Source organism: Eumetopias jubatus, unplaced genomic scaffold (assembly GCF_037043125.1).
Source record: "Eumetopias jubatus isolate StellerSeaLion01/CBP00866 unplaced genomic scaffold, mEumJub1_p1.0 scaffold_13, whole genome shotgun sequence".
In the NCBI taxonomy this organism is placed as follows: domain Eukaryota; kingdom Metazoa; phylum Chordata; class Mammalia; order Carnivora; family Otariidae; genus Eumetopias; species Eumetopias jubatus.
The window spans coordinates 12,652,891-12,724,979 of NW_028274819.1; the positions used below are offsets into that span (position 1 = coordinate 12,652,891).

Consider the following 72,089-nt stretch of genomic DNA (forward strand, 5'->3'; position numbering starts at 1 on the left):
TGGACAAGCTTAGTCTTGGTGGACCTCGGTTTTTGCATGTAGGATACAAGAGGATAAAACTGATGCCTCTCGAGTCCCCTTACAATTCCCAGATACAGGGATTCAACTTTCTGTATGTTGTATAAATGAGCACACATTTGACCTATGACTGGATCTTGCTGTGCTTTCATGGTTCTCTGAATTTCCCAACATTATCAAACTTACTGGTTCAATAAGTAAATCACCAGTTTAATTACTATGCTTCCTACCATTCATTTGTCCACTGAATCTGTACTACCCAAGCCTTCCTTTGTAGTGGACGAATATAAACAAAATAACCTTTGGATTGAGAAAGCCAGAGTCTATGTGGGGCGAAGTCATTGTAGGATAATTGGGCTATAGAAGGAGCTACTGAGTGTCGGCTTTGAAAGGAAGTTTAAAAGGGCATGAGATTTAACTACAAAATAGTTCAATTTAGTTCAAATCAAATCAGTTGTGATAGGGATATACGGGTGAACAACACAGACATTCTTGCCCTTGTGGAGCTTAAATACGGCCCTGACTGGAATGTTCATCAGACCGGCGCTACCAGAGTGGAGTGCTGTAAGTATCAACTCCCCAAGGAAGGAACGCAAGCACCGGAAATCAAGTGGATTCACAGGTAGTGACGATAACAGGGTTGGAAGGTTCGCTGAGAATAGTAGACTGAAAAACCTTTGAAAGTGAACACTAGAGAGGAAAACCCTAATTTGTAAATACAAACTCCGATGTGTTTGGTTTTTCAATAGGCTATAGTCCCACCTTGGATATGTGTGTGAGTTTTTTCTTGAAATCACCTTATAGTGACTTGCCCTGGCAGACGTCACTCTCCATACTACATGTCTTGCTTTATCTCCAAATTATGTTTTGCACCTAATCTTGGATGTTCTTATTTAGGTACAATGCTGCTCACTTGATGTTCATGTCTTAATAAGTTAGAATCATCTTTAAATGTTTTCCGGAATCCAGATCTATCGTATGTAGTTTTCATCATATATAATTAAAACTATTATACTGAGAGACACCTGGATGGCTCAGTTGGTTAAGCGGAGGCCTTTGGCACAGGTCATGATTTCCTGGGATGAAGTCCTGCATCGGGCTCCCTGCTCAGCGGAGAGCCTGCTTCTCCCTCTGCCTGCAGGTCCCCCTGTTTGTGTGCGCTCTCTCTCTCTGACAAATAGATAAATAAAATCTTAAAAAAAAAAACTTTTTACTGAAATCTCTTTTTCATTTTGTTTTATTTTTCCCTATTTTCTCCATTACTCTTTTTATTATTCAAGGTTTAGCAGAGCAATGCAAGGCCTGGAAGGACTCAGCTCTGGAGGAACCTCACTATCCACTCTGGAAGAGATAAGAACTAAAGGGTAAGTATCCAAGGGAAACTCACCATTGTGAGAAAAGAGAAGGGAGGGCAGTTACAGTCATTGTTAATCTTTATAAATTCCGTGTAAGGCTCCATATTCACATCTCCAATCGCACATTAGAGCATGATTAACATAAAATTTAATTAGCAAAAAGGGGACTAGATGTCAAAACCAGATCTCATTGACTAAAAAACTCCATATGATTGACACTCCCAGCTTTCCTTCCCAGCACCATGTTGAAATACCAATGAATAAAGGAAATATGTTAATCTATTATATAATTGCCAAATTGCATATGTTCATTGTAAAATCTGTAAATACCGAAAAGTGTAAGTCATAAACAAAAAGATTTGCAATCCCATTCACCCTGCAATATCCATTGTTAATATTTTCAAAAGTGTTCTTTTATATTTTTATGAATGGATATCATTATTTTTAATGGAATCATGATGTAATGCTTAAAATATGCTTTTTCATGAGACTTCCTGAGCTTATTAAATATTTTTCTGCAACATCATTTTCAAATGATCGCTTGTCCCATCACATGGATATGCCACAATTAATTTAAGCATTTTCCTATTACTGATATTTTGGTTGATGCAGTTTTTCACCATGATACAGAAAACCGTAATAATTTTGTGCACCGACTCGTGGTTAGTTTATAAGAATAAATTCCTTAAAATAATATTGCTGAAGCAAAGTGCATGCATCTATTCAAGTCTTTTATTACATATCGCCAAAATTGCACTTCACAAATCTTTCTAGCACCTCATACTTCCACTAGCAATATTTGGGGATGTCTCCTTGCAACTTTAACAACAGCAGGGATTATCTTTTTTTCCACCACTGTCAGTTTGTAAGTAGTAAATATGATCTGATGTTGTTTCATTGTATATTTATTCGAATATTAATGACGTTGAATTTGCGTATTTGTAATCATTAGCATATTTCTTTTTTGAATTGCCTGTTCAGATCCTCTATTTGTTTTTCTAACGAGAGGTTTGTTTTTGCCGGATTATATAAAATTTCATCTCCTATCCAGTTTCCTTATTGTATTTTTGACCCACAGATCTTTTAAATTATACTTCTGTCAAAATATTCATAGTATTTTTATGGATTCTGCTCATTTGCTTGTAAATCATTTGCACTCAGAGGTCTGAAAAATGTTCACCTGCATTATCTTGTAGTTTTCTTCCTATTTTTTAAATATTTGAATCTCATGTCCATCACAAATAAATTTTGATGTATAATGCATTAGGAAGTTCATTTTTTAAATGATTCACCCATTGCCTTAAGTCCATATTAGGAAACTGATCCTCTCTAATTGATTTGAATAGTGACAATAGCAAATATATATTAATGTGTGCTCTGTGCCTGGACTGTTCTAAGTACTTTTACAAAATAATTCATTTGAGTCTCACAACAACCTGAGAAGTAGGTACATGTATTTTCAGATCCATTTTACAGGTGATAAAACTGATGCACATAATAGACAGAGGTAATATAACACAGTGATTAAGACAAGAGACACTGGAGCCAGCCCATGTTTAAGTTCTCATTCCAACACTTGTTAGCTGTGTGACTTTGGGCAAGTTACTTACCCTCTCTGTGCCTCAATTTCCTCATCCATAAAGCGGGTATAAAAGCCCCTTTTTAGAGGCCCATTGTGAAATGAATTAAGAAATGAAAAGTGCATAAATTAATGCCCGACCCAATGAGTGCTATAGAACACTTGGCTACTGTCAATGGTTCTTTCTGTTCTAGTGTGAGGGAGCTCTAGTGCTCTACGAATACCATTTTGACTTATAACATAGGGTATATTTTATAACATATAATCATTTGTGATATATTTTAATGTCTCATGATGCAAATTTTGTTCTATTGTGGCACTCTTTTTATTTTCTTAACATTCTCTTGTTTATTCCTCCAGGGACTTTGATAGGAATTACACAGAAATCGCACCTTACTTCAGAGCCAATTAATACTAAAATATTGGGTTTTCCATCCAGGCACATCTGTGCCAAGCTTAGCGGTTTTCTTCAAGTAGTTTCTGCTTGTTACTTCTTAGGTATATTCACTGGTGTGTTATTTTTCACCCATTTATTTTGGTGGTTGTTTGAGGGAAGGGTACTTTCTAACTAACATCGATAGAAACAGAAAGCCCTAACATCCAAAGCGTGACCTACATACTTACATTAATCATTTTACTTGAACTTAAAATATTCCAGTGGCCATTTATTCATCAACCTTTTGCTATAAAGCCAAGGGCTTTGAGTTTGTATCACCTGAAATCAAAGCCTTTCTTTTCAAGTATCACATATTAATTCTAGCTTTAGTTTTTGTAACAACAGAGTGAACATTTAGATCCATCATGTCAAATACGAATATTAAATTATTCCAATTTTCCCCGTCTTTCATTATGGTCCAGCTCACACATTATTCCACAAAAATTTTTAGCAACTTGTAATTATCAAACATTCAATTGTTAATTTTCATCATTTATATTCACATAACATCTTACTAGATTTTGTAATACTTAATAAAATTACATAATTACAACATGAATACAAATAATATAAGTTCTTTTGGGGAAAATCTAACCAACTTGTAGACATACAATTCAAGGCATAGTTGTAAAAATGCTCAGACATAGGAGAAGAGCTATAGGCCCCTTGTGTTCAGTATATCGTGGGCATCATTTGGTATGTTGAACAGAGGAAATGAGGAGTTTGGTTAATCTGACACTGCAGTTCAGTGAAGATTATTAGCTAAGAGACCCTCTGCTACATGTCATTTGGAACTCTCGTGAATATCTTATTGGTCCAAATTTTTCAATCGGTTCTGTTGTGTTTTCAGTTAGAGAGTCAAATCTAAATTCTGTCTAACTTCTGTCTCCTTGCATTGGCTAGATCACAAAACACACAATGCTAAACTAAAGTAATGCTAGCCTTCCTGTGTCACTGTAGGTGTGCTTGGTGGATTTATTATGTAAATATGAGGCTCCGTCTTTAATAGAACATAAACTTCATTTTAACTTGTTTTCAGAAATTAAATATTTTCTTTTCTTAATTAAGCTATTTTATCTTATATGCTTGCTCACAGTTTCCTTTGTTTGAGCCTTTTGTTCTCTGTACGATATTTACTTTTTAAATCAGATCATTGGGAATGGATATGCTGAGTTTTATTCTACTGATGATCATTGTTCAGAAATATATGTTTGAATAGATATTTCTCTGATTAGTCACATCTAAATGAAATATCTCTTGAATCCTTCCTTATACAGGTTGAGGAAATTAGTTCATGATTATTTTATTTCTCCCATCCTTCCTTATCAATTTCCCAATGATATAATTCGTAGTTTTGAATGTGCAGAGTTATTTTAAATTTTGCATTTTACATTACGCATGTTTTCAAGAACTATCCTTGGAATTTTTTTGGCTTATAACAATATTTGCACTAACCATTTAGTGTTAAATATGTATTTTACTCTTTGGTTTTTCAAATCGAGGTTTTACATTACGACTTCCCCAGTCCTGGATTATGTATGCTGATTAATCGCCCGGCAACCAGGAGTCTTTGTTGAGGAATTGTTTTCATTGTATTTAGAAGGACATACTTCCTAAGCCCTTGTAAGTTCTGTCTGTTGCTTTTGAACATAAATCACTAAAACCTGGGTACAGAATTCTTTCACATCAATTTGTTTTTCTTAAAACTGTAGACATTACTTTATTGCCTCTTGGTTTGCCTGGGTGGCTCAGTTGGTTGGGCGGCTGCCTTCGGCTCCGGTCATGATCCTGGAGTCCCGGGATCCAGTCCCGCATCGGGCTCCCTGCTCGGCGGGGAGTCCGCTTCTCCCTCTGACCCTCTTCCCTCTCGTGCTCTCTGCCTCTCATTCTCTCTCTCTCTCAAATAAATAAATAAAAAATCTTAAAAAAAAAATAAAAAAGAAAAGAAAAGAAAAAAAGAAAAAAAAAGAAAAATCGTCGTAAGCTGAAGGTGCTTAATTTATAGGTACTTTTCCCTTCCCAGATGCTTTTAAAGCTCTTTTCTTATTCTCTTGCATGTTCTAATATCTATTTCAATTTTGTTATTGCATTTTTTGTCTCCTTATTGTCTTTTCTTATCTCTGGCAGCTCCACCTTAATTTTTCCTTACTCCCTACGGTCCCCTTCTATGTGAATCTGTCCAAGTCCAGAAGTTTAGGTCCATAACTGGAAATTAGGAAAAAATATGCAAAGGAGAGGAAATATATAAAAAGTATATTATCAGGAGGATTGGAATAAAAGGTGTTTGGCCAGTTTTATATGAGCCAAACTAACTGGATGAGAAGTGAACTCATGAATAAATTATAGCCCAGCCATAAAATGGAATAGTATAAAACAACAAAAAGAATAAAGTCTTGGTACTCAAATAGCAAGAATAACATTTGCAGACACAATGTTGAAGCCAGTTACAATACAGTACATACTTTATCATTACATATATGAATTGAAACATAAACTGATCTGCAGTGACAAGAGTCAAAAGAGTAGTTTACCTTTGTGAGGTAGAAAGACAGGAGACAGGAGAGATGCTTGTAGGGTTACTGGAATTTGTTCAATTTGTTCATCTTGGTCATGGTTCTACTAGTGTATTTACTGTGTAAAAAAAAAAAAATCAAGCTGTACCCTCAGGATTTGTGAACTTCTCTGTATATTACATTTCAATAAGAATGTTTACCCAAAAGGTGAACACATCCATTCGTCTCATTTTGAAAATATCTACAACTACACAACTCTTTGATTAAATACAAGCAAAGAATTAGCCCTTGTAAATTAGATATAAAATACCAGAGTAAAAAAAGACACTTCACCAAGAATATCTACATGTCTTTTGCACCAGAGACTTCTACAGATGAGTATCTATCCGATCATTTATGAAGGTCTCCATGGGAAAATATACCATACCCTCTAGTGTGAATTCATCCCAAGCACTGAAACCGGAAGGTGGACACTAAATGCTAAATCAAAGATCAAATTAAAATGTTTGCTTTTCTTCCCACAGTTCAGCACTTCCTGCTCTTCCTTTGCAGGAGACATGTTTGCTAGGAGCCCTGTCCTCAACCAGTCCGGCCCCACTGAGTTCGTGTTCCGCGTGTTCACCGCCGTCCCTGAATTCCAGGCCCTCCTCTTCCTCCTCTTCCTCCTGCTCTACTTGATGACCCTCTGTGGCAACACAGCCATCGTCTGGGTGGTGTGCACACGCAGCTCGCTCCGCACGCCGAGGTACTTCTTCCTGTGCAACCTGTCCTCTGTGGAGATCAGCTACACCACTGTGGTCGTGCCTTTGATGCTTTCTAACATTTTGGGAGCGCGGAAGCCCATTCCCCTGGCTGGCTGTGGGGCCCAAATGTTCTTTTTTCTCACCCTTGGCGGCGCTGTTTTCTCTTGGCAGTCATGGCATACGACCGCTACGTGGCCATCTGCCACCCGCTGCACTACACCCTCATCATGACCCAGAAGCTGTGCGTCCAGATGGTGGTGTGCGCCGTGGGGCTGGCGCTCCTCCTCTCCCTGCAGCTCACATCCTTAATCTTCACCCTGCCCTTCTGCGGGCACCGCCGGGAAATCAACCACTTCCTCTGCGACGTGCCCCCGGTCCTGCGGCTGGCCTGCGCTGACATCCGCGTGCACCAGGCCGTCCTCTACGTGGTGAGCATCCTCGTGCTGACGGTCTCCTTCCTGCTTATCTGTGTCTCCTGTGTGTTCATCACCTCGGCCATCCTGCGCATCCGCTCGGCGGAGGGCCGCCTCCGGGCCTTCTCCACCGGCTCCTCGCACCTCACCGTGGTCCTGCTGCAGTATGGCTTCTGTGCTTTGGTCTACCTGCGTCCACAATCTAGCTCCTCGGTGGACGCGGACCGTCAGTTTGCCCTGGTCTACACCTTCGTCGCCCCCCTCCTCAACCCGCTGACTTACACCCTTAGGAACAAGGACGTCAAAGGTGCCCTGAGGAATGCCGTCCTCCGTAAAGCAGCCTCTGAGGCCAACTGAGGCTTAAGGGGCCCGGGGTGGATGTTGCCATGACGATGAACTCTAAACCACAAACACGGAATTATAATACTTACTTCCCCCACACTTTGCAGTTGATAATTCTTTTGCTATATTTGCCCCCGTGTCCCCAGTCTGTGCTCATTTCCTTGAAGTGCTTCAGATAAGATTGGAAAATTTGGACAAAACTCTCAAGGCAGGAGCTCGAGTCTGCTGGCCCTACTTCAAAGGTTCACAGCTCCGTCAGGGCAATTGCTCCGTCAGGACCCCCTCATACGTGCTGTGAATACAGCCTCATACCTTCAGACGCCCCGCCTCCTGACCGGGCAATGACACTAAGATCTATCATAGAGACGTCGATCTAAGAGAAATATATTTTATTATTGTTTTAGATACTAGTGTATGGCAAACGGGAGCTTATTTAATGCATCCATTTCCTTCATTCCATACATCCCAACTGGTTGCCTTCATTGTCTTTCATTCCTCCATGCCAGGTAGCGGTCAGGACTTGGTATTCATTGACTCAGCACGTACAGTACGCCAGCCATACTGAAGGATGGAAGCTGCATCGCTTGATGCCACCACTGCCTGGATAAGCCATCCATGCTGCTGGCTTTCTCGAAGCTTTGCTCTTTCCTCACGTCTTTCCGTGCCTTCTTAATGGCTGCTATTCACAGGTCCACTCAACAGGTGGCGCCACTGGTCCTGCCACCGCAGCACGTCCTGCTGGCGGGTGGCGGTTCCATCCTCCTGCACCTGTGCCCTGACCTGACCACAGACAAACTTTCTGTAGAACCTCTGTGCTTCGCACAGCTGACGTCACGCTGCCCAACCTTCTCACTTACATCCTGCGGAACAATGAGGTAAAAAGGCTCCGAGGACAGAGCTCTGCCTCACCAGAAATGACCTGTTCCAGAACAGCTGGGGGAGGACACCACCTGTCCGGCAAGGGTCTGGGTCCAGCCCATGAAGCTGACTTTAGTTAGCAGCCCCAGAAGAGTGAGAGTGTCTGCCAGTGGACACTAAAACCAATCTAAGGAATTGGTATAACCTTTCTAAATGCCATAGGGCTGAGTCTCCCAAAGGCCTAAAAACGTTTCTTTCTTTTAAATAATTTTTTATTGTTATGTTAATCACCATACATTACATCATTAGTTTTTGATGTAGTGTTCCATGATTCATTGTTTGTGCATAACACCCAGTGCTCCACGCAGAACGTGCCCTCTTTAATACCCATCACCAGGCTAACCCATCCCCCCACCTCCCCTCCCCTCTAGAACCCTCAGTTTGTTTTTCAGAGTCCATCGTCTCTCATGGTTCGTCTCCCCCTCCGACTTACTCCCCTTCATTCTTCCCCTCCTGCTATCTTCTTCTTTTTTTTTTCTTAACATATATTGCATTATTTGTTTCAGAAGTACAGATCTGTGATTCATCAGTCTTGTACAATTCACAGCGCTCACCATAGGGCCTAAAAACGTTTCTTTTCATTGATTCAATAATTCTTGTTCTAAAATCATAACCTCAAAAAATTAAGTCTAATGAAACTGAAACTATATGGCTGTTCCTTGTATTTATAAAATGAAAAGGTATTAAAATCTCACTTCCAATGTTGGTCACATGAATACAACGTACTTAAAATCGTATTTAAATTAATATTTAATAATAAAGGGCAATGTTTATCATTTTAACGGTAAGTGATAAGAGCTAAGTAAAAACCTGCATTTACAACAGGAGCCCAATTCTGTAAAATTACATGTGCAGAATAATGAATAGTAATGAATAGATGAGAAGCAGAAAGTCCATGCTTCTCATCTCTGATCTGTAGAATTATGGGTAACGTTTTTCCTTATTAATTTATTCATTTTTCCATGTTTTGTAAAATGAGGCTGTGTTACTCTCATAAGCAGAAAAATTATAATTTCTGAAAGGAATCTGAGGCTCATATAGATTTATTTGGCCTGTAAATTCCTAACACAACACGATCCTCCACCTTTCATATTTTTCCTAGGTGAGCACTTAATGTTTTAGTTACTTCTCTTCAAAACTACTGCTTTAGATGCCTTTAATTTTTTTTAAGATATTATTTATTTATTTGAGAGAGAGACATAGAGAGCATGAGCAGGGAGAGGGGCAGAGGGAGCGGGAGAAGCAGACTCCCCACTGAGCATGGGGCCTGACTTAGGGCTGGATCCCAGGACCCTGAGATCATGACCTGAGCCAAAGTCAGACACTTAACTGACAGCCACCCAGGCTCCGTGATGCTTTTATTTTTTTACACTGATTTCACATGGGGACAAGGGGAAGGACTACAAAGGGCTAATTATTCTGGAAGTAGTCATGGGTTTAACAATGTATTAGAAATGCCTTTGCTTCCAACTGAATGCTGGAGGAAAGGAACAAAACCCTCTGGTTGGCAGGTTGCTTATCAACCTATGCAGGCCAAGCCACATTAGGACCGAATGAATCAATTACATGTACACACTGTGCAAGGCATTGTCCGGAATGCAAATACAAGGAAAGTTCCCAACTGTGTTTCCAGGCCTCCTTTCATTTTTATTTAATGTCACAAATCATATAGAAAATTAACTTGGAACCCAAAAAGAAGGTGAACTGTTACTCTATCAGGAAGAAGGCTCGAGAGCAATGAATTACTGGGCTCCCCTGGTTCCCTTCCTGGATAGCTTTTAGCTGAATGGAAGCTCCACATTTTCTTTTTCTTTTTCTTTTTCTTTTTCTTTTTTTTATTAAACACTGCACTACATGCAATACAAAATGGGAATAACTTCCATTCCGTGAAATGACACTGCTTGCAAGTAACTTTGCTAGAAACATCATTTTATGTCTTCTTAAACTCTGTCACTGCTATGTTGTCCCAGTGGATTTCTCCAACTCCTTTCTTATGGTTCAACCAGTGCATGAAAGGAAGGGTTAGCCACAGTGGTGAGAGTAATGTTTCCATGTAGGAATTCCTTCCCAGCATTTCTCAAAAAACAAATATTTATTTTTAAACCCAAATTCTGAGAAAAGTTAAATGGGAAATTAGGAAAATTGGAAAAGGTATCATAACTCTCCTGCAAGAATTAAAGCATAATAAGCAACACAGAGAGGCTACTGGTTCAAAGGAATCCACTCATGTCAAGAGGACAGCAAGAGCAGGAAACATGACATGCAGAGTCAAAGGTTAAGTTTACATTTTGAGAATGAGGACAAGAAGCACTGGGCAAGATACAGTCATGACCAGATCAGTCAGTCTTGTCGGTAGCTGTTTCCGTGTGTGAGTTCATGGCCCTGTCTGCTGCTAACAGTGAGTCATCCTTGCAAATAAAATAAATATTCATAAGTGTATATGCCTAGTAAACTTTATACAAATCCTATGAGTGATGTTCCAAAAAATAACACATTTTGGAAGCAAGTAAGTCCTTCGATTGGTGGTTTTGACATGTGATTCTGCGCAGTGCTGTTAATGTTAATGGGAGATCCGAATGTTTCTTTATTCAGATACCACCCAGTAATGTTGACGGGTATTTGCCAGTGTTTGGGTATTTGCTGCAGTCCACAGTACTTGGTAGGTATTAATACATCTAGTATTTATAATTATTAAACCAATTTTAGATGTCTACTGTAATGAATAAAGAGGAAAAGAGTAGTGAGAATATTTTTTACATGGCTTAATTTCGTGCCTTCCTGGAAAATCCCAGGAATTCCAATTTTTCCTTCCCAATTGTTGAAGACCAAGGAAACCATATAAGGAGTGTGTGTTTGTGCATGTCTGTATTGTCCAGTTACAACTAATGAGTGTAGATGGAGAGATGGCACTAAGAGGATGGAATGAGAGAGATGATGCAACAACACATCCTGGGCAGATAGTTTGCTTTGTGGATATTGGATGGGTCAGAAATAACCTGCTGTATCACACTGTCAAGCATCACAACAGACATTTTCATAATGACAGCCACATTCCCTTTCCTCTGTCTTTTTCTCTCCTTCTCTCTCTCTCTCTCTGTTTCTCCCTCTCCCAGTAGTTACTTTGAAAACCACATTATAAAATTATGGATTCTAGTGAAAATAATTAGAAGCTTGAAATATGATGGTGATTATTGCTTGAGTCTCTCTTCGCCCACCAACTCCAATATGAGAATTGTCCCAGTCGCTTCTTTTTGGTTTCAATCCAGCTCTCATAAGAAGGAAAAAGTATGGTGCTTATAGCATTGGGAAAAAGAAGCTACTCAACAGAGATGGTGTACAATGTTGTGTAACCATTCCCAGAGACCACAAAACACATACTTGATGATCTTTATGAAACCATTTTAGAAAGACACGTTGATGCCATAATACAACAATTCCTTCAATAAATATTTATCATGAGTATTCATTTACTCATTTTTAAACAAATGTTTAGAGAGAATCTACTATTTGGCAAGGTCTCTGACTCTATGGATCTAATGTTCATGAGGGGGAAAGAGACAAAATAAATAGGCAAATGCTATGAAGATAAGGAGGGGGTGGTGAGGGGGCAGGGATTTGGGATAGAGTATAGAGGGACTGGTGACTTGGGGATGAGGGAGGGACCATATTATGTACCTGGCACTGGGTTATATGCTTGAATTCATATACAAAACACAAGATACCTGCTTTCAAGGAGCCTACGGACTGCTGGGAGCAGAAACACACAATTATAAGTCAATCTTTTTTTCTCCCTAGAGTAGAGGAGAATAATATATGCAAGAAGACCATGGTATATGATATGCCCGTGTTTTTCTCAATGTAAGTTTTGGTAAGTTCTTGTGTGTGTTCTCAAAGAGGGGTTTATATTTTTTTCCATGACCAAAGAGCTCTTAGAAACTCTGGCTCCAAAATGTCTAAGACTCCCTCCCACCTGCACAGATGAGGCCATAATCTTTCAGCAAATCTCTGTAGCTATACATAAGTGCCCACTGGCTTGTCATTATGAAAATGGGTCTTCTTATTTCTGAGAAACTGCCATGGTTTCTCAGCCATGGGAGTTACTGTGCACTAACTTCTTATTAGACCATCTTGGAGGATGACAGCTTCCCTCTGGATGTTACCATATGTAGAAGCATCCTTAGTTTCACTCTGCTTCCCAGCTTCTGCTTCCAAAATCCCAGCAAAGAGTTAACATCTCACCCTCTGCTTATCTGGAAAAAAGACAATGCAAGAAAAGATTTTTCCATTAACTCTGATGTGATCATAATTCAAATAACACTTGAAGCAAAAGGAAAATGTGGTGTTTATTTTGTTTTTATATATTTTAATCAAAGTGTAAGTAACATCCAATAAAATACATAGATTTCAAATGGTTCAGTTTGATGTTTTGGGGCAATTGTACTCGATAATCAAGTATCTTCATCACCCCAGAAATTTCTCTTGTTCCCCTTTCCAATCATTTCCCTTCCCTGCCCAATCAACCACCATTCTGACTTCTATTCCCGAAGATTAGCTGTGCCCATACAGGAATTTCATATGAATGGAACGCATATAGTATGTATTCTTTTGTGTCTGGTTTCTGTCACTTAAGATAATGTTTTTGAGATTCATACAGGTGGTCGTGTATTTTAGCAATTTGTTCTTTTTAATACCTGAATCATATTCCATTGTATGAGTATTGTTAATCCAAGTTCTTTATCCATTATGACTTTGATTCTAATGTCTCCTCTGGACTCTTGTTTCTGGATCTCTTATGCTTGACACTTGAAAGGGCACTTATCATTAGATGGCTTCTCTGACCGCCCCCCATTATTCCAGTTCTTCTGCACCCCCATGCCCCACCGGCCAGAGCCTAACACACGTATGTCTAAACCTGGCCTTTCTGGAGATATTTTGTTATCTGAGTCCTTGGTGATTTTATCAGTGTTTATCTCCAACCAGCTAAGAGAGGAGGCTGGGAGTGCGGAGCTCTTAAATTATACTCCCAAGGCTGCTAACACCTCAGGAGTAAGCAAAAGAAAAGGACCTAGTGTCTACTGAACTGCTAAGTATGTTCCAGGGACCATCATTGCCAATTTTTTGGTAGGCAAATAGGGGCTTTTACAGGTTAAGTGACATGCTCAAGGTCATACACCCACTGGGTGGCAGAGCTGGAATTCCAAGCTGTCTCACTTCAAAGTCCCTGCTGTTTCTACCACATCGGCCTCAAAGAGCATAACTGGACTGGCAACCACTTCATGTGGTCCCACTTTTGGTTCTGAGCCAAAACTAATCCACTGATGTTAACAAGTCAGCCATCCCTCAACTTATTCATTTGTACAGTGAGTGATGTTTTAGTTCGTGTTGTGGTGCCCTCCAGCTCTAGATTCCATGACTCTGGTTCATGGAGCGACTCCACACCGTATAATTTATGAGTGACGAAAAATGACAGGTAAAGAAATGGTAAATGCAAAATCAGCACCTTTCCCTGACATTAAACGTGTGCCAGGATCAGGTCCCAAGTTATAACTTTTCGACTTTATTTCTTACTTCTTTTTAGGAGCCTCCATCTTAGCAACACTGGTTTCTTTACTGAACCTAGAACATGCCATGTATGGCCCCACCACCTGGCCTCTGCTCATACCATCCCCCTGCTTCAGAATCCCTCTCTCTGTGTCTCCCCACCTACGTAAACTCTGCCCGTGTCAAAAGAATGCCTCTAGTTTACACCTGCCATGAAATATTTCCTTATTACCCCAGTCTACAGGTGACTCTTTCTCCCCTGAATGCCTGCAGGATTTTCCCTACCATGCTTGATCCCTGACAGCAACCACTGTACTTGTCTCCATCTGCCATTGGTAACTTTAAGTTCTTGCTTCTTGTTCACATCTTATAACTCCAAGTCAACTGTGAGCTTCTGGAGGGTAGAACCAGAGTGTTAACCCTCATGACTTCCCCATAATACTTAGGCCAGAACAGGAACAGGATATGGAGTCAAGCCCAAGTAATGTTTTATTAATAAACTTTGAAGAGATAAAATGTAGTCGTAAGCTTAGGAGATTATTCCAGGTCGTTCTTTTTTGATAGGGCTAATCCTCAGGTTCTGCCTCTACAATTTCACAGCATGGTAGAGGAAAGGGGCTTCCAGTTCCTGAAACCTTGAACCAGGGTAATTCTGAACTCTGGAGGAAAGACTGTAATGAGCAATCACAACAACCAAAATCTGAAAGGTCAGGACAACGAAGTATTCATACCCCTCAAAGTGTGAGCCAGGAGTGAGGGAATCTAATGAGAGAAGAAGGAGGAAGATGAAGAATCTCAGTCAGAGCCTGAGGGCTAGCTACAGACAGGAGGACTGTGACCTGTTTTGCTAAAACTCTTGATGAAGTTTTCCATTAGATCAAGACTGGCCACCCCCTTGAAGGGATCTCGGCAGGGACATTATCGTCCCCATGTGGGCAAAAATTAGTACTTGGAGGTGAAAAAAATCTTAGATTTTTTTTTTTTTTTTTTTTTTTTAGTGGGGGAAGGGGCAGAAGGAAAGGGAGAGAGAGAATCTTAAACAGGCTCCACACCCAGCACGGAGCCTGACACAGGGCTGGATTTCACAACCCAGAGATCATGACATGAGCCAAAATCAAGAACTGGATGCTTAACCGACTGAGCCACCCAGGCACCTCAGAAATCTTAGGTATTTTAATGATTTGTGGCTCTCCAAAGCTCACCCCTATCTGACAAAATCTTATCCTGTAGTATTTAATTTCATGGGAGCTGGAGAGGATTGAAGATAAAAGATATAAAGGGTCCTTAAGAGAGTACTAATGGAGGATAGTCAGAAGAAAGGCAGGCAGGGACAAGGGGCCCCTGTCCTAAGAGGAAACTACCCTTAAAAGGAAAAAGACCCCATCCTGTTTTTCTACACCACTCTGAAAAGAGCCGTTCCCCCTTTCCCATGTAAACAACTACCTGATAGGTAGATGAGCATGTGGACAAAAGGATGTCACCCAAATGTGATTGGGTGACAGGCACATGGAGGGTTAATCAGATTAAAACAGCCCGCTAACAATCTTATAAAATCCCCTAGACTCAGAAACTCCAATGGCAACCCTCTCGGGTCCCCTCCCTCTTAGGGAGCTTTGTTCTATTGCCCAGTAAGCTTTGTTTTGCTGCCCACCGCTCTTCGTCTGGTCTACCTCTTCATTCTTCACAGCAGCGTGACCAAGAACCCTGGGCACTAAGGGAAAAGAAATCCTGAAACAGTACCTGGGCAATAAAGAATACAAGGTTGAGAAATACTGCTCTGGACTGACAGAGCTTATTTATTTCCCTTCTCAGAGTATTTTCCTTCTCTTGGGAAAATAATACAGTGTATATTAGACACTAACGCTATACTGCCTCCTTTCTAAGGACACTGCTCGCATCCCAAACTGTCCCCTTTCCAAGGCCTCTCAGCCAGCAGACATCCACAAGAACCTGAATGCCAACCTGCCCACACAAAGTTCCCCTCCTCTTCCGGACTCAGATTAATAGCCATGTTTCAGAACATGGTTCCTGACTTCCTGTGCGGCTTCTTGAAAAACAACTCCAGGCCAACAACACTTGGAGCACTTGCCCCAAGACTTCATTGCAGTTTCAACCTCTCCAGGAGTGGAATTTTAAAGCAATCGATCTGGAATTTTCAGATCAGCGCCAGTGAGGTAATCCATCAGGTGGGTTCTCTCTCCCATGAGAAGATGAGGTGATCTACATGACAAGACCTCCAGCCCTTCCTCCTAAGGGAAGATGACCTTGCCTGAAACAGTCCTTTTCTTTTATTAATAATTTCCTTGTCCCTCCCTACTTCTTATAAAAACCTGCCATTTTGTACAGCTCCTCAGAACTCTCCTCTACTTGCTAGTGGGTTGGCACCCAATTCATGAGTCACTTAATAAAACCAATTAGATTTTCTTTTTTTTTTTAAGATTTATTTATTATTTATTTTGAGAGAGTGAGAATGAGAGAGAGAGTACATGAGAGGGGGGAGGGTCAAAGGGAGAAGCAGACTCCCCGCTGAGCAGGGAGCCCGATGCGGGACTCGATCCCGGGACTCCAGGATCCTGACCTGAGCTGAAGGCAGTCGCTTAACCAACTGAGCCACCCAGGCGCCCAAAACCAATTAGATTTTCAAATTTACTTGGTTGAATTTTGTTTTTTAACACCATGAAGGGCCTAGTTGGTATGACTAGAAGTTCAGAAGAGTCAAGTCCCCATGGTCGACAGGAAGCAAAAGATGAGAAAGAACAAGGTACAGAGCATCCCTTCCTCTTCTCCTCCCTGAACTCCTGGCTGTGAGGTCTCCTTGCAGGGGACACCCACATGCGGAGTGAACATGCTTGCTAAGTGATCTTGGCCCCTTCATGCTTGTGTGCAATCTCCCTGAGGTAAAGCATTTCACCACGTTGTTTGCATCTAGCCTGGCCTCCTTCCCTCTGATGTCTTCATTTCCCTGGGGAGGTATCTTCCAAACAGAATGTCAAGATCTAAATTCTTGCTCCTGGTTCTGCTTTCTAGAAGACCCATGCTGAGATAGTAGTCTTTGTCGTTTCAGGCTGCTTTAACAAAATATCATGAACTGGAGGCTTATAAACAACAGAGCTTTATTTCTCACCCTTCTAGAGGCTGGAAGTCCCCCACCTTGAGATGAAGGTGTGGGCAGATTCTTTGTCTGGTGAGAGCCCACTCCTTAGCTCATCGATGGCTGTCTTCTCCCTGTGTCCTCACATGGCCAAAGGGGAGAGGGGGCTCTCTGGGTTTTCTCTTCTGAGGGCACTAATCTCATTCATGAGGGCACCCCCATGACCTAATCACCTCCCAAAGACCCCCCCCCCACCTCCTAATACCACCACCCTGGGGGTCAGGTCTCAATGTACAAACCTGAGCAGTAGTAGAAGAAGGAACTCATAAATATGCCTCGTGGACAAGGTGCAGAGACAAGCATTATGGTTCCTACCTAGCTATGACCAGATAGATAGATAGATAACAGAATACCTTGTCTTCTTTATCTTCTCCATTACCCAGTTATTTTAAATATGAGTCATGAATAACTACATTTAGTTTATAGGTTAAATTGTTTCCTGTTGAGGAGAGCGTGAATGTTCCTGGTTTAGATAAGAAATACCTGCACTATAGTATGAGGCACATGTAAGCATTAGAAGAGATGTACTGATTTAGGCTGTGTCTCTGGATATATGTATATGTGTGTGTGTGTGTGTGTGTGTGTGTGTGTGTGTGTGTGTGTGTGTGTGTATTTAGCATCCCCTGCTCCTGCCCATTTCAGGATCTGTTTTTCCTGCCTTCCTAGTATATCTGTGAACTACCCCAAATCATGTCATCAGTATGTGTCTTTTCAATATTAAAACCCAGAGTTTATTTCATTCATTTGCAGCTCAGAGCCCTGAGTGTTGAATCCCTGGATCCTGAGATTCCCTTCCAACACGGACATCCATTCAAGTGGTACAAAGGCTGTAGCCTCTCCCCTTCTGCTATAGATGGCATCTCTTCGGAATCATAACCCCCTAGTGCAGGAATTTCACCCAATTCTTGAAGTATTTACTAAACATTCCCCCTGTACTAGGCACTAGAAGGAAACAGAAGGAACTCAAAATATTTACAGTCTCACTGAAAACATAAGACGCAAGCAAACAATTCACTTGCTATGAAGAGCAGCAACCAACTGAGTTACCGAGGAAAGCACAAGTGGGAAAAGGCACCCGGAGACAAAGAAACAAAAAAAGCAGAGCTGCCTGTCTATTCCCCCTTTGCCTCACTGAGGTTGGAATGTGAAAACAACTGTCTGTTTGAGGAAAATACTTCAGGGATATGATCCCAAATGACATCGAAAGAGCTCAATGCCCCATGAGAGCCCAGCACCATGACTTGTACTTGGGAAAAGAGTCTGGTTCTGAAAAATACATAAGAGCTGCTCTCGGGATCCCCCTTCCTACCTTGTCAACAATCCGTTAAGCCTCTGGGTCTAGCTAGATTCCAGTAACTTCCTGAGATCTTACCATCCTTCAGAGGTGAGACTTTTTAGACATTAGTGCGGCTCTTAACCAGCTAGACAAGTGCCTCAGGGACTCAAAACAATTAGTGTGGGACTCCTGGTGGGCAGGAGAGGTAGCACAGGAAGGTGACATCAGAGACTGTCACTCAAAACTACACACGTGGCCTATTGCCATCCTAGTCAAGGCTCAGGTAGCCTGGGGATGTGCAGTGTGAAGGAAGAAGAATGGGAGTGGGTACGGAGACAAGTCTTCAAGTCTGCTGCCACGGATTAGCGGGTGAGTTTTTTGGGGCAGGCGTGCAATGTCATGAGACTATTTGGGGTTCTTCAGAGGCCTCTTCTCTGGGACTGCTGCTCCAGGGCAATGAATTTTCTCCCTGATCTTTTAATGATCCCTCTTTCGTCAGAGAGCCATCCATGCCCTCACTGCTATAGCTTCCTCTACCCCCACAGGGGTTGGAGTCCCAACAAGGTGGCCTGAGCCCAACAGCGTCCATCACACTTACTTGGCCTGGGGGAAACCCACTTACTCATGCCATGTTGTGGTGAGGGTGCAGAATTACCCCCTCCCCTGCCACAGGGGGCTAATCCAGTGAGCCCCCCACCTTTAGAAGTGGGACACGAACACAGGTCTTTAGGTTCCTATAACCTTTCTCTGTTCACCTAACATCTAGCCACCAACGAAGCAAACGTCTGGTTTCCCTTCCGATACACATTGTCCAAGAGCAGCTTTTCTGACGCCCTCCCCCTAACGGGAGTGGGCAGGAACACCCACACAGCGGTATATTTCAGTAAGCGCTCCCAACTCCTGCTCTGTCTCCTTCTCAAACGCTTCGCTCAATGACTCTACCCATTTCTGTCTTCTTAGATTTCAAAATGAAGGTGAATGCTAAGAAAGGTTTTAGGGCCATTTTGTTCATTTTTAAGTAATTCCTTCGGGGGTATCTAAGCATCTGTAGAATATGGAGTACACCTCTCCTATCATCCTCAGTTTAAGGCATTTAATTACATTTGGAACCAACTATAAACATCACTTTCAGAGTCATGTTCGAATTTAAAGGGTGTTCATTGAGAAGTGTCTATTGTGGTGGCTCTGTCTTTCCTTCCTAGGGCATTTCCTGAGTCTCTGCACTGCTGACATAGTTCCTTATGAAGTAATCTTTCTCCGCCTCCTTGCAATGGCTCTCGCCAAATAGTACCATACTGGCTTTTCTTTGGGGGTGTGAAGACCTTGTGTTCCTTTCTCCAGATCAGCAGAGATATGCCTCAAGGAAATCGAACCACCATCTCTGAGTTCCTCCTTCTGGGACTCTCCAACCAGGCTGAGCAGCAGAAGCTCCTCTTTGTGCTTTTCCTGGGTATGTACCTGGTCACTGTGGTTGGGAATGGGCTCATCATTCTGGCCATCGGCTTGGATTCTTGCCTTCACACCCCCATGTATCTCTTCCTTGCCAATCTGTCCTTTGCGGATATTTCCTCCATATCCACCTCAGTCCCCAAAATGCTGATGAATATTCAGACCAAGACTCAATCCATCTCCTATGGGAGCTGCATTACACAGATGTACTTTTCTATTGTCTTTGTTGTTATTGACAATTTCCTCTTGGGAGTCATGGCCTATGACCGTTTTGTGGCTATCTGCCATCCTCTGAACTATGTGACCATCATGCAACCCAGGCTCTGCGTTTTGCTCACAGTCATTCCGTGGGTCCTCAGTAACACTGTTGCCCTAACACACACCCTTCTGCTCCTCCCACTGCTCTTCTGTGACAGCAACAGTCTCCCACACTTCTTCTGCGACTTGGCTCCTCTGCTCAAACTGTCCTGCTCAGACTCAAGGATCAATGAACTCGTGTTGTTTTTCCTGGGCTCATCAGTTGTCACCTTCCCCTCTGCCCTCATCTTCTTCTCCTACGTCTGCATTGTCAGGGTTGTCTTGAGAATCTCATCCACAGAGGGAAAGCGGAAAGCTTTCTCTACCTGCGGTTCTCACCTGACAGTTGTATTACTCTTCTACGGGACCATTGTAGGGGTTTACTTCTTCCCCTCATCCACTCACCCCGAAGACGGAGATAAGATTGGTGCCGTGCTATTCACTGTGGTGACACCCATGATGAACCCCTTCATCTATAGCCTGAGGAACAAGGACATGAAAGGTGCCCTAAGAAAGCTCATCAGTAGGAAACGGTTTCTCCCTCTGATGTGCTAGACATCTGAATTCTTTCATCCACATAACCAGAAGGATGATTCTGCCCAGAGTTCATGGCATAGATGCGATGATTCAGCTTTAGATCTGCCTCCTGTTCTAATCTCTGAGGGATTGGGGCTTTTCCACATAGCTCTGGTCTTGGAAATGAGGCCCTAACCCCCTTGGTAAGTCACAAGCATAACGCATACCTTGATTCTAATCTACGTTACTACAAACTTGGATGCAAATTGTTTATACCTCAGACAATAACAAGTGCAGACAGTACCTACAATCTAGCTCTTACAGCTCTGAAGACAGTTATTACTAATTCATTTATTCAATCTAGATCTCTCTAGGTCAACTGTGCTCAAAATTTGTTTTGCCCAAACTACTATTCAGTGAGATGTTCATAGGAGGGTCCCACGTCCAAATAATTTGGGGCAACTCTGAGCTCAGTGAAGCAAAATGCCTTCACTAGACAACTTCTCAGAGCCTTTGGCATAGTATAAATCTCCAGGAAGGAAGGTAGTAGGGTATACTCTCAAAACTCAATTCTCAAAATTCAACTTATTCAATCACATGTAACCGAATTCATCACAAAGTAGTTCATGGGACTAGTGTGCAAAACACATTTGGGGAAATGCATTCAATGAAAAATCGGAAATCATATGTGTAGAAGACATGAGTTCTAGCCTTGACTCTTCCCTGAGTTGTTATGAGACTTAAGGCAGGTCAGCTCACTTTCTTCAGCCTATTTTCTCATCCATAAAATAAGGCCTTTGGTTCCGGTTGTTTCTAACTGAGGGTATACATCAGAATTACCTAGAGGAACTTGTTTAAAATGCACTTTCTCAGACTCTGCGGTGCCTTCCCTGCCTGACCAGCGGCGGTGGTCTTGGGTTCAGCTTGGCAATTAAATTCACAAGATACACCAAACGTCAAGCTTTAAGAAAGCTTTAAGTGAGGGTAGAGGACAGCCACGCAATACACCTAATGACATCACGGTATAGGTCTCCTGATTCCAAGGCACATCTTCTAAATATCCCAGTCATTCCATATTTGGAATGTGCATGGTCATGAGAAAGAGCACTCAGTGGGTGGGGACCACCTCAGTTCAGGAAAACTTCAGCTCTGGGTTTCCTTAGGCATTATGCCCTGCTTCTTGACAGTCCCCTTAAAAGTATGTGACTACCCCTTTTCTGGTGCAGCTACATCTCAGCAAATATAAGTTGCTCATCAATTACAGACTCCTCCATAACCAATTTTAACAAACAGATAAAAGTGGTCAAGCAGCTTCAAAGCCATTTTAGCAGGGCTGTCCTGCATCTTGGATCCAGCACACACCTAGACAGTTCTAGAACTCATTGCTAGGGGGATTAAACCAAGGGTCAAATCTCAGACTTCCTTGAGGCTGAGAAAGACTACAAGACAAGTTTTACTGCTTTCCTTCCAAACCCCAACCTGCATCCACTAACCCAGACTCCAGTGAAGGAATCAGGCTCTTGTATTCTAGAAACACCCTTCAGGGGACCTAAAGAATTACTGAACCACATGAACTCTGAGTTCTGCTCCAGCTTTGGGATTTCCGTGAATCTGGATGCTGACTGGTTGATGAAGATGTCTGCTGGAGATGTCTGTCGGACCTCCATCTTAAATATACTGTACAGCTCCCCAGAAGAGCGTGTTCTTTTTCTCTGTCCAAATCCTTTTTCAAAATATTTTCAGCTCTGGAGCAAATTATTACTAGTTATTTAATCTGATCCCCTAACAATTGCACTGTAGTGTAAGAAGATTTGGTTCTAAATCCTGGCTTTTCAAGATGTTGTGATTCACCTGTATGATCCAAGGAAAATTATTTAATCTATTTAAGCTGTTTGTGGCTAAATGGACATGTACGTCAGGCAACTGCCAAGGTTGTTAGTATATCGTAGACCCTCGGGGAAAAAAAAAATTCTCTTTTTGTGACTGTCCCCTGGCTCCCAACCCCAATCTACCTGCCCCACCAAACTACGTTTATTTGTCCCCAATCTAGTAAGATTCTTTTCTTCTCTAAACTTGTAAAAATCCAACCTCTTTAAGAAGAAATATATAATCAGCCACCCGCCTTTCTCTCTGGTATCTCTTAAACTTTTATGCTTCATTTGCGTCTTCATTATAAATTTAAAATCCACTTGCTTTTATATGAGTTACCAAACTCGCCTCCTAGTCCTCCTTCCTCAAATACCTCAAAATCCACCCGGGTCCACCCACAGCTCCAACACGAATCCTGTTTTCACTATTCCACGGGGAGCGGTACAGAGTCCTAGATTTGTAATCAAGAGACTTGGAGTCTGCAGCTAACTCATTGTGTGACAAGCCATGTTACCAAACCCAGTTCCTTTTCCTGTAATATAACAATTGGTCTGATATGAACAAAGAAGGTTTTATAACAGCATTATCACGAAAACCCATTTAGGTAAAATAGCATATGCAGGAAGAGAGTCAACAGAATATTAACGGTGGTTGCTTCAGATCGTATTTTCCAAAAACAATCGCAAGAATATTTCCACCCCACATGCTCTTGAAGAACTTTGCCATTTCTTCATCAAGAGATGGAGTCTGGGGGCGCCTGGGTGGCTCAGTCGGTTAAGCGTCTGCCTTCAGCTCAGGTCATGATCCCAGGGTCCGGATCGAGCCCCACATTGGGTTCTCTGCTCAGCAGGGAGCCTGCTTCTCCCTCTCCCTCTGTCTGCCGCGCTCCCTGCTTGTGGTCTCTCTCATTCTGTCAAATAAATAAATAAAATCTTAAAAAAAAAGAGAGAGAGAGAGATGGAGTCTGTGTCTCTCTCTTTGAACCTGGAGGGTTGTGGGGCTGCTTTGGCTAATAGGGTACCCCACAAGTGGTGCTGATAATTTCCAAGACTCTTAGAAAAGCCAGTAGAGCCCCCACCTGGCACCTTCTCGGGACATGCAGCCCTGGAGCCCTGAATTCCCCTGTAAAAAGTCCCACTACTCTGAAGCCGTCATGCTGGAGAGGCCATGTGGAGAGGCCACAGAGAGTCAGAGAGAGACGCCCGAGGAGCTCTAACTATTCCAGCCTTTGAGTCTCTAGGTCGCTTCCGTCAGTCTCCACCATGGGAGTAAGAGAACATTCAGCTGATCCAGTGTCAGCTCAGGTGTCAGCACTAGAGACCCTAAGTGAAAACTGCCTGGCTGAGTCCTGTCAACTCCTGGAACTGTAAGAGGTAACAATAAAATCCCTGGGCTTGTTTTACAAGTCCCTACATTTTGGGCTGGTTTGTTCTACAACACAATGTAACCCAAATAGTGGTTTTTATTTCATAAAATGGAGGGATTTATATAATGCTCTGTTATTGCTTTAACATTTTTTGGTGACTGTCACTTTAGGAAGAAAAAGATTTTTTTATTTTAAGGAAGATAAACTCTCTTGCCTATTACACCATCATGCTTAACATGGTTCCAGAATCTTCTCAGTTACGTAAACATTCACTGGGCAGGTCTGTAATTTTCTCTCTTTATTCTGGTTTCTTCCAGCCCATATGTGATAGAATAAGAACCAGCAGGGTTAGATCCAGGTCATTTGGTTTGAATTGGTCATCATCCCTGTGGGCTGGTTCTCCATGACCTCCAGCTCCTAGGTTCCAAAGGAGACCGTATCCATTCTAAGACACAGCTCCATCCTCAGTGAGTAACGGGGAAGCTGATTTGGCTAGAGATGGACTTGTATGCAAGTTGGGAGTTTACTTGAGGAAGTGAATTAGGGTTAAGTTTAAGACACAAAAGACTATCGATTAAGAAAATAGAGAACCACAGGGACGCCTGGGTGGCTCAGTCGTTAAGTGTCTGCCTTTGGCTCGGGTCATGGTCCCAGGATCCTGGGATCGAGCCCCGCATCGGGCTCCCTGCTCAGGGGGGGCCTGCTTCTCCCTCTCCCACTCCCCCTGCTTGTGTTCCCTCTCTCGCTGTCTCTTTCTCTGTCAAATAAATAAAATCTTTTTAAAAGAAAGAAAGAAAATAGAGAACCACAGACTTTTATGAGAGCCCTGACAAGTTTTCACAGAGGAGAGGCATACCTCTGGACCTGGATGCTTGAATTCCCCTAAAGGATTCTTGTATTTGTCATCTCGACAAATATCTACGATAAGCCTTCTATTTACCAGGCTCTGACTCCAGCTCTGGGACTACAAGGATGCATGGTTCACAGTCCGTGCCTTCAGTGTACTCACAAACCAGAGGAACTGACACAAAAACAATTTTAAGTGATTTGTAAGACTGGATAAGCAAAGACAATATTTAGTCAATAATTGATGTCATTAGCTTTAGAATACATAAAGATTTCGTGCAAAGCACAGTCAACTGAACTTTATGCTATTCTTGTGCCCTTGTGTTAGCCATGCCTGAGAAGAGCCTACCTGTGGCCTTCAGAATAAAATAACAGAAACCCCTGCCATCTAAGCCTAGGTAACACAAATGCAAGAGAAACGCCTAGAAAAATAAACTGAAGAAAAAGCCACACATTGGGTAGTCATGGCTTGTAAAACCTAATACATAAAGTGTCTGCAAATATGCATTCATTTATTTATGAAACAAATATTTTTTTGAGTACCTAGTGAGAGTCAAAAAGAAACTAGAACAGGGGCACCTGGGTGGTTCAGTTGGTTGAGCGACTGCCTTCGGCGCAGGTCATGATCCCGGAGTCCCGGGATCGAGTCCCGCATCGGGCTCCCCGCTCGGCGGGGAGTCTGCCTCTCCCGCTGACCCTCCCCCCTCTCATGCTCTCTCCCTCATTCTCTCTCTCAAATAAATAAAATCTTTTAAAAGAAAATAGGACAGCGCCCTTGCTTTCCTGCCTTCTCCTTCACACAGAAGGAGACAGACAAGGAATGTATGAATAAATAAAAAATGGCCGTAATCTGAGGTCTCAAGAAGGCCTGTGATAAGAAATGGAGCAGCGTCAGAGGATATGGTGACCCGGCATGGACTAGCTATTTGAGGTGGAGAGGTGCAGGGGTCTCAGAAGGCCTTACTTGGATATTTGAACAGAGAACTGACTAAGAGAGTGAGCCATGAGAAGATCTGGGTAAACACAGTCCAGGAAAAGGGAAGAGCAGGTGAAAGATGTCTCTGCAGGAACAGGGGGGGTGCCCTCACGGAACAGTGAGCCGGGGGGTGGGGGGACTATGGAGAACGAAGGAAGTAAATATAGTCCTCTTGGTAGCTCAGGACCCAACCTGGCTGAATCTTTCAGACCATGGCAAAGACTTTGAATTTTATCTCAGTGTTTGATCCATGGAACTGGGTGAAACTGCCGAGGGGTAAGTACACAGAGAGAGAAAGACCTATGACCAAGCCCTGCGTGACTCGAACATTTAGAAGTAAGGACCCAGCACAGAAGTCAAGGAGCTGAAGCAGGGACATAGGAAACCAGAATAAAGTAGTATCAGGAAGACCGAGGAAGAAAGTGAAAATTCTTCCAAAAAAAAAAAAGAGATCAGCTGTTTCAAATACCACAGGAGCCAAACCATCAGCCCTTCGATCTTCCTTTATGATCTCTCATCACCCGGGGGCAAACATCATCCCCAGCAACCTCTCCACCAGTCCTGCATCCTTAGAGTCCGATCTGCATGGAAACTGCTTCCCGCAGAACATGTTTCCCAGAAGATGAAAACATCTCAAATTTCTTCTTTGCTCCATTTTCCTTCCATTGCTTATGCCTATCTCTCTAATCTCCTTTTAATAGAGGAACTTTGATGACTCAGAAGTACTCTCTCCTTTTAAAGCTAGCATAAGGCTTTAGGCAATACCATCTGTGATCTTTTTAACCAACCAAGAATGTGCAGGAACTTCTTCTACTTTTTTTCCTGATAATAAAAGCAATACTATACCGTAACCAAGTACAGTTTATCCTAAAAATACAGTAATTGTCTAACCTTCCAAAAGCAATCAATGTAATCTACCCTATTAATAAGCACAAAATAAAACTATATGATCATCCTAGTGGATACAGAAAAATCTTCTGACAAAATAAAAAATCCATTCCTGATTAAAAAAAAAAAAGAAACAACTCTCAACAAACTAGGAATCAAAGGGAACTCCCTTAAACTGATAAAGGGCATTCTGTGAAAAACCTACAGAGTGACTGGTGAAAGACTGACACATTTCTGCTATGATCAAGAGCAGGAGGGTGCCTGGGTGGCTCAGTCGGTTAAGCGTCTGCCTTTGGCTCAGGTCATGATCCCGGGGTCTTGGGACTAAGTCCCTCATCGGACTCCCTGCTCCCTCTGCCTGCTTCTCCCCCTGCTCATGTGCACTCTCTCTCTCTCTCTCAAAAATAAACCATCTTTAGGGCGCCTGGGTGGGACAGTTGGTTAAGCGACTGCCTTCGGCTCAGGTCATGATCCTGGAGTCCCGGGATCGAGTCCCACATAGGGCTCCCTGCTCAGCAGGGAGTCTGCTTCTCCCTCTGACCCTCTTCCCTCTCGTGCTTTCTATCTCTCATTCTCTCTCTGAAATAAATAAACAAAATCTTTTAAAAAAATAAACCATCTTTAAAAAAAAAAACAGGACAGGAACGTACAATCTCATTACTTTTATTCAACATTGTATTGGAAAAGAAGTGAGGCAGGCAGAGAAAGACAAATACCGTAGGATCTCACTTGTATGTGGAATCTAAAAAAACCAAACTCACAGGAACAGAGGTCAGATTTGACATATGACAGATGGATAGATAGATAGATAGATAGATAGATAGATAGATAGATAGATAGATGATAGATGATAGATAATACAACAAAATAATTAAATCTATATTAAATGTTACTAAACGATAAGAAATAACAATGAATCAGTGTTTGGAAAGGAACCTTGACTTCTTAGGCAATCACTGAAGATTGAAAAGGAAAACATGAAGGCAAGGTTGATGACTGCTTGGAGACACCGTACTGATGAACTACTTACTGGAGGAAGCGACAGAAATCCAGATGCTTCTGAAATGATTTGCATCTGAGAATTGGAGCCTGGGAGGGACAGAAGGGAGGATGCCCAAGGGGGACGTGATTGGCGAGCATACCCTTTGGAGTGAGAGAGACTTGGGATCAGGTACTCCCTGGTCGGCCACTTTCTTGCTGCAGAATTTGAACAAGTTGTATCACCTGTTTGGGTTTTATATCTTCCTTTTGCTTAATGAGATCAATCAGAATGACTTTCCATTCAACTTGGTAGGACGAAAGTAAGTCATTCACGTAAAGCTTTTAGCATCGTGCCTAGCAGTAATTTAAGTGTGTATTTAAGTGTATGTGACTTTAAGAGGCAAGTTAAAAAATGTTAGTGAACTCCACTTCTGGAGTTTTCTGGACCCAAGGCTAATCTCAGCCCAGGAGAGACTGTTCCAGACAGCACTGAAATGAAGAGGCCCACAGATGCCCACTGGGCTGTGAACCCTGGGACAATCACCGTAATCACACTAATTAATGTTTATAGAACTTCACCCAGAACCTTCCCATTGCCTTATGTACTGAGTTGCGGAGAGAATAACCGTGATACACTAAAACCTGGCCCAGAGTAAATGTTCGATAAGTTTTATTTAACAGTTGCAAAAGCCGACTGACAGGCCCTCACTAATCCGAAGCCATACAGCTAAGAAGTGAAAGCCCGGACACTTTGGTGCCAAATCCTGGCTCTTCTGCAACACGATGCTTCTGTTCCTTGCCACGGAAGCTGATGTGTCAGAGGAACATTTGCTTGGCAGTTAATATTTGAAAAACGGCCCCCAAGATGCACTCTGTGGAGTTGCTTTACTCCATTCTAAGTGATTTGTGAAAAAACACGAACAAAGACTGATGTGGAAACTCAAATCTCTTGGCTCCCAGGGGAATTCCACCCCCCCCCCCATATCTTTTCCTAAACATGCCCACCCAACTCTTTTAAAAAGTTTTGTCCTGGGGCGCCTGGGTGGCTCAGTCATTAAGTGTCTGCCTTCAGCTCAGGTCATGATCTCAGGGTCCTGGGATCGAGCCCTGCATCGGGCTCCCTGCTCGGCGGGAAGCCTGCTTCTCCCTCTCCCACTCCCCCTGCTTGTGTTCCCTCTCTCGCTGTGTCTCTCACTGTCAAATAAATAAAATCTTTAAAAAAATAAAAGTTTTGTCCTATCGGTCCTTACAATGGAAATTCCTAAGGCTCAGAAGCTGCCATTTATTTAACCTACACACCTCATTTGCTCACACACAATTATGGGTGTGCACACACATATACACACACAGACACCTGTTGTCACATTACTCAATACTAGCACATCAGGGCTATAAAATAAATGGGACGACTGCCTGCGACCTCTACAGATTGGACTTTTATCTTTTCTTCTCCAGATAAAAGGAAAAGTAAATGTGCAACAACAATAAATTCCAGATTGAGAGACTGAATAGAATGGGCAAGAGATCATAGCAGCAGACCATGTGTATGGCAATTAGGAGCTCAGGCTCCACTGGGGTGGAAGCCCCCTCGACCACTTATTTGCTGCCCTTGGGAAAATTGCTCAGCCTCTCTGAATCTCTGGTGCCTCATCTCCCTACAAAGCAGGAGTAATCGTGGAACACGCCTCCCCGTGTTGTGGTGAGAGATAAATCAGATCATTCCTCTAGCACACATCACACAATTCCTGGAAGTTGATAACTGTCTGATGAATGTTAGTTACTGTCTATAATTTATTATTATTATTAGCCAAAAACCACAGAAGCAGTAAGAAGGAAATAATGAAAGAATAAATGATGGGATTTGGAAAATCCCTTTGGATCAAAACAGTAGTGGCATTTGTAGATAACTTCTGGAATTTCCAAATATTTTTACTTCACCCATCAAGTATTTGTTGTGCGAGGCAATGTACAGCATTCAACAGATATTAGCAAATAAGACAGACATGGTCCCTGCTCATTCATGCGTTGGATCCTCAAAAATCTAGTCCTATAAATAGGTAAACCAACTTGGCAGATAAAAAAACAAACAAACAAACAAACAAAAAACTGAGGACTGAGGAAGTTGGAACATAAAGGTAGACCCTGGAACCTGAGATTGATGTATTTATTCAACAAACACTTAATTGGGTGCCTTTCATGCTCTAGGTGCTTGGCTAGGCACTGAACACACAGAAATGACTCTCACAGATAAGAATGCTTTGTCTCATGTAGTTTACTTTCTAGTTGTGAGATTTAGAACATCAGATGGTGACAAGTATTACGTAGAAAAATAAATCAGAGGGGCACCTGGGTGGCTCAGTCGTTAAGCATCTGCCTTCAGCTCAGGTCATGATCCCAGGGCCCTGGGATCCAGCCCTGCATCAGGCTCCCTGCTCCGCGGGAAGCCTGCTTCTCCCTTTCCCACTCCCCCTGCTTGTGTTCCCTCTCTCGCTGTGTCTATCTCTGTCAAATAAATAAATAAAATCTTAAAAAAAAAAAAGACTAATAAATCAGAAAGTGGAGGTAGGAAGTTCAGGTGCAATTTTAAGTACGGTTGCCTGGGAAAGTCTCCCCAAGTAGGTGATATCTGAGGACAGACAGAGAGGACAGAGACACTAAGGAAAGATGTATTTGGCAAAAGTCCATCTAGGGCCTTCCAGAAGACTTTGACCTGTGCAGGGCTTTCATAAGCACCTCCTTTACCTCCTTATTCCTCAGGCTATAGATGAAGGGGTTCAGCATGGGGGTCACCACCGTGCAGAGCATGGACACCACCCGATCCTCCTGTGAGGACTGGCCAGAGTTATCTCCGAGGTACATGAAGATGAGGGTGCCGCAGAAGAGGGACACAGCCGTGAGGTGCGAGGCGCAGGCGGAGAAGGTCTTGGTCCGGTCCCCCCGCGGAGCGGATCTGCAGGATGGCCCTGATGATAAAGAGGTAGGACACCAAGATCACCACCGTGCAGGCAGGGATCACGAAGATGGCAAACACAGTGATGACCACCTCCTGGGTGTCGCTGTCCCCACAGGTCAGCTTTAACAGAGGGGGGAGGTCACAGAAAATAAAGTCGATCTCATTGTCCCCACAGAAGGAGAGGGTGAAGGCTGTGACCGTGCGAACAGAGGCGCTGGAGAGACCAGCGCCGTAAGCCCCGGCCACCAAGCCCCAGCGGGCCTTCTCGGTCATGATGGTGACATAGAGCAGGGGCCGGCACACGGCCAAGTAGCGGTCATAGGCCCTGAGGGCCAGGAGGTAGCAGTCGATGGAAGCGAAGAAGGTGAAGAGGAAGAACTGCGCGGCGCAGCGGGTGTAGGACAGCGCGGCCCCGCGCTCCAGCAGCGCGGCCAGCATCTGCGGCACGACGGCCGACGAGTAGCACATGTCCACGAAGGAGAGGTGGCCAAGGAAGAAGTACATCGGGCTGTGCAGCCGGCCATCCACGCGGATCAGGAGGACCATCCCCGCGTTCCCCAGCAGAGTGAGTAGATAGAAGCTCAAAAACACCAAGAAGAGAGGAAGCCCCCACTCGGGGTGCTCGCTGAACACAGTGAGGAAGAACTCGGTCACTACGGTGCCGTTCCTCCCGGCCATGCGTCCGGCCGGTCGCCAGCGCGGACTGCCAGGAGCCAGGCGCGGGGGTCCTGAAGACAAGTGCAAGTCACTTCAAGTAAGAAAGCTTTAACTAGGGTGTCTGAGGGGAGGCACAGGACTTGAACAAATTTTGCAGGCTAAGTGGAAATGGACAAATGCAGAGCTCACTATAAGATCAGATAAAAGGTGGGGCACCCGGTGGCTCCGTGGGTTAGGCATCCAACTCTTGATTTCCGCTCAAGTCATGATCTCAGCTGCCGGAGATGAGCCCCGCATCCTCTCTGCGCTGGGGGTGGAGTCAGCTCTAGATTCCCTAGCTCCCTCTGCCCCTCCCCCACCTCTCTTCCTCTCTTAAAAAAAAAAAATATTAAAAGTGATGAATGCGTCTATTACACTAAGAATGGACAGCAAGTGATTCTCTGACTTACAAGTCAGCTGTTGTATTTGCATCTCTGTCCCAATTAGCTGTTTGATCTTACACAAGGCACTTAACCTCTCTGAACCTCAATTCTTCTTCTGCCAGAGGGGCATCATTAATATCTGCCCTACTTACCAGATAAGGCTAATGGACAGATTAAAACAGACGCAAAAGTTCATTGGAAAGCTAAAAACACTCCATGTATATATGGTGGCTATTTAAAATTTTAAATGAATGTTTTAAGGAAGGAAAATCTATATTCTACGAACAAAGGAGCATGAACGCCCCCCCCCAAAAAAAAAGCCCATTAGCAATCAGCAATAGGCTCTGCTTGTAGGAATATTTTTATTCTCAATCTAAAAACAAGCATGTTTAACAAATAGCTATTATCCTAATTAGAGTGTGCTGGCTTACTAAGGGTTTTTCGTTTGTTGTTTTTTGTAAGTACTAGCAATAACCTTGGAATCAAAACAACAATCATAAGCTCCTTTCAGCACCTAACAAAACTCAGTAAGCACTGTTTGGTTGCTCTCACTGTCCTGGAAAACAGCAGCAGTTTAATAATAGACAGCATCCAAATTTGAAAGCAGAAATATTTCGGCAGTCTGGTGTCTTAAGTGCTGTTGGAGGAATCTTGGATAATGGATTTGGAGTCCTTATAGGGTTCTAAAACAGGGATGTAAAGGAGAACTTTGATTCCATTTGATTACCTGATGTACCAGCAGCCAGGCCAATATCGAGCAGATCCATTAGGGAAAATAATAAAGAAAAGAAATTACATCTGGAAGCCAGGGGCTGGGCATGGACCACCCTCACCTGAATTTCTCTTTGCTAGTGCCTTCCTCCTTCGTGTAGGTTTCCTCGGCCGGCAACCTGCCGATCCAGAGGAGACCTGTGTTCTAGTTCACCCACACAAGATGTGCGACCCTAGGCAAGTCCCTTTTCCTCTCTGGACTTCAATTACCTTGTCTTTGTTCCCTTTCAATAAACAACAATACAGCGTGAGTCCATAATCATCACAACCTGGGTGAGGTGAGGTGAAGTGGCTTCCAGACCTAGAGGTCCCTCTCTTTCTTCTCACCTTTGACAAAATAATAGATCCCTGACTCTAGAGCTTCCTGGGACTCTGTCAGACTCAGACAGCGTAGCAGGGCTAGGGGACCAGCCTGAGCTTCAGATCCAGCCCTAGACCTTGCTGGTGGGGCTTCCTATATTCACTGCCCCAGCATCATGCCTGAATTGGTCCCTGAGGCGAGTCTCCAGGGAGAGGCAATTTATCTTCATGTGACTTCTAATGAGGTGTCTAATATCTTTGAGGATTTCTTTCTTATTTCCAGCTCCAAAAGCTCCGTCTCACATCCTGCCGTCTCTCAACAGCACCCGATGGGGCTGGTTCCTGGCTTGCCTCGTTCCTGCCTTATGCCAAAAGCAATGAGCTTTTTTTGAAGGTTTCCTGTATCTCAGTTGGGAATTTTGTCAAGGGTTTTGCCCACTGCCACTCTAGCCAGCTCTGACCTGATCCCAAAAGGAGACTCTTTGGTAAGCACAAGCTTTTGCTCCCCGTTGCCAAGATACACTGGAATTGGTAACTCCAATAGTTCACTGTTTGACAGAAACAGAATTGTGCAAATGGGGTCATGAGACAGATTGTCAGAGAGGCAGGTGTGCATGAGTTCTGAACAGACTTCTACCAGGCAAACTGAGTAAATTCTTTATGGTGATCTATCTCTCCTCCAGAGAACTAGTTCTCAAACTGGTTCTCCTGATGCATAAGAATTGCCCAGGGAATTTATTTAAAACGTGAATACTATCATCCCACCTCCAGAAAATCTGATACAGTGTCTCTGCCGTGGGGCACAGACATCTACCTTGTTAACAGGCATCCCAGGTGGTTCCAGGGAGGAAAATAGGTTTACTATTCTCACAGGTTTGAAAATCACTACACACTGTATCTTCCATGTGGAAAATCATATTGCAGAGCAGCATATTAAATGATCCATGAGTTCCTATAATTAAGAAACCTTGCCAAGGAGGGGCGCTTGGGCGGCTCATTCGGTTAAGCGTTGGACTCTTGGTTTTGGCTCAGGTCATGGTCTTGTGGGTCATGGGATTGGCGCAGCATTGGGCTCTGTGCTCCGCGGGGAGTCTGCTTGTCCCCCCTCCCTCTGCCCCTCCCCTGTGCTCACACATGCATTCTCTTTCTCTCTGAAATGAATAAATAAATCTTAAAAAAAAAGAAACCTTACCAACATTCTTAACCCACCGTTTCCCAAAAATATTTGACCACAGAACCTCTTTTTCACTGAGAGCAGATTAGCACCCTGCAGAATTCAAGTTCCCAGGGATGGATGCACCTTAGGCAGCACACCTCTGTAAAAACTCAGCAGTTGACCAAATGCCAGACAGCAAAACCATAATCATTCCAAGGATTTCAAGATGACTCATCATCTTGAAATCTGGCTCCTTTAAGTCTCTGCAGACTGGCTGCCCCAAGAGCAATGGCTCCTACTGTGAAAGGCATTGGAAGGGGGTCAGGTGGGGAAAAGCATCCCTCCAGACAGATCCCTCAGGAGCTTTTTAAAAAAGACTTCTTCAGGTCTGAAGAGGGTCCAGTGGCTGAGCTCCTACAGTTCTGCTTCAAAAATAACAGTGACTCCACCTCCTTATTTCCCCAGGAGAAATAGGCTGCTGAGACCATCAGAACCCTACTTTCAGGAAGCTATGGTAGAATTTTAAACCACTATCAGATAATTAGTAAGACAATTCAGTCATTATGAGGCCAGCCCCAGAAAGATAGCAGAATGGACCTCAAAGAGTATAGACCAAAATCTCACATTTGTCAGTATTGGGGCCTATACAATACAGTAAAGGAAGATTAGAGGTCTGTTGCTGAGAACTGCAGATCTGACCAACTTTGTCTCCTAGTTTAGAGATTCAGGGCCTGGTGGCAGCTGAGCCAAAATGTGAAAGGGAAATCCAATAAAATAATAATAGCAAAGACCACGTAAGTGGTTTACCAAACGCCAGTTGACTCTTCTAAAATGATAGAAGAAGATGATGATGATAGGTAGATGATAGATAGATAGATAGATAGATAGATAGATAGATAGATAGATGTATTAGCTAATTAAATCCATGCAACAACCCTATGAGTTAGGTACTTTATTATCCCAAATTTAAGGGGATAAGAACATATAGGACAGACAGTTGAAGTGGATCACCAATAGTGCCAAAGTGAGGGGCAGAACCAGGGTTTAAACTGAAGTAGTCTGGCTCTAGAATGCACACTCTTAACTCCTATACTTTATTGCAAACCCTCATGAGGATGTCTCTGAACCCCATATTTGCAAATAGTTGGAGGGTGCTTTCTTCTACATCTCTGTATTCTTTTTAACCTTTTAGGAAGAAGGGACCGGCCTTAGAGCTAGGCCTACATTGCAGAGTGAGCAGATTATGGTAGAAAATTCTTGGAGTACTTGGCAGTTGCTCCTTCTAAGAAGTATTATTCACAACCATGGAGAAAGGATGGACTCAGCATCGCCCTCCTCCCCTTATGGCCTCACCCATCTAAGGGCAGATGATTGGATGAGGAGAAAACTTGACCTGAGTTGACTGCCAGGGGTAATCCTCTCTTCTTCCAAAAGGCTCTTTGCTTGACCTACTTTAAGTGGGTATCTCTTCCTTGTAGCCAACAAGTCACGCCTCACAGCCTAGAGGGGGCATTAGGAAAGAGGGCAGGTTTGGGTGTAAGGAGGACATAGCCTCAGCTCTCACGCTGGGATCCATCTCTACTATCTTCCCCCATCCATACTTGGGTGGATCTCATGCCAATACTTCAAGGTTGAGGACTGCCTAGGGCCCATAAATTTGCTTTGGAAGCACTTTTCCTGATGTTACAGTTCATCATTGGTGTTCCTGCCCTCGCTTTACATATGGTGGAACTGTTGGATTTTTAGAGGATCCTATAAAATGCTAGAACTACAGGGGACATTAGAATTCAAATGACCTGGGCTTTCCAATTCATAGGCAAATAGGCTGCGGTCCCCAAACAAGAAGACAGTCAGTGGTTGAATCAGCTCATTTGATTCCCAATCCATAACTTTTTAAGACCAAACTGGCTAACTGGCACCTTACCCAGTGGCCCCTTACTTCCCCCCAAAACAGAGGAGGTCCCAAATAAAGACGACCAGATAATCAAGTGAGTTCTTCTTGATTCAGTTCTAATTCTTCAAAGTGCATTATCTGCCCTTCCTATCCCCCTGAGACAAGCTTCTTCCACTGCTTCCTTGATAAGCTGTCTCGAAGTTTTCTTAGAGCTTCTGTATCTGAACTTCCCAAAATGATGGAGCCAGAAGAACGTTAGGGATCCAGTCCAGCTCCTCATAAATGTGGAGAATAAGATCCTAAAAGGGGAATTCTTACAGTCATTCTGGGCTTCTTGATGAGGCCTTTCTTCTTTGCAAGCAACAAAAGCCCAGCACCTAACATGGCTGGAACACAGAAGAATTCTCTGCAAGACTCTCAAAACCTTTGCAGGTGCAGGGAAGGGCGCAGCTAGACATTAGGGGGCAACTGGGACCAATAACTCTAGTGACATCAGGAATTTCTCTACTGTCCATAACTGTCTCTGACTTTCAGCTTTAGTTTTTTCCAAACCAACTTCTTCCACAAAGTAGAAAAAAATGGCCACGGGTTGTGTCCATACCTCACATGCCCTAGCTTTTCCACCACAAAAAAAAAAGATGAAAATCACTTTTTTTCTGCTGCCAGGTTAAAAACAAAAAATCCCGAGGAAGGCCTCAGATGTCATATGGCCAAGGGACTAGGTACCAGGATTGGCCTAACATTGGTCAGGTGCCAGAGTCAGTCAGCCAGAAAGATGGGCTCGACAGGGAAGGGAAGTGCTCATGTGAACTCCTGGTCAGATTCCCAGATGAGAGGGGATGCTGGTCTGGATGCACAAAACGATAGGTTTTCACCACGCTAAGATAAGGAGAATCCAAGAAATTCCTGCTGCACCTGTGCTTCAGGGAACTCACAGAGGTGGCGGCTAAGCAGTGACTCGGGGAAGCAAGAGGCGGCAGAGCGGGAAGCGGGTGTGTCGCTGGTCTTTACACAGTCCACGTTTACCTCCTACCGACAGATCTAACTGCCATCAACAGGGCATCGGAAAGACAACTGCTGTCTGGTGATGTCTTTAAGCTTTATGCCTGACCACCTGAGGCCCATGCAAAGCATGCGGAGTTCATCTTCCTTGACTTAAGCGCCCATTCCCATACTTCTCTGTTACCTAAACTCGGGTGCTCTCTCATCCTAACCCGTGCTCAGAAAGGGCTCCCTTCTGAACACAGTGGCTGGTGCTGCATCATGTGGGTCCTCTCTTCACATAAGTTATACTTTAACAGAATTAAAGCCCAGATACACAGAATGTCACAACACAGGGGGACTCTTAGAATTCTTATGTTCCAGTCTCTCCCTAATTTTTCAGGTGGAGAAATTGAGGTACAGAATTGGGAATTTCCTTATGGAAGGACCCAGAGCTGGTTAGTGGCAGGCACCACCCAGCATTCTTTGTATCAGCCTATGGTCCCCAGAAAAGAAAGCCACATGAACTGATTTCAAGCAAAGGAATTGGAAAACAAAGCAAGGGGATTAAGAGGGAATCAGGCCTCTTCTTGATACCTTGCAAATCATGCCTTATTGCTCATGTCTACTGCAATTGATGTACGGTAATATCTGTTAACTTGAGGTGCCCCTGGAAGGGCATGGCTTTTCTTCCTCCACCTCCTGGACCAAGCGGTGTGGTCGCCAGGACCCTCCTCTCAGGTCTGGGGCAAAAAAGCCTGGGAGAGTCTCCTGAAGCCACCAGAGAGGCCATGATACCAATAAGTCCCTTCTTTGACAGCTCCTGGAGGACCTGGCTTATGGTAGTAGAGTTCTCCTTGGAGGATACCGTGTTCTGACAGGCAGTTGAGAAGGGTGAGGGGGGCATCCAGCTGAGCTCCAGGCAGGAGACAGGAGGGTGTGAGTAGGGTGTTATACTCACTATCCCCCTTATTGAGCTGGATAGCCAAGGTCATCTCTCCAGAAGACCTTTTTTATTCTACTTTTAGATATTACTGCCACATTCATAACCTTGCCACAGATGGTGTTTTCTGGTCTGAATAGCCTAGTATGCCCTATGCATATTTTTGAATAATTAATCGTCAAGTATATATTTTCTATTAAAACAGGACATTCAAAATTAAAATAACTCAACAAGAAGAATCCATTTGCTTTATTTGAATGACTTCAATGCAAGATATAGGAAGATGTAAGGAAATACTAACGCTTATTTACAACCAGGTAACCTTCATGGTATCAACTATTCTTTAAAAATACCTCATTCGGGGTCATCTGGGTGGCTCAGTTAAGTGTCTGACTCTTAATCTCAGCTCAGGTCTTGATCTCAGGGTCGTGAGTTCAAGTCCCACATTGGGCTCCATGTTGGGAGGGGAGTCTACTTTAAAAAAATAAACAAATAAAACAAAAATACCTAATTTAATTCTGTCTGCCCTTCCATACATAAGTGGATAATACCTCAGGACATTTTCTTAACCTTCCCTGAGCTCTCCCTATAGAGTAAAAGGTATATGGCACCCCTTATACAAGACGGGATTTGCAGCCAGTAGTTTCTACAGACAGTTCAGTTGGCCCCTTCTTCTCAAACATCCGCCTTTCACGGCCTGCCTGGAATTCCATCAGAAGGAGCATTCAATAGTCTCCTGAGACCTGACAGCTCATTCTCCTCGCAGGTCCTTTCAATTCATGGTGTGCTCCCTGCCTTCCAGAAGATTCCAAGAGAGCAGATAGCTGTTTGGTGTACTGCTCTTACTCATACAGATCCAGTGATGTCTCTTCAATCAGGAGGGAACTTTATATAACCAATCTGAGCTTTCTGACTCCTTCCTTACCTTTTGCCACCACCTGTAACAGTTGACATGGGGGCTATCTATTAACCATCCCTCTTGTGGAGCTATGGATTTCCAACCCGGGCTTTCATAACCAGACACACCACCATTAAATGGATCAAGTATTTCTTATGATGGTTATAACATATATTTTAAATCATCCTGTCCTCTAGAAATATACATGATGTCTTTGAAGATTGTAATGTGTTTTATTTTACTGCGGGTGATCTTAAATTGAGTATCCTTTGCACACGTTCACTCCGAATCTTCAACCTTTCATTTAGCTGCTTCTTCCAATTTAAAATCCTGTTACTGGTATTCTCTGCTTTTCGAAAGTTTGAGTTGCCCCACTTTGCTTTTACGAAAGACCTGTACTAGCACCTGTTTTGGCTAACTGAAAGAAATCCAAAGAGGGTTTTCACTTTTACAGAAAATGACAAAAGGTGAAAATAACGTTCAGCGTGCACCGTAAACAGTGAGGGGGCCCCACTAAGCTCCCTCCCCCAGAACTACACTCAGCTGCTCAGCATCAAGCCAACATCCCTCTGAACTCTGTCTGCAAGCATCTGTGCTTTATCTCGATTTATTTTGTGCATCCCTTAGCAAGATGTGTCCTAAGGTGTCAGAAAAGCCTAAGAGAGGTTATTTTGGGAATTTGGGAATGCCCAAAGAAATTTCCACATAAACTAATGGTAATTGCTTCTTTGCTTTATGCCATTTGGGCTTAAGAATGTTTTCATAGGCAGGCTCTACAGTCAGATAGCGGGGCAAAGCTGTACTGGAATTCCAGGTGTGACATGACATTTTTGGCTGGCTGAGGGTGGAGTCATCCTTCATTTGCAAGATACCGTCACCTCCCTTTCCTCTCCCATGATGGTTTACATCAATCATATACCTGGGATCTTGTTTTTTGGTAATCCAAGGGACAGGGAGAAAAGGAGTTTGACTTCCAGGAATAAGGATCAACATAAAAAGAGAAAATGAGATGTGGGTGGCCTGTTTCCTTCTAGTGCCTTGCGTTTGAGCACCTATAAGTTCGAGAAGAGAAGATCAAGAACCAGTAGACTCTAGAAGGTTTCAGACACAGGTTGAGCTATTATAGACACAGGGACCTGGTACAGGAGAACCTTCTTGCTTACCTATGCATGGAACGCAGAAATGCTCTGCCTCCCTGAGGTCAAAAACTCTAAAAACAGAATCGACATCAATGATACAGACACTGCAGAAACTCTCATGGGCAGGGGGAATGGTATAAATTCACAAAGTGGATTCTCAACAAATAACGTGACACATTGGGGCTGGAACAGGTGGGGAAGAAGGAAGAACAAGGTATGTTTCCAGTGGTGATAGGAATTGACAGGCATGTTTTCTTGGGCATTTTTCAGTGATTCCGGTCAGGCACCCCGTCTGAGCTGCTGCAAGAGTCTGAAGAATACTTTGAGCAGCGTCAGCTTTATTAACTGGACCATCGAATTACTACCTTAATCATTAAACATAAATGTAATCTAAATGTTGAATCCTAATTGATGACATAATTATGAAGTGTCTGGGAGTGAAGAGTCCTAACACTGATGTCAGCAGCTCACTTTGAAGGGCATCAAAAAATAAGGCAGATTGAAGGGCGAATTGACGGATGGGTAAATGGATAGATTATAAATATGTGATAAAGCAAATGGAACAAAATATTGGCAATAGCAGAATCTAAGTATTGGGTATAATTCACAATACATTATTTTCAACATCTCTATATGATAGAGATCTCTCATAGAAAAGTTTGTAACAACGGTCATTTTATTTTATAGTCACAGACCTGTGATGTGTGACACATCTGGATTACGCAGGATTGAACCACACATCCTTTTGTCATTTGGCCTGAGAGTTAGAGCTCTTCCCCCAATCTCTTTGCAGGTGGTCTCTTCCTTTTCTTTTTTTCTCTCTCTGGAACTAAAAGTTCTGGTTCCTTTTTATACCTTGTACCATTCCTTTAAACATTGAGCATGCCGTGAATAATGAGTGTCCAAAAGGCTGGCCCTGGGGAAGAGTTGATTCTTAGGATTTTCCACCCGATCCTCCTGTGAGGACTGGCCAGAGTTATCTCCGAGGTACATGAAGATGAGGGTGCCGCAGAAGAGGGACACAGCCGTGAGGTGCGAGGCGCAGGCGGAGAAGGTCTTGGCCCGGCCCCCCGCGGAGCGGATCTGCAGGATGGCCCTGATGATAAAGAGGTAGGACACCAAGATCACCACCGTGCAGGCAGGGATCACGAAGATGGCAAACACAGTGATGACCACCTCCTGGGTGTCGCTGTCCCCACAGGTCAGCTTTAACAGAGGGGGGAGGTCACAGAAAATAAAGTCGATCTCATTGTCCCCACAGAAGGAGAGGGTGAAGGCTGTGACCGTGCGAACAGAGGCGCTGGAGAGACCAGCGCCGTAAGCCCCGGCCACCAAGCCCCAGCGGGCCTTCTCGGTCATGATGGTGACATAGAGCAGGGGCCGGCACACGGCCAAGTAGCGGTCATAGGCCCTGAGGGCCAGGAGGTAGCAGTCGATGGAAGCGAAGAAGGTGAAGAGGAAGAACTGCGCGGCGCAGCGGGTGTAGGACAGCGCGGCCCCGCGCTCCAGCAGCGCGGCCAGCATCTGCGGCACGGCGGCCGACGAGTAGCACATGTCCACGAAGGAGAGGTGGCCGAGGAAGAAGTACATCGGGCTGTGCAGGCGGCCATCCACGCGGATCAGGGTAGTCATGCCCAGGTTCCCCAACAAGGTGACGAGATAGATGAACAGAAACGGGAGGAAGAGAGGAAGTGCCCATTCAGGACAGTCGGTGAAGGCAGTAAGGAGGAATTCACTCACCAGGGTGACGTTCTTCTCTGCCATGAGGTGGTGCCTCACGGGGCTAGGATAAAAAGCCACATCGGAAGCTATAAATAGGACTGACCTGTATTTCTAGTTTATGTTTATTGGACCAGTACTCTGGAAAAAATATGCCGCCTGCTGTGTGGGACTTCAGAGATGACTGGTCTTAGCTCCTACCTTCAAGGGAGCTCTGAGAAATAGAAGCATCGTACATGTCAAGAAAGCCATACAGGAGGACATTTCCGAATAGAATTGCACATTCTCCTTAGTCAGCTGTGGGAGCCCCTGTGAGCCAAATAACCATTCTTAAGCAAAATTTCCCTGTCACTCCAATAGGGGTTGATACATGGGGTCCTGTCTACCATGCGAATATCCATCTCAGGACTCCGTCCCTTTTTCTCCAAGACCACCACTCCTCCCTTATTTCAAACACTCGTCATCTCTTGCCTGGATCAAAACCACAGCGGTGTAACTAAGAGCTCCCCCTGCCCTCAGACACACTTCTTGCCAATTCTTGCTCTTCATTGTGGCCAGAGTAATATTTCTGACTTTAATTTGATCATGCCTTACTCCCCTGTTAAAATCTAGCCATGGAACCCCATCAAGGATAGAATAGGATATTCTGTAGACTCCTCGGCATGTTGGGGAAACCCTCTATGGGGTCCCCCTCCCTGCTTCCCCATGCCCCTTGCTTACTCCTCACTCCTCACACCTGCATCCACACCCCACCCTCTCATCCATCTCTCCAGCCACACTGGGTTATTTGCAGCTTCTCTAATCCCCATGCTCTCTCTCATCTCTGTGTTTTCCACAGGCCACCCCTTCTGACAAAACACCTTATCTTTCCCATCCCCAGGGTCAGATCGTACCTCTCACAAAAAAAGGCTTCTTGAGTCTGTCTTCCCTGGTGAGGGTGTGTGCCCCTGGAGCTCAGCACATAGTAAGGGTTTAAGATGTCTTCACAGAATAAATAGGGTTATCAAATAAGATGTGAAGCACCTTGCAAAGGGAAAGGCACTATACACATTTTCAAGTGATTATTTTTATTTTCTGAAAATGGTTAAAAGCAAAAAAATCATTAAAACCAATCACCATTCACAAACATCATAAGCTATACTCAGGCTTCCCCTTCCATTCTCAACCCAACAAGGTGCTTCCTTAACAGGAAGCCATTGTCTTAATTAGAGCCTCTTCATTTACCAAAAACATATTTTATAAGAACTGATATTGTCCTTAATAATAGAAGCACAGAGATAGAAACTTTTCTAAGTGGGGGCACTTGGGTGGCTCAGTCAGTTAAGCACTCGACTCCTGATTTCGGCTCAGATCATGATCACAGGGTGGTCAGATCGAGCTTGGCTCAGGCTAGTACTCAGCAGGGAGTCTGCTTCTCTCCCTCTGCCCCTCCCCCTGCTCTCTCTCTCTAAAATAAATAAATACATCTTGAAAAAAAAAAAGACATTATTCTAAGTAATTTCTGTATTAACTCATCTAATCCCACAACCACTTTACAAGGTAGGAAATTTTATTATCCTCGTCTTACAGATGAGGAAACAGACAGAAAGAGCTGACATCACATACCCAAGACCGCACAGCCAGTAAACGGAACTGTCATTAGGACACTTCTGTGCTGCACACAGAAGCACTATACATCTCATTGCTAAATTTTGCATGCATCACGTTATCTCCTCCTACAGCCCAACGGGACGTGCCCGGATACCTGCACCACAGTCAACTTCTATCTGGAGGTTGATGGGGACTTTTGTGCTAATGGACAGAGTCCTTTGTCAGAGTTGCAGTGCAGCAGGATAAAGAAGATATTTGATCATCTTTAAAGCATTAGATCTTGGCAGCTAGTCAGGCTGATGTATTGGGGGAAATTATAAATAAAAGAAATTGGATCTAAGGATCTGAATTGAGCATGAACCAAGAGAACCGGACCCGTTTTCTCCCCCTGAATCCCACTCCACCTTTACCAGAGGCCAGCCCTCTTCTCTCTGTGTTCCTGAAAGGTCATTTGTCTTCTATGGCTTGGAGCATCCCATGGGTGTAGGCGAAAGACTACCGCTCTGGGCAGCAGGAGATCTGTCTGGGTGGTTCCTGCCCTCCCATACCTGCTCGGCTATCATGATGAGCAAGTGACTTAATCTCCTAGGGCTGCAGTGTCCTTCACCCTCCTCGTACACTCCCCTCACACACACAAAAAAAATAGTGAACGAACAAGGCAACAATAATGTCATAGCTGCCTGAATGTCAGTCCCTGCTGACATTCCCCCATGTCATCTTCAACCAACTTGCAAGCTCTGATCTGTCAAGCACTCTCTTCTCGCTGCCCTCAAACTTTCTGTTTCCTTGATCTGGGAAATCTGGTTAAAACGTATTCCTCACCCTGGTTTTTGTTCAATTGCAGGTTGGGAAGGCGGAGGCTGGAAGGCATCCTCTTCTTATGGGCTCCTGGCTCCAATGTTCCCTCTTTAGGGGAAGACACTAATCGTTGGTATAAGAGCTCTGAAGTCCCCAAACGATGGCAAAAATGGTCTCTAAGGAAAGGCAATTATTTTTAACAAGGCACCTGGTCCCAGTCCCAGCTCCCAAAGCCCTGTGACATGTCCACTGAGCACGGGATAAAAGTCCTGAATCCTGGTTCTGCACAGTGCTCTGAGTAGAGAGATGTCTCTGCTTTAACTTCTGCAGTCAGAACAATGTCAGAAATTATGCCCATTGCCACCCTCGTCAGAGCAGCCAGATCCTGGAAGAAGGGTGCTTTATAAACAGGAGGCTTTGATCTGCATAATCCTGGAGGACAAACAGGGGAAGACCTCAACAAGACACATTGTGTCTTCTAAGTTTGCCCTTCCCAGGGGTCGAATGTTTCATTAAGTGTCAGTCTCTCTCTCTCTCTCAAAAGCAAATAAAACCAAAGGAAAAGACAATGTTGCCCAGAGGAGAAATTGGCAAGTTCTTGTTGGCGTGGCCTCTGCCAGCAATCTGCATCTTGGACACTGTAATATTTTTGAAATCCCAACTTCATAAGCATTTTGTTAAGTCACTGAATTCCAACATGTTTCAGTTCAGAAAAGGAAAAAAGGAAAATGGGAGATAACAAAATAATTGTTTTCTCTGACAATTAGGAGAACCAAAAGAAAATGACACCACACAGTTCATTAATCCATTACTGTGCTAAGAATTCTAAACAAAGAGCAAGAGACACAAAACGAAACAAACCTCTCCAAAAGAGAAAACACATGCCTGTCCACAAGAATGTGCAATCTCATAGGTAAGGTAATTATCCATCTGACAAGATAACAGGTACTAACTCTTAGCCAAGGTGGTGTACACAAGGTGCTACGGGGATTCAGTGTAGGTCAGGATTACTTATAGGTGGAACAGATCAGGGAGGACTTCCCAGAGGAGGTGACCCTTTGGACAGAGGTAGGGGGGCAGGGATGATGGGCAAAACTCTTCAGGAAAGGGAACCAATGTGAGGAAACATAGGAGCAAGACAGCCTGAGACAAGGGATGGTACTTTGGCAACAGCACAGGTTGGTACCGGGCAGTTCCGGGACTTGGGTGAGGTGAGTGAGGCATTCGCCTCGGGTGCAAAAGCTTAGGTGGTGCCAAAAACAGTAAACAAGGTATATATTAATGTAATATTATTAAAAAGTCAAAATCAATGCAAAAAAATCTATGGGGGACAAAATATCATCAAGCTTTCTAACAAAGACACCAGTATCATTGACCGTCCTTTGCCTCCATCTCTAATGGCTTAACACAGCAGTGGGACTAGGGGGTACACTTGAAAAGGAAGGGCAAATCAAAAGGAATGAGATCTTGCCATTTGCAACGACGTGGATGGAACTGGAGGGTGTTATGCTGAGTGAAATAAGTCAATCAGAGAAAGACATGTATCATATGACCTCACTGATATGAGGAATTCTTAATCTCAGGAAACAAACTGAGTGTTACTGGAGTGGTGGGGGGTGGGAGGGATGGGGCGGCTGGGTGATAGACATTGGGGAGGGTATGTGCTACGGTGAGCGCTGTGAATTGTGCAAGACTGTTGAATCACAGATCTGTACTTCTGAAACAAATAACGCAACATATTTTAAGAAAAAAGAAAAAGAAGAAGATAGCAGGAGAGGAAGAATGAAGGGGAGTAAGTCAGAGGGGGAGACAAACCAGGAGAGATGATGGACTCTGAGAAACAAACTGAGGGTTCTAGAGGGGAGGGGGGTGGGGGGATGGGTTAGCCTGGTGATGGGTATTAAAGAGGGCACGTTCTGCATGGAGCACTGGGTGTTACGCACAAACAATGAATCATGGAACACTACATCAAAAACTAATGATGTAATGTATGGTGATTAACATAACAATAAAAAATTTTTAAAAAAAAGAAAAGAAAAGGAAGGGCAAGACCAAGGGGCTTCCAGGGACAGGTTTAACAAGTGCCTTTTAAGCATCTGGGCATATTTCACTTCTTTCCTCTCTGCCATCCACTTAGGAAAAGACCATGAAGGAAGGTCGACTTAAAAAGACCAAATACTCGCAGAGAGGATCCTTAACTATTTCAAAGTCCTCTCTTCATCTCTCCTCACCAGAGCCTGTGGTTTGAGACAGATAATTCCTCATTTGTACCAATGAGGAAAAAGGGCAAGAGGAGCCCAAGGTCATTAGTTAATTGGTGTGTGGACTAGAAATTTGGTCTGTCCTGTGCATACTGGTTGCTAATGGACTCTGCCCAGACCACAGCCCCAACTGCCCAAGAGGACATTTTTTTATGACCCTCCATACACACACTTATCCACCCAAGCTCACTGGGTAAAGAGGTGAGTTCTCTGTGCTATGCCGTATTAACAAATTACCTTAAAATCATAATGGCTTTACACAGTACGTTTATTTTTTATTCTTTTTAAATATTTTTATTTATTTATTTGACAGAGAGAGAGACAACACAAGCAGGGGGAGTGGGAGAGGGAGAAGCAGGCTTCCCGCCGAGCAGGGAGCCCGATGCGGGGCTCGATCCCAGGGCCCCGGGATCACGACCTGAGCCGAAGGCAGCTGCTTAACGACTGAGCCATCCAGGCGCCCCTCCACAGTACGTTTATTTTTGCCCGTAGAAAATCCAGCATGGGTTAGGCAATTGTCCTCCATCTTAGAGCTATGACATTTGAAACAGGTGGTCTTCAAGAACGCTAGTGCAGGGACGCCTGTGTGGCTTGGTCAGTTAAGCATCAGACTCTTGATTTCGGCTCAAGTCATGATCTCAGGTACGTGAGATAGAGCCCTGTGTTGGGCTCTATGCTCAGGGCAGAGTCTGCTTGAGATCCTTTCCCTCTGCCCCTCCCAGGCACGCTCTTTCTCTTTAAAAAAAAAAAAAAGAGAGAGAGAGAGAGAATGTTAGTGCAGGGGAAGAGCAGAGAAATGTCCTCATGCAGGGTATCACTAAAACCCAGGCCCCTGGTAGTGGTCTGCCTCCCTCCCACCCCAGGAACCAGAATCCAGTCACTTGGCTTCTGTGGGGGATGCTAGAAAATATGCAGAAACACATAGATGTTTGTGCAAACAATATGTTTGGGCTAAAATATCTGCCTCATCCTCCATCTGTTGCACAGAATAAACTCTATAACCACCCCACCCATATTTCCGAGGACACTCAAAGGCTCACCATTGCACTGCGTGGCCCTCCATTTTCCTGCATCCACTAAAGCATTGTTTACACACATGCCCACTTTCATGACTGTCCGCCCTTCCCAGTACCACATCACACCAAGCATGGAGCACGGTCTTTTTCCTCATTCCTTCATTCTCTAAAGCAAAGTTAACATGGTGTTTATTTGAATAACTGGCACTTAATAAAGATATTGTAGAAAATGTAAGAGAGTCCTTGTACTAGACAGGATGGGGGGACATTAGAATTGATCATTGATGTCATCATGCTACAAATTCCTCAGCCATTCCCATCACAAGGAATTGGTCACTGGCAGCTCCTCACCTCTGCCTTAAGGCTGCCTGCTACCATAGAGACCCAAAGTTTTCTCTGCTGAGATAATCTTTATAGTTGTCTTCTCCTGTTCCCCAGTCTTCCAGATTTCTCTCCAATCCAATCCACTGGGAGAAGACTCAAAGTTCTTTATATATTGTTATACACCATAATCAAATTTTTAATATCTAATTTTATTTGTTTTATAGTTTCAAGTCTTTATTTAAGTTCCAGTTAGTCAACATATAGTGTAATACTAGTTTCGGGTGTACAATGTAGTGATTCATCACTTACATACAATACCCAGAGCTCATCATAACAAGTGCCCTCTGGGGGCCCCCGGGTGGCTCATTCCAATAAGCGTCTGCCTTCAGCTCAGGTCATGATCCCAGGGTCCTGGGATCGAGCCCCGCATCAGGCGGGGGGGGGGGTCCCTGCTCAGTGGGGAGTCCCTGCTCAGTGGGGAGTCTGTTTCTCCCTCCCCCTCTGCCCCTCTCCCTGCTCATGCTCTCTCTCGCTCACTCTCTCTCTCAAATAAATAAATAAAATGTTTTTTTAAAAAAATTTTTAAGTAAAAAATAAATAAGCCAAAAAATGAGCAGAAGACATGAACAGAGACTTCTCTGAAGAAAACATACATACAAATGGCTAACAGACACATGAAAAAATGTTCATCATCATTAGCCATCAGGGAAATTCAAATCAAAACCACATTGAGATACCACCTTACACCAGTTAGAATGGCAAAAATGGACAAGGCAAGAAACAACAAATGTTGGAGAGGTTGTGGAGAAAGGGGAACCCTCTTACACTGTTGGTGGGAATGCAAGTTGGTACAGCCACTTTGGAAAACAGTGTGGAGGTGCCTCAAAAATTTAAAAATAGAGCTACTCTATGACCCAGCAATTGCACTCCTGGGTATTTACCCCAAAGACACAGATGTAGTGAAAAGAAGGGCCCTATGCACCTCCATGTTCATAGCAGCAATGTCCACAATAGCCAGACTGTGGAAAGAGCCGAGATGCCCTTCAACAGATGAATGGATAAAAAAGATGTGGTCCATACATACAATGGAATATTACTCAGCCATCAGAAAGGAGGAATACCCAACTTGTACATCAACATGGATGGGACTGGAGGAGATGATGCTAAGTGAAAGAAGTCAAGCAGAGAAAGCCAATTATCATATGATTTCACTTATTTGTGGAACATAAGGAATAGCATGGAGGACACTAGGAGAAGGAGGGAAAATTGAAGGGAGGAAATTGGAGGGAGAGATGAACCATGAGAGACTATGGACTCCGAGAAACAAACTGAGGGTTTCAGCGGGGAGGGAGGTGGGGGGAATGGGTTAGCCCGGTGATGGGGATTAAGGAGGGCACATACTGCATGGAGCACTGGGTGTTATAGGAAAACAATGGATCGTGGATCACCACAGCAAAAACTAATGATGTATTGTATGGTGACTAACATAACATAATAAAATAAAATTAAAAAAAAAAGAAGTGCCCTCCGTACTACCCATCACCCATTTAGCCCATCCCCTACCCACCACCCTTCCAGTAACCTTCAGTGTGTTCTCTATAGTTAAGAGTCTGTTTTGTGGTATGCCTCTCTTTTCTCCCCCCCATGTTCATCTGTTTAGTTTCTTAAATTCTACATTTGAGTGAAATCCTATGATAATTGTCTTTCTCTGCCTGACTTTTTTCACTTAGCATAATACACTCTAGCTCTATCCACTTCATTGCAAATAGCAAGATTTCATTCTTTTTGATTACTGAGTAATATTCCATTGTATATATATACATCTTCTTTATCCATTCATCAGTCGATGGACATTTGGGCTCTTTCCATAATTTGGCTATTGTTGATAATGCTGCTATAAACATCGGGGTGCATGTGTCCCCTCAAATTAGTATTTTTGTATCTTTTGGGTAAATACCTAGTAGTGTAATTGCTGGGTCACAAGGTAGTTCTATTTTTAACGTTTTGAGGAACCTCCCTACTGTTTACCAGAGTGGCTGCACCAGCTTGCATTCCAACCAACAGTAAGAGGGTTGCCCTTTCTCTGCATCCTCATGAACATCTGTTGTCTCCTGACTTAATTTTAGCCATTCTAATAGGTGTGAGGTGGTATCTTATTGAGGTCTTGATTTGTAAATACCTCCACTTCCATCATACATCAGAAATTCTTAAATTTCATAATCAAAATGCTCCATTAGGTGTTTTCCTCAACAAAGGGGAATTTCTCTTTTTAAGAAAAAGAAAATTAGATCAAACCCCAGCTAACATTTAATTTTTTATTTTATTTATTTATTTATTTTACTTTTAACACACCAAAAAAGGATTCAGTGCTCAAAGATGTCTGGAAAACTGGGTTATATGAAGCCAAACAATTGTCTTTACTAAAGGATTTCTCAGAGACCTCAGTATGATAATACACTTTATAAATCTCTGAAATGAAGCATGTATTATGCAGCAATTCTCAAAAGTCTTTGACCATGGAATATTTATTTAGCTACTGTGGTGTGACAAACACCCACATTTTCAGTGCCACATGACAATAAGCATTTATTCTCACACTCATTGGTCTATGGGTCAGCCAGGATTTGGCTTATCTAGGCTGGGCTTTGCTAGCTTGGCCAATTGGGGCTTAGTTCCCGATTTGTTTCACATGTCTCTCATCATCCATGGGCCAACAAGCCACCCAGGACATGTTCTTCTTCTAATAATGGCAGAGGCGCAAGTGGGCAAAGCCCTATTACCAAAGCACATTTCAAGTCTTTGCTTACATTAAGGGTACTAATGTGCATCAGCCAAAGAAAGTCACATGTTCAAGCTCAGTATCCTAGAGCAGGGGAGTAAATTCTATTCACAGTGGAAGAGGAATAGAGTGAATATTTTCTCAACAGTAATCAAATCTTCCCTATGGTCCATAAACATTCATATTCTACCCCATCAATCACATGCCAAGCACACTCACCACCTCCCCACAAGCTTCAAACAATTACATGATTTGGATCAAAGTTCAGGTCTTGTGATCTCTACCAGGTCCAGATGCAGCTCCCCCTGGTCTAGGGAACTATGAACTAAAATAAACAAGTTTTCTGCCTGCCCCACAAATACCCAACCTACGCTGGTGAACCAGGCAAAATAACCACAGTAAACACACCCATCAGAAAAGGGAAGAGTGGCAGGCACATGGCAGTTACTGGTCCATAGCAATTCTGAAATCCTGCTACGCAGAGATCATCATGTTCCCCCACCCTAAGGTAGGAAATATGCCACATGAGGCCACAAATCTGCTGCCTGGCAGGGGATGTGTATTTCTCATGGACTTTAGAGCTTTTTCATACCCCAAAGTACTTCAATCCTAAATGCAGATAACTTCTATTTTAGCCTTTCCTCTTTCAGTTAGGATACTCTAACCACTTAAGAGTTTAGGAGAAAGAAGACATTATAAGTTTTGGTCAAAATTATGGATTCTGGTATCAGACTGCCTGGATTTAAATCCTGGCTTCATTATTTTTTTAGTCGTTTGATCTTGGGGAATATTCATAATCTCACTGTATTTCTTGTAAATTGGAAATTATAGTACCAACCTCATAAAGTTATTGGGAAAAAAATCAAACAAAGAAGGACTGGATGAGAGAACAGAAAGCCACTCTTCAATAGGATACCTTGCTCTTCACCATCAGCCGGCTGTTTCCCAGACCGCTTACCGAATTCCACCTTTCCTTCAATGATATTGTAGAATTCACAACAACTCATTACTTTAAAACAGCAGGAAAACTTTCTATCTGTGTTTTAATAAATATAGAACCCACTAATAATACTTGTGATAACCACAAAAACAGTCACTGAGTGCCCACTATGTGCTAGGCACCATCCCGAGCACTTTATGTGTAACTTCTCACTTAAAAAATTTAAAAAGTTTTTTTTAAGTTTTTACTTAAATTCTGGTTAGTTAACATGGTGTAATATTAGTTTCAGGTGCACGATATAGTGATTCAACACTTCCATACAATACCCGACGCTCATCACAAGTGCCTCCTTCATCCCCCCAAAATAAAATTTTAAATCACTTAAACAAAATGTAACATTCTTACTCATACAAGGAAATATTCTCATAGATGATAAGGCCCACTTTCTTCAGATGATAGTTCTCACAAATCCATTATGCACTCGCCATGCCATCATCTCCCTGTCCCATTTTGCCCTCCTCTAGCGCAATATTAATGTTCCTGCTGATGTCAACCTGCCTGTTGTTGTCATCACGTAATTTAATTTCAAATAGCTATCAATATTTCTGCCCCTTAAAATTTGGAATTTCTTTGTTGATATTCTGCCCCTGTCTTTCATCGCTTCCCCTGGAAGCAGGCTTCACAGGAAACTCCTTATTGGAAGATTCGCTACTTCTGAGGGCCTGGTTCCGAGCTTCCTGTGCTGCAAACACTTGCAAACAATAATGAGAGCCCAGATGGTTAGCACAATTTAAGAGGCTTCTGATGAGCATTTTGCAGAGCTCTGAAGATAATTAGTACAACTTGGCTTTATTAAGAACTTTCCTCAGGGCCTCCTTCAACTTCCTTGTCCCTCAGGCTATAAAAGCAGAAAGTTCAACCTGGGGCTCACTACTCTGTAGAACCTAGACACAGCCTTTTCCCCTTCCAGGGACTTGCCTAAATCATTGCATAAAAGCATCAATAAAAGCTCAAATCACAAAGATCAACCCAACTATAGTTATCTATGAGGCAAAGGTAGAGCAGGGCTTTGGCCGGCAACCTGATTTGCAGATGTTTAGATATCCTGATTGCTGAAAAGGTTAAATGAACAGGATCAAGCTAGTCCGGTCAGAACTGTAGAGAGCAAGTCACATACAGTAGCAGAAATCATCTAAGGAGAAATCGTATATAGCAGCTCCCCACCCCCAGGTCAGTGCCAGCAACAATGGGAGGTCGCAGAAAATGAAACCAACTGATGAGGGCCACAGAAGGAGAGGGAAAGGTGATACGAGTACAGAGGATTACATTTGTCAAATGCTCTGAAATACGTAGCCAGGCGTCGGCAGCTTCTGCCAGACATCTTGGGGGTCATGATGGTGGCATAGAGCAGGGGTGACAATGGCCACAAAATAATCATAGACACATTTGGAAAATCTAACTAGTATTTCCAAAGATGAGACCCTAGCTTCAGTCAAGTATTATCTGAGATTTTAAACACTGGCTTTCCACCACTGCCTTCAATTCCCACTACCCACTACCCTCTGCTTCTTACCATCCTTGTTTGACCTCCACAATGCAGGAAGCCCTCATTACTTGTCACGCACTTTCCCTTCAAGAACAGGCCTGATACTGCCTGGACTAAAGGAAACAATTAAATTTTTAAATAGATTTATTAATGCATTTTTAAAAATAGTCTTGACACTGAAGCTTTCAATTGCAAGGTACATGATTTTGAAAAATAAGATTTTCCTCGATATTCCCTAAAATGGATCTTTTCACTTAAAGAGCAATCCTGGAAGACAGGAAGCAGAGAGTTTATATCATGAAGCTAAAATTCACACTATGATAGTCATTTTCTTACTTAAAAGGGAAAGGAAATATATTATCAGCAGGCAGGAGAGGAAAAAATCAGAGGATATCCTGATTAGATTACAGATGTATAGACTATAGATGTTGTTAAGAAGGGTCAGTGTGTCCCAGCACCCTCCAACCCAGGATGACTCCCAGAGGGGGTGAGTAAGTGATGTAAGCCCCCATCTCATTTTGTAGAAGTCTGGAAGAGAAGGTACCTGTACCTTGCTCTCTTGGGTGGTGGCAAGCCCACTAGAGAGTCTCTGCATCCAACATGGCAGCCACGCAACATACCAACAATGGTTGATGGATGTGTCTAGACGGAGGGACCAGGAACACTTTCACAGAACATTGACACCTCAGTATAAAAAACTGATGAGAGGATTGGAAAACCAAAGGAGCCTTAGGGCCCTACAGAAAGAATGCAGAGTATGTGTTTTAAGAGAGAAGCCATGGCAAGGACAGCAGCCCATAGGAGCATATATGACAAGAGGAACCAGAAACAACTAGCTCCCTCTGCAGAGGATAGTGAGAACAGAGGGAATTCGTTGTACTAAATGTCCTACTCCCAATGCCAGGATGATACATAAATCCTCTGAGAATTTAGATCACTCCCAGGAGAAAGAGGGAATAAAGAAGTGAGAGAATTTTGAACTGATTTGGAATTCTGAATGGGCCATGTTTAAAACTGAGTTCCCTTGGGGCATCTGGCTGGTGCAGTCTGTAGAGGATCTGACTCTTGACCCTGGGATTGGGAGTTCAAAGCCCCACACTGGGTGTTGAGATTACTTTTTTAAAAAGGGATAACAAAATTAAAAAACAGAATAATAAGGGCGCCTGGCTGGCTCAGTCGTTAAGCGTCTGCCTTCGGCTCAGGTCATGATCCCGGGGTCCTGGGATCGAGCCCCGCATCGGGCTCCCTGCTGGGCGGGAAGCCTGCTTCTCCCTCTCCCACTCCCCCTGCTTGTGTTCCTGCTCTCGCTGTCTCTCTCTCTCTGCCAAATAAATAAATAAAATCTTTAAAAAAAAACCAGAATAATAAAATGTAACAAATTTTTAAAATAAGGCTAAATTTTTTTTTAAAGTAAAACTAAAATGCCTTGGGTTCGAAAACATTCTTTTTTTTCTTTCTTTTACTTTCAGTGGAAAAAAAGATTGAGTTGAGTTAAAATAAAATTTTAAGACGTTATTTTTGTTGCACACCTGTGTTGAGACTATAAATTGTATAACTATTACACTTATCAGAATATAGAGTAAAATGTCAGTAAGGGAGACAAGAATCATGAGAAAAAGTTAAGAGGCCCCAAAAATGCTTATCTGTTTAATAAAAGTGCAAGGAAAATATACAAAGAGAATAATAAAATTCAAAAAATAATTGAAGGACGTTCCCTTGAGCTTAAAAAGAAACTAATGTCTTCAGATCCAAAGAGCTCACCAAGATCCTGATACCAATATTGAAGATAAGACATACATCTAGACTCAAGAACAGAACAAATAGGGGCACCCGGCTAGCTCAGTTGGTAGAGCATGTCACTCTTGATCTCAAGGCCATGAGTTCAAGCCCCACGTTGGAGGTAGTGTTTACTTAATAAAAAAAAAAAATTGTTTTAAGACTACAGAGAATATACTATACATTTCTGTAAAAGAAAAAAACAAAAATAGGTGACCTATAAGGGAACAAGAACAGACTATCATCACATTTTTATCTAGTATACTGAATGCCAGAAGTCGAAGGAAAAAAAAATGTCTATAAAGATCACAGAAAATGATTTTGATCTAGAATTTAATTTCCCAACTATTCTCTGGTCACAATGTAAGGCACAAAGAAATTAACAAAGGTCTAGCCAAGAATAATACCAACTATGCTGACATATGGAAAGAGCCTGTTCAGTTACGCTGGAGACAAAATGGAACTCATCCTGAAATGTCAAGCTTTTTAGAAATAACTGACACTGATTAGTATATATGAAAACCTGTGCATTGTAGTAACAATCAAAAAGGGGAAAGACTAAACTTGTACATGCATTCATTAAAAGATAGGGGGAAAAGAGATAGGGAAACAAATAAATTTGGTGTGCTGCAAGTAAATTCTAACACAGTAACAATGTACAAGACAAATTTTTTAGTGAACCTGATAAATAAAACCAGCTAGTTCTTTGAAATGATCCATTCAATAGAAAACATATTGTCAGTCCATTGGGTACAAGAGAGGCAGACAACAAAACAAATGAATGTGACTAGGACTGAGGAATGAGAAAAATACAGCCTGTGGAGGTCATTGTAAAGTATGAGAAAGAATAGGTCATATATATCAGATCCACAAAAAACTGAATATGACCTGGAGCCATGTTTATCAATAGGGATAAAAATGAGATCAGAGATGGATTTATGAAGGTTTCGAGAATATCATTATAGTTTTATCTGTTAAAATATTAGACAAATATAGTAAAATGCTAATATCCAGCAAACCTGGATGGTTGGCACATATGTTCATCAGAATATTCTCTATGTTTTTCTGTATGCTTAAAATATTACATAATAAAAATTATAATAGAATACTCTATATAATTTTTTAAATTACATTTAAAAATCTAAACATCATCCTTCATTTCTCAGGAAAAGATAAATTATTAAATTAGTACAGAAGAAATATAAAGCTAAGTATACCATCAAAGTTGAAAAGCAATCAAACCCCACTTCCATCAAAGGCAACAGAATAGGATAGATTTTATGCAGATATTCTTTGGAACCTGCAAAAAATAGACAGTTCCCATCACAATTAAACACCAAGTACACAATAGATGCAACACTAATATCAAAACCAGAATCAGAAAGCATGTATATACACACCAAAACAAAAGCAAACAAAAATCTCATTTATTCAATTGCAAAATTTTAGAATAAAAAGAGAGCAAAGTGAGTCAGTTCCATTGGTGTAAAAAAAAATAAACCTGGGATTTCTTCCGAGGATGCAAGCATAGTCCAACATTAGAATGTCTATTAATGTGATTTATTTTTACTATATACTAAAAGAAAAATTCATATGGCCATAGTGATATATGTCCAAAAGAAGCATTTAATAAAATGTAACACTTATTCTTTACTTCAAAATATAGGCAACAAAAAAGAACAAGTTTGAACATCAGGAGTAGACTTCTTTATGTTGATAAGGGAGGTTGTATTCCAGAAATCAGCATATTAAAAACATTTCCATTGATATCATGTCTGGAGCAAAACAGCTGTCCCTCACAGTATTTATTTAACATATTTCTAGAAGTTACAACCAATGCAACAGATGTTTTTACATAAAATAAAGTGTTAAAGATTCAAATGGAAGTGAAGAAGGGTTACAATTTATGTATTATATTTTGCCATGGAGAAAACCAGAAAATGAACTAAAAAATCATTACAACCTAGTAAGAGATTTCTGTGTGATATCTATATGCAAGAAAAACATTTTTAAAAATTAATGGCTCTAATTGACTAAAGCCATGCTGTTCGTTATGGTAGCAGCAACCACATGTGACTTTTAAGCTCTGGATATGAGGCTAATCGGAATTAGGATGTATTCTAACATAAATCCTGGATTTTAAGGATTTAATATGAAAGAATAAAGTAAAATATCTTATTAATAATTTTATAAGTTGTATGTTGAAATGATAGTATTTTAGATACGTGTCAAAACATGCTATGAAAACTTAATTTATCTATTAATTTTTAATGTGACTGTAAGAAAATTTCAACTGTTATTTGTGATTCATATTAGATTTCTACTGAACAACATTGGATTAGACAATGCAATGAAAGAGAGATTTAACTCATACCAATAACACAAACTACCATCACTACTTAGGAACCAACTTACTAAGATAGGTATCACCTTATATAAAGAAAATTATAAAATCTATAGAAAGCCACAATTTTTTTAAATTATAAAAACAGAAGATATGGGGTGCCTGGGTGGCGCGGTTAGTTGAGTGTCCAACTCTTGGTTTCAACTCAGGTCGTGAGATGAGCCCCACGTTGGGCTCTGTGTTCAGCACAGAATCTGCTTGGGGTTCTCTCTCCCTCTCCCTCTGCCCCTCCTGCTCATGCTCATTCTCTCTCTCTCTCTCAAATAGGTGGATCTGTAAACAATAAACAAAAAACAAACAAACAAAAAATCCCAAAAGACATGAATAAGTGGGAAAAGATTGCCATGTTGTTAGAAGGGAAGACTCAATAATGTAAGAATGTCAGTTCTCGTGGAATTAAATCTATTACTTTAATGCAAGTCCAATCCAATGAGCTTTTTGCTTATGCTGTCTGATTGTTCATGAGGACTGTATTGATGATCCCAATCAAGGGCCACTCTTTCGCATGCCCTTTGCAGTGTGATTGAAGCTCCACCCTTTGAGAGAATGAGTCAGTTTCTCTACCCTTTGAATATTTGCCTGTTTTAGGCTTTATTCAGCAGAACGCACCTGAAGAGATGGCATTCTAAGTTCTAGGCTCAGCCTTAACAGACCTTGCACGCGTCTGCCCTGACTCTTAGACCCTGCCACTGCTATGTGCACAAGCTTGAGCTAGCCTGTTGGAGGATGAGGCATCATTTGGAGAAGAGCTCAGTGGTCCCAGCCAAGGACTGCCTACAGCCAGCTAAACCCCAAATACGTGGGACAACTAGCCAAGCTATGACCCAATCCAGAGTTGACCACAGATACATGAGCCTCCCCAGCTAAAATCAGGAACGCTAGCTAGCTAACCCATAGACTCATGAGCAATAACAAAAGCTTGTCTTAAACCAATGAATTATTACGACAATGGGTAACTGACACATTGATAAAGCATTGCCAAGTTGATCTTAAAGTTTATCTGGAACTTTAGATGCATAGCAAAAGCAAACCAATTTCTGAAAAAGACTGAGATATCTTGCCCTAACAGATAGCAAAATACATTCCAAACCTTCAAAAATTAAAGAAACTAAATTTAAATCTACTATAGGGTTAAAGTATATCTGGTCGGGGGGGGGGGAAGTAAGCCCTGAAAACAAACTCAAGTACATATGGAATATGATATGAAAACAAAGTGTCAAATTAATGGATAAAGAAACCAATAAATAGTATCCAGACAATTAACATACCACATCAAAAAAACAAATTATTTATGAATCAAAATTACTTATTTTTCTATTTACAAAAATAGGAGAGAATGTTTTTATAAATTTGGGGTAGAAAAGGACAGCAAGGAAGCTGGCATCCTTTATCATGAAATTAAACATTGCACCTCGGCCCGGTGTTGGAGAAGCTCTGGGGGAGACCTTGGGAGGGGCTGATGGGGCAGCAGTCTGGGCAGGGTCCCAGGGCAAGCAGGTGAACCAGCAGGCGAGCAACAAGGTGTGCAAGCTGTAACTGACTCCCTCTCCCCAACCCCCAGTGCTCTGCACCAATCTTCAGAGCTTGCAGGGATATGGCTTCCACTTCATTCACTTCAAAATATCTCTTGTGGCCCCCAGTGAAACAAGGAAATGGGGGTCCCCTTGTCTAAGTGGCACAGGACAAATCCACCAACCATTCTCTTTCTAAACACCTCTCATACTGCTGAACATGAGTGCGTAACTCCTCACTCAAAGATGTTTGTTGCAATGCTGTTTGTCCTTGGAAGGAATTAGGGGAGTAAGGAGATAAAGAAAAATATCCCCACACAGTGAAACTCTATAGTCTTTTAATAAGAAGAAAGCATACCTGCAATTAATGAGTTACAAGGATAGCCACAATGTGAAGTAAAAATAGCAAATTGCAGAAAATGATACAGAAGGGATACAGTTTTTATTTAAAAATAAGTCAATAAATGTTTAATGAGTACAAAAAGATTGATACAAAAGTAACCATGGTTATCTCTGGAGGGGAGATTGGGAGGCAGAGGGAAAGGGAACCACTCTCCCTTTTTTACTTTATATATTTATGTATCCTTTAATTTTATTACAACAAAGATATATTAATTTTGTAATAAGAAACCAAATAAAGAAAGAGACTGAATTAAAAAAAGAGAGAGAGAAAGAGACCAAATACCTAAAATCATAAATCATGGGCGTCAATAAAACACTAACAAAAATATTTGAGAATCCTAGGCTCTGTACTCAGTGCATTTAATCAGGTCTCATACATTAGGATAAATGAAGTTAGTAACTACTATTATTGTTGTTGTTGTTGCTGCTGCTGTCATCATCATCACCACTATTATTATTACTAACATTTGGTTAGTTCAAGGAGGCTTTTTGGTGACCCACCATCTCTGCCTCTTTCCTGCAAGTTGAAAGGCTTAAGAGAAGCAATCTTTAAATAAGAAGTCTGCGTAGTAGTTTGTAATTTTCCTGTACTGAATAAACAGCAGAATTCCCATGTTCAACCCTGGAACCCCAGGAGGTGCATAATTTTGAAAATGTTGAATCTTCAGATGAAGGAGTTTCCCTAAAGATGTGTACAGTGAAGATATGAGGAATTCTTAATCTCAGGAAACAAACTGAGGGTTGCTGGAGTGGTGGGGGTGGGAGGGATGGGGTGGCTGGGTTTTAGACATTGGGGAGGGTATGTGCTATGGTGAGCGCTGTGAATTGTGCAAGACTGTTGAATCACAGATCTGTACCTCTGAAACAAATAATGCAAGATATGTTAAGAAAAAAAGTGAAGAAAGGAGGGGAAGAATGAAGGGGGGAAATCGGAGGCGGAGACAAACCATGAGAGACGATGGACTCTGAAAAACAAACTGAGGGTTCTAGAGGGGAGGAGCGTGGGGGGATGGGTTGGCCTGGTGATGGGTATTAAAGAGGGCACGCTCTGCGTGGAGCACTGGGTGTTATGCACAAACAATGAACCATGGAACACTACATCAAAAACTAATGATGTAATGTATGGTGATTAACATAACAATAAAAAATTAAAAAGAAGATGTGTACAGTGAAGCATGTGAAGGGAGGGCATTTCCTTAAGCATTGCTCACTCCGGTTCCTGAGGTCAAGGAACATATTTACTCTCTCCCTGGCACTGCTAACAATACCTGGCCCCCCCCAGTCAACAAATACTCATCTACTGTCTACCAGGTGTCAGGCAGGGTACTGGAAGTGCTAGGAACGTCAGCGAGCAAGGCTCACATGCGCCCTGCCCAAGGTCTGTTGGGAAAAAACAGACATTATTAAGTGGTTTGTGTATTTCAAAAGGAAGCGGAGAGAATGCCGGGGGAGCAAACAACCAGCAAACTTAATCTCTTTGGGAAATCAGAGAAAAGCTCCACAATGTTGCAAAACTTAATTGGAGGCCCTGAACATGGGAGATACTGTTGCCAAAACAGTCCCTTCACAAAAGCAATCATGAAGTCATGAAACCACGGGTGGTAACAGCGGATGATCAGGATAGTTTTAAATGGAACCCTTGGAAGAAACAAAGTTTGTCTTCTTTCATTCCATTGACAGAGCCTGTGTTACATGCTAGGAACTCTGATAAACGTGTTCAGCTTGGAGGAAGGCATTCTTTTACCAATCATTGATTCCACAAATATTTCCTGGATACTTACTAAATGCCAGGGGCTGTTTTAGCCACTGAGGACACAGCAGAGACCCCTGCCCTTACGAACTTACATAGTTGTGATGTGACAAAATAAAATACAAAAGGAAAACACACAGTATTGTTACAGGATTTTTGTTCCCTTAGTGCCTGTTGTTCTTGGTCACACCACTTGGAAGAATGAAGAGGTAGACCACACGAAGAGTGGTGGGCAGCAAAGCAAAGTTTATTGAAGCAATAGTATAAAGCTCCGAGAAAGGGAGGGGACCTGAGAGTGTTGCTGTTTTGGCATTTGAATCTAGGGGGTTTTATAAGCTCTTTCAAGGAACTGTCTTAAGCATCCTGAGTGTGGGTCCTCTGTGGACTGGCTACTAAAGTGTGCCAATCAGGGCTTTGATCATGCACCTGTCCACCTAACGGGTTATTGTTCACGTGTTGCCGGTCTTTTGGGCTGACATCTGGAGACGAACTGCCTCAACTTGTGATAGTGACCAATGTTTTATGGTGAATTGTGTTTCAGGATGTTTTGCAAAAGTCACTTCTGCAGAGGCTGCTAGACAGGTTGCTACTGTGGTCTCATCTGAGCCGGAAACAGGATGCTAGTGTGGTTTTGTCTTAGCTGTCCGGCTTTTTTGCTTTCTGGTTGGGGACACTGGCCCTGACTACCTAAGTGTCCATTAACTCCTAACAGTATGTCAGATGGGATAAGTGTTATGCAGAAAAACACAGCAGAAAAGGATGTTAGCGGGTGCCTGGGTGGCTCAGTCCACTCTTGATTTCGACTCAGGTCATGATCTCAGGGTTGTGAGATCAAGCCCTGCGTCGAGCTCCGTGCTGCTGAGCGTGGAGCCTGCTTAAGATCTCTCTCTCCCCTCCCCCTCTCCTTTTGCCCTTCCCCCATGCTCGCATGCTCGCTCGCTCTCTCTAAAACAATAAAAAGGATGTCAGGGAGGTTCTTTGCAATTTTAAATAGGTTGATTAGAGGACTCATCAGACAATATTTGAGGAAGGATTTAAAGGAATCAAGGGAGCAAGTTATAGTGCTATCTGGAAGAAGCATTCTAGAATGGAGGGTAGCAAGTGCAGTCGTCCTGGGGTGAGATCACCGCTGGTGTGTTCAAGGGTCCACAAGGAGTTCAGAGTCTATCAGGAGAAACAATATACAAGAAGGGACTATTTTGTAATTGTCATGACAAGTAACAATGCCAGGTATTTTTGCTAATTAGTGAACGGAGGCCATAGCAGAAATCTGGTGCTGGGCAGCAGAGAGAATGTCTGTTATTGCTAGAAAAGCCTGGGCAGCAGCAAGGTCAAGGCTAAACTGAACCACGATACGCATGACAGGTGGAAAAAAAAAACTGATTTGGCAGCATTGGGATGGGTGTGGACTAGGCGAACCTGATCATTGTCACCCGAAACCCACTTCACCTTCCCCTGAACAGTATTTTTCCACCTCTGCTCATCATTCTTTCTTTGCTCTTGACTTGCTCTTCCACTAAGTGTAATCTCAGACTGAGGGTGTAGAAAACTGTGCTGTGTGGGGCAGTGGGACACCTGGGTCTTCATTCCCATCCCCTGCCCCATCCCCACCACCATCCCTGGCTAGCTGTGTGATCCCGGGTAAGTCTCTCCATCTCTCTGTTTCCACCTCCTCAATTGTTTTCTTATACCCCCCAGCCGAAGACAAGAAGGTGGACAAATTGTAATTTCATGAGTATCTCTTCTTCCTCTTTCCCTTTCCATAAATTCTTACATGTGGTTACTATATGCCCATCCCCCACACAAGCACAGGTAGGGTGGGGGCCTATCCTCTGTCTGTGGCCTCCTGGCCCCCCCACAACACTCTGCTGTGACATTGTTATAGCCGATCAATGGCTGACCTGCATCCCCCGAGGAGAGGTCATTGCTGATGCTGGGGTTCCTTGCATAATTCTCTTTCATCCTCATTGCTAAAAGCATTTGCCCTGGTGGGCCATCACCAACAATGGTTAAGGGAGCTTCAGTTCTACTTCTGACTTGTCCCGTGAGTGAGAACTAGAACTGTCTTCCAGAGTCCGGTTTCCTCTGTCAGAATAATGTGCATCATAAGTCTACCACCCTCACTAGCTGTGACCTGGGAGAAAGCCATTCTGTAAATACAGGGCTCACTCCACCCTTCGTCCAGAGGTAATGGGAACCTAGGGAAAGACAGGGTCCATTGTAGCCACCAGTCTGCCCTCCTGGGGTCAGGCATTTCATCGAGTTTCTCCCTTTAATCTTCGACACAAGAGAAACCTTAGGCGGAAAAGAAGGAGGACAGGTGCATTGCCCGAAGAAGCAACTGGCACCGTCTGCAGGTTGGCATGACCTTTGCCAGCTCTCAGCAGCTGAGAAATTGTGGGAATTATTCTTAGCATCTGATGCGCAAGCATTTTTATAAGTCTCAAGTTGTCCAGGCAAGAAAAGGGAAAGGACCAAGGTCAGGGAGGCATTCCTTTGATAAAGGGGGTACCAAGGAGGGTCAGGTGAGAACCACCCGCACAGTCAGGGTGTCATTTTGCACTGCGGAAGGTGCTCTAGAGCCCCAGATCGAAACTTACACACACACACACACACACACACACACACAGAGAGAGAGATACTGTTAACCTTAAAAATAGAACTGCCAGTTATCCTACCAGCAAACAATGGACTTATTTGAGACTAGCAGAGATTTGCTATCCAGGACAAACAAGCTACAGCAAAAGCATGGGTCATAGGTCCAACAAACAAGAGAGAGGACCATGATTTTAGGGAGAAGAAGGAGGGCATTGGGAGGGGTTGTTTTGAACAGAAGTCCATTGGAGAGAGGCAAGAGTTCAGGGCGATGACCTTTTCCTTGGCTAAGTAGCAGGGGTAGTTGATTTCTTATAAGAGATACAATGTTCATCTTTCCCTGTTGGGGCCTGTAATTGATCACTCTTTCCTGTGAAGATTCCTCAGTTAGGGGTCTGTGACTGATCATTCTTCCTGTAATTGACACGGAGTAGGAAGGTTCCTCCCAACAGCCTCCCCTTCTAGCGTTCTGAGTCAACTTTCTTGAGGTTTCCTTTTATTAATTTTCACAATACACACTTATTTCCTGCCTTCAAGAATTATACAAGCTACCATGAGAGGTAGATCATATATGTAATCAATCATTTCCTAACCAGGATAGAAATCCAAGGGAGATGATTTCTAAGGAAGTGCACTTGAGGTAAATTTGACACAAAATTGCAAACTCCTTATTCTCCTTGCCTTGCCTTATTTTTCTCTGTAGGAATTATCACTTTCTAAAATAACATGTAATTTGGTTATTATATTTCTCTTTTTTAAGATTTTATTTATTTATTTGACAGAGAAACAGAGAAGGAACACAAGCAGGGGGAGTGGGAGAGGGAGAAGCAGGCTTCCTGTGGAGCAGGGAGCCCGATGTGGGGCTGGATCCCAGGACCCTGGGATCATGACCTGAGCCGAAGGCAGATGCTTAACGACTGAGCCACCCAGGCGCCCCAGGTTATTATATTTCTTGTCTATTGTCTTCATCCCTATGTAAACTCTGACCAAGGCCGCTCCTTTGCTTTTTTTCCACTGATCCCTTCTAGTAGTGAAAAATGCAAAGAAATAAAAACTGATGAGCTCTTACGTTTGCAAAGTACCTTTGACCTTTCAGAGCAACGTCCCCTTCATTTTATCCTCAGAGGAGCTCTGTGAAGACCTGAGGCCATGTGACTCTTCCCATTCTGCTTAGGCAGTAACACAGGCAGAGGGTGGGGGAAGTGGATGGAAGGTTGCTCAAGGTCATGCCCCTAAGACTCACCAACCTTTCAGAGGGGTCCTTAGAATCTCTCTTGGCATATGGGAGGCACTCAAACTACAGAAATTATGATTTCATTTTACTTATACCATATTTTTCAGGGGAAAAAAAGGTATTAGATACTACCAGCTGACACTGAATATTTTTCTGAGTCCTTTGCCTTTCTTGCCTCCTTACAGTGCCAGAAAATAATTACCCCTCACTTTAGCACCCTGTTTCACAGAGACCCAGCTAGGTGTTTTTCCACCTACCAGAGGGTGGCATAGTTTCACTCATGCAAGATTCCTGCCTATTCCTTGTTGCTGAAACAATCTCAATAGCGTGTATTCACTACTCACATCCTGAGTACAGTGCTAGGTTACAGAGCCTCAGTTTTACCAGCCTGACAACCCATGATTAGAGTGATACTCTTTCTATGTTATCATTATGAAAAAAACCCATTTAAAGAAAATGTACTATTTCTAAACAATGAAAGGTTTTTTTTCTCCAAAAAGTTGGGACATTTTTACAGATTATGACTTCTCATTACTGGACTATCACCTGTTATCACCTGGGACCCGGACTCCAGGCCCCTGGAAATGGAGATGTCAGGGGTCTTGTTGGTTCCATTGCCAGCACGAACCAGGGGATATCAGTTTCTCCTAGGATGAGGAAGTCCCCCCGGTGTCACACGTGATACCACACGTTTTCTCAAAGTCGGCTTTTGCCCATGTCACTCGATACTCCTGATTTTTGTACTAGTTGAGATATTTGGAGGCAAGTGTCAGAAACCAACTCAAATGAAGTGAAGATTTTTTAAAAGATTTTATTTATTTATTTATTTGCCAAAGAGAGAGAGAAAGCACGTGTGCACGAGCATTGTGGGGGCAGAGGGAGAGGGAGAAACAGGCTCCCCGCTGAGCAGGGAGCCCGATGCGGGGCTCGATCCCAGGACCCTGGGATCATGACCTGAGCCGAAGGCAGATGCTTAACTACTGAGCCACCCAGGCACCCCATCCTTTTTTTTTTTTTTAAAGATTTTATTTATTCATTTGAGAGAGACTGAGAGATAGCACGAGAGGGAAGAGGGTCACAGGGAGAAGCAGACTCCCTGCTGAGCAGGGAGCCCGATGTGGGACTCGATCCCGGGACTCCAGGATCATGACCTGAGCCGAAGGCAGTCGCCTAACCAACTGAGCCACCCAGGCACCCACCCCATCCTTTTTTTAATTATAGTAGGAATACAAGCTTGTAGTAAAAGCAAAACAAAAACAACAAAAAGAGCATTAATAATATGTTTAAGCATAAAGAGAAATGTAAAAACCACCTTTTCCACCCCACTCTGTCTTCTCCCAAAGACAACCACAGGAGGTAGGGCAACATCTGCTCTGAGGTCTGGCTTCTCCCCCTGCCTAATTATTTAAACTTTTGGAGCCTCAGTTTACTCAACTGTAAAATGGGAATAATAATAATAATAATAATAATAATAATAATAATAATAGCAGTTGCCTCGTAAGGTTTTGCAACAAATAAATGGGCAGTGTTTTTTCATCTCTCATTTCTGCTTCTCTATACATCAACTTCCTATTTCTCTCCCCTTGAAGAATTGCTTCCTTTGTAACTCAGTCCACATGACAGCCTATGGCCAACCACAGCTCCCAATCACACATAGTGTGGGTCCTGTTCCCTAGAACAGCCAGTCTTTCATGGTTGCAATTTCAAATTCCTGTAGAAGGGTCCCCAAATGGCCCAACTTGAGTCAGGTGGCCGCTCCTGTTCCAGTGAACTATGGCCATGAAAGTGGGATTACCTTGGCTGTTGAGCACCCATCTCTGTCCCCCCTGCTGGGAATGAGACAATAAAACATCTGACAGCTTTATTATGAGCCTTGGCAGTCTCTCCAAAGGAGTGTGATGCAGCAAGAACCTGGATTTTTAACACAGCTGTATAATAGGCATGATTTTGGACCACTACCTCCAGACATGATCTACTACTCTTAAAATGGTCCCTATGAAAACTATCTAAACACTGCAGACCGAGGCAGCCATGTTCATATAATACGACCCAAACCTCATCTGAATGTACAGTGGACAACCTACCCAATAGTGTGTCTGGCCAGTTGACCCATATTTTTTCTCTAGAGGATTTTAACCAAGAAACAGGTAGTGTGGTCAGTTTCCCTGATTCATCACGTATATTTTGAGGGCTGGTGGCCATGTTGAGTCCTCACAAATAGTGGAAGTTGGTTAAAAGAAGGAAGTAAGAATCAGAATGAGGTAGAGATAAATCAGATGCAACCCTGAGACATGAGACTCAGTTTTGGTTCCCAGTGGCTTCTGGAGTCTATTTCCCATGAGGTCTGGCCACAGTTGGGCTCTCATGTCCATGACATAGCCTATTTTGTCTTTACAGTAAAATCTCCTACTTTTACTGAGCTAGCTTGGAGTAGAGTTCCACTTGCCGCAACTAACAATCCCTAAGAGAGCCAAAGAGGGTGTTGGATGGGGAGTAAGGCCTGAAGGGTAGAAAGACATCTCCTTAGCCAGTTAGCTGAAGAACTCCGAAGAGAATCAGTTCATACACCTGCCTACTCACATCTGCCTCCTCTGTTTTCAGAAAAAGTTCTCAGAGTTCTTTAAACACATCCAACCTGTTTTCCAAGCCTCATCAGGACCTGTTGGTGAGAGGTTACTGGACACTGAAACACCAATGCACAGTTCTTCCTGGGCAAGATGGGCTAAGCTCACCAGGCTGACAGGCCATCATCCAGCAGAACTTTCAAGCCTAACATGGGGCATGAAGCAGGTGCCCCTGCAACCATCTCACAATCTCCTTCTTCCTTCCTTCCTACCCTCCTTTCTTTTTTCTTCTCACCCCTCCCTCTGTCACTTTTTCCCTTCCTTCATCCCTCCCTCCCTCCCTTCCTTCCTTCCTTCTTTCCTGGCCCTCAACCATTATCTTTGTTACTAGAGGATAAGGTTTCAATGAGGGGCAAAAGAGACACAGCCCCTGCCTTGCTGGAGTTTGTAATCCAGCTGGAGAAATAGACAGTAATTAAATATTAAATAATCACTCCAAACTGTAAAATTACACTCGTGTTAAGCAGCTGTGAGACAGGACAAAAGGTTCGTATGATCCCATCAGGGAGTCCTGGGAGGATTCCTGCAGAAGTGAGCTGAGATCTGAATGTCAGTGGGAATGATCCTGGCGAGAAGTGTGTAGAAGAATCATGGTGGATGATCTGGGCAGGTCCTGGACTGGAATTAGCCAAGGTCATGTATTTAAGACACTAGAAGGAGCCAGTGTGACCAAGGCTCGGCTGAAGGGAGCAGGGTGCAAGGTGAGCACAGAGGAGCTGGGGAAGGCTCCTCATAATGGACCGCACATAATGGGGTCTTGCAAGCCATGTTCAGGGATTGGTCTTCATCCTAAGAGCAGGTGAAACCATATATTTCAAAGCATCAGGTGGACTCGCAGGTTATTGGAGGGAAGTGCCTCTATCCTATAGGGAATTCAACCTTTCCTGTTCTCCCTCATCCACAGCCTTGCCCTATTTCTCATGTGCTGACAGTTTCATAGGCTACTCTGCATCTGGAAAATAAGGCATTGACTCTACATCTAGAGAGGGCTCTGTTATCCAGGACATTAACCAAAGATTTTCAAATATATGTACATTTTATATATATAATATATAAATAGACTTTATAAAATTTCTTTAAGATTTTATTTATTTATTTGACAGAGAGAGACACAGCCAGAGAGGGAACAGAAGCAGGGGGACAGGGAGAGGGAGAAGCAGGCTTCCCGCGGAGCAGGGAGCCCGATGCAGGGCTCGATTCCAGGACGCTGGGATCATGACCTGAGCCGAAGGCAGACGCTCAACGACTGAGCCACCCAGGCGCCCAATAGACTTCATATACACAGATACATATATGTGTACTTGAAAGGTATTATATATGCACTATGTATATATATCTTCACATCTGTCTATATTACATCTTGATAGATACAGAGTAAGAGAGAGACAGGAAGAGAAAGACAGAGGAAGACAGAGAGAAAGGTAGACACACAAAGAGAGAGGCAGACAGAGGGACTTATGGATTGACACGGTGGAAGTCTCAGAGACTTTTCCTTGTCTCCGAAATAGCCACTCTTACAAAATTATTCCATTTGTTCAGCACTTTATTATTTAAAATAAAACATTTAATACATGAACATGAATAACATACCTTTAATATAGCAGAGACACTAGATGGATTTTTTGTTGATATCACAAGGTATCACTAACCAAGAAGACCAATCGGAATCAAAGGAAAGACTGAATTACAACATTATATTTGAACTAATTGCTAACAAAGTCATTCTGAAGAACGTTTTAATGAACGAACGTAAGACGGCCCCACACAGTGTCGCAGCTGATCACGCGGGACCTCCAGATACTACTTCAGTGCCCTGTCTTCTCCCCTCTGCACAGGACTTGAGGCCATGATGGTGACTACTTACCCCAGTAGTGAATACAGAATGGGATCACAATAAATGGTTTTTAAAAGAATAAATGGGAATCTTTTTCAATGATCACATCAATTCCTTATAAAGAAAACAGGCGAAAGCACTCATCAGGCTAAAAACTAATCAAAGGCTTCTCTTAAATCTGTCTTCCTGATGAGGCTGTTAATTTGCAGCCCTCTCTAACGCCCGTATCAGTTTTTTGCTTGACAGTAGGCGCAATGTCATTCTCAAACACTCAGTCTAAATGAACAGGCATCTCTCTATATTTCCTGCAGAACTTCACTTTGCTGAGCCTGAGAATGCACTGCGGGGAATTCCTCTCTATGCCGCAGTGCCGCTGGCTCAAAATGAAATTTAAGATCACTCATTCTGTTTTTCCAGTAAAGAATTCCGGTTCTATTTAGAGGCCAAATGTTAACCATCTTTTGTGAATACTCAGAAGTTCTCTTTGCCTCCAGCTCTGTATCTAGATCAGTCTGCTAGGGCCGCCATAACAAAATACCGCAGACTGGGTGGCTTAAATAATGTGGATTTATTTTCTCACTGTTCTGGAGGCTGGAAGCCCAAGATCAGAGTGTCAGCATGGTCCGATTCTGATGAGAGCTCTCTTCCTGATTTGCAGATGACCACCTTCTTGTTATGTCCTTACATGGTGGAGACAGCAAGCCCTCTGGTGTATCTTCTTTTTTAAAAGATTTGATTTATTTATTTTTGAGCGAGAGAGAGCAAACACGAGCAGAGAGGAGGGGTCTAGGGAGAGGGAGAAGCGGGGCCCTGGGATCATAACCTGAGCCCAAAGCTTAACCAACTGAGCCACCCAGGCACCCTCTCTGGTGTCTCTTCTTATAAGGACACTGATCCTATCAGATTAGGGCCCAATCTTTATGATTTAAGTTAACCTTAATTACTTCCTTACTCCAAATACTACCACATTGGGAATTAGGGCTTTAGCATACAAATGGGGGTGGGGGGAGGATGAAATTCAGTTCATTGCAGTATTCAATACCCATAGTCAGACCTTACTTATATGAAAAAATTGAAATTGTAATACGGTAAAATTTGAATAATCCAGAGGATTTGAAGGGACTTAACCTTAGCTAGGCTTGAAATTAAGAAACTTAAACAAAGTGACCTCTTAAAGAAACTTTTCCCCCTGAGTAAACATCATCCCCCACCTTCATTTATGTTCTTTATTGCACAATTTTATCTGTATAAGCATGTGTTTGTTTTCATGAAATAAAGGCGCATGGCTGTCATCAAGTTAACAAAGTCTTGGTTCAAGAAACCTTTCTAAAATAAAGAACCACAGGGGATTACAGATGAGTGTTCTATATTGAGAACATATATATTGAGAACAAAAACCTCTCCTTCAAGAAACCATCACTAAATGTCTAAAGACAGGCTTATGCCTTCACTCCTAACTGACCACAACATCTGGCACCCAGTAAAGCCTCAATAAGTGTTTATTCAGGGGTGCCTGGGTGGCTCAGTCTATTGAGCGTCAGATTCTTGATTTCTGCTCACGTCATGATCTCAGGGTTATGAGATCAAGCCCTGCACCGGGCTCTGTGCTCAGCGGGGCGTCGGCTTGAGGAATCTCTCTCTCCCTGTCCCTCTGCCCTCCCCCACCCCCTCTCTCTCCCTCAGATAAACAAATAAGTAAATCTTAAAAAAAATAAATGTTTATTCAATTGAATCACAAGAGTCATGAACTACTGATCAAATAATACCTTCAGGAAAGAGGCCAAGAACTCTGGAAAACAGTATGGAGTTTCCTCAAAAGTTTGAAAATAAAGCTACCCTACACCCCAGCAATTGCACTACTGGGTATTCACCCCAAAGATACAAATGTAGGGATCCGAAGGACTACGTGGACCCCAATGTTTATAGCAACAATGTCCACATTAGCCAAACTATGGAAAGAGTTAAGATGTCCATCAAAAGATGAATGGATAAAGAAGATGTGATACACTCACACACACACACACACACACACACACACACACACACACACAAATGGAATATTATGAAGCCATCAAAAAAAAATCTTGCCATTTGCAACATTGTGGATGGAACTAGAGGGTATTATGCTGAGCGAAATAAGTTAATCAAAGAAAGACAAGCATCATATGATCTCACTGATATGAAGAATTCTTAATCTCAGGAAACAAACTGAGGGTTGCTGGAGTGGTGGGGGGTGGGAAGGATGGGGTGGCTGGGTGATGGACAGACATTGGGGAGGGTATGTGCTATGGTGAGCTCTAATGAAGCAGGGGAAATCGGAGGGGGAGACGAACCATGAGAGACTACGGACTCAGGAACAAACTGAGGGTTCTAGAGGGAAGGGGGTGGGGGGATGGGTTAGCCTGGTGATGGGTATTGAGGAGGGCATGTATTGCGTGGAGCACTGGGTGTTATACGCAAACGATGAATCATGGAATGCTACGTCAAAAACTAATGATGTAATTTATGGTGACGAACATAACATAATCAAATTAAATTAAAAAAAAAAAGGGAAAGAGGCCAGGATATCACAGGGGCACAGAGGCTGAGGGAAGTTCCTACAGAAGTGTGGAAAAAGCAAAGTTAACTTCATTCAATTAATAGACAAGTTAATAGAGTACTTACTACACACAGAACTTGTGCTAAAAGAGGATCAGTCCAGCCAAGGAGACAGGCACATTTTTAAAAATACTATGGGTCAAGATGGTGGAATGAATGGAGACCCATGGAGAATGGAGAAAAGGAGGAAGTAATTGGTCCTGCTGGGCTTTAGTGCAGACTGTGGTGGGTCAAGGAAGGAAGGGCAAGGAGCCCATGCACAGGGCAGACTGAACGGAATTTCCTGAGTTGGGGGAAAGAGAGTGGCAGAGGTGGATGATGGGCTGAGAGAGAATGTGCCAGAAGAGCTTCCCTAGAGCAAGTGACAGTTGCACTAGACATTGACTGATAAAAGGAGTGCACTGAACAGAAAAGCCAAAGTAATGACATTCCCAAACCAGCTTGGACTAGACCCCAGAGGGTATGGAGAGTGTGGTTGCTTTGGGACCCAGCAGATAGACTTCGGTGCCTTTCTGACATCTCCCCATCTCCCAGGTCTGAAGACCTGAATGTGACTCTCCCAAAGTATCCAGCAATCGCCCACTGCACCTCCCTCACCAATCACTGGTCTTCCCTCCTGGAAAAATCTTGAGATCCATGTTATTCTTGATGTTCCCCAGCCGCCGCCACCACCTTTTATCAAAATCTTCCTGTCCTCTGTTTGGTTCGATAAAGGCTTTCTGTTCTCTTTAAGGACTATGTAAAGGAATGACTCTTGCCTGTAAAGATATCATTAGCTCAGAGTTTTATTCTCTTGTGAAA

The 72,089-nt window shown here is 43.0% G+C and overlaps 4 protein-coding genes across 4 annotated transcripts; 2 read left to right on the plus strand and 2 right to left on the minus strand.

The window, feature by feature from the left end:
- Positions 1–6,458: 6,458 nt before the first annotated feature.
- On the plus strand, positions 6,459–7,414 carry OR10Q1 (olfactory receptor family 10 subfamily Q member 1). Its single transcript, XM_028111113.1, is given in 2 exon segments — positions 6,459–6,795; positions 6,798–7,414. Coding segments are annotated over 2 exon segments (954 nt in total).
- A 12,191-nt stretch (positions 7,415–19,605) lies between these two features.
- Positions 19,606–20,586, plus strand: LOC114215226 (olfactory receptor 1S1-like). The gene has a single exon (XM_028111112.1). It carries the CDS (start codon positions 19,639–19,641, stop codon positions 20,584–20,586), a length of 948 nt encoding a protein of 315 aa, XP_027966913.1. The 5' UTR covers positions 19,606–19,638.
- A 9,572-nt stretch (positions 20,587–30,158) lies between these two features.
- LOC148162606 (olfactory receptor 9Q2-like) lies at positions 30,159–31,104 on the minus strand. Its single transcript, XM_088017862.1, is given in 2 exon segments — positions 30,159–30,404; positions 30,406–31,104. Coding segments are annotated over 2 exon segments (945 nt in total).
- Positions 31,105–38,164: 7,060 nt separating this feature from the next.
- On the minus strand, positions 38,165–41,351 carry LOC114215156 (olfactory receptor 9Q1-like). Its single transcript, XM_088017479.1, has 3 exons — positions 40,536–41,351; positions 40,059–40,214; positions 38,165–38,251 (listed from the first exon to the last, which is right to left on the minus strand). Exons 1-3 carry the CDS (start codon positions 41,349–41,351, stop codon positions 38,165–38,167), a joined length of 1,059 nt encoding a protein of 352 aa, XP_087873605.1.
- Positions 41,352–72,089: the final 30,738 nt, after the last annotated feature.

Excerpts from the sequence above, each read along its gene's own strand:
- LOC114215226 (XM_028111112.1), top strand. The coding sequence starts at position 19,639 with ATGCCTCAAGGAAATCGAACCACCATCTCTGAGTTCCTCCTTCTGGGA.
- LOC114215156 (XM_088017479.1), bottom strand. The coding sequence starts at position 41,351 with ATGGCAGAGAAGAACGTCACCCTGGTGAGTGAATTCCTCCTTACTGCC. Across the intron at positions 40,215-40,535 it reads AGTCCTCACAGGAGGATCGG|ATGTTGAAAATAATGTATTG; the intron begins GTGGAAAATCCT and ends TATCATATAGAG. Across the intron at positions 38,252-40,058 it reads ATTTTTTGATGCCCTTCAAA|GCAGGCCGTGAAAGGCGGAT; the intron begins GTGAGCTGCTGA and ends ATGGAATTCCAG.